The sequence below is a fragment of the Oncorhynchus tshawytscha genome, unplaced genomic scaffold, assembly GCF_018296145.1.
Source record: "Oncorhynchus tshawytscha isolate Ot180627B unplaced genomic scaffold, Otsh_v2.0 Un_contig_5464_pilon_pilon, whole genome shotgun sequence".
NCBI lineage: Eukaryota > Metazoa > Chordata > Actinopteri > Salmoniformes > Salmonidae > Oncorhynchus > Oncorhynchus tshawytscha.
In genome coordinates this window covers 146,155-216,182 of record NW_024609583.1, presented here as the reverse complement: position 1 = coordinate 216,182, position 70,028 = coordinate 146,155, and the positions used below count along the sequence as shown (strand labels likewise).

At 43.3% G+C, this 70,028-nt stretch overlaps 5 protein-coding genes across 10 annotated transcripts; 3 read left to right on the top strand and 2 right to left on the bottom strand.

Annotated features, from left to right (window-relative positions):
• Window positions 1–19,071: 19,071 nt before the first annotated feature.
• On the top strand, window positions 19,072–23,320 carry pmpcb (peptidase, mitochondrial processing subunit beta). The gene is made up of 13 exons (XM_042316060.1): window positions 19,072–19,221; window positions 19,592–19,729; window positions 19,818–19,904; window positions 19,999–20,128; window positions 20,282–20,480; window positions 20,874–20,953; window positions 21,153–21,265; window positions 21,627–21,770; window positions 21,856–22,016; window positions 22,217–22,302; window positions 22,520–22,608; window positions 22,729–22,804; window positions 23,094–23,320. Exons 1-13 carry the CDS (start codon window positions 19,120–19,122, stop codon window positions 23,156–23,158), a joined length of 1,470 nt encoding a protein of 489 aa, XP_042171994.1. The 5' UTR covers window positions 19,072–19,119; the 3' UTR covers window positions 23,159–23,320.
• Window positions 22,675–29,038, bottom strand: dnajc2 (DnaJ (Hsp40) homolog, subfamily C, member 2). 2 transcript variants are annotated; one of them, XM_042316059.1, is made up of 16 exons: window positions 28,837–29,036; window positions 28,075–28,265; window positions 27,491–27,566; window positions 27,253–27,351; window positions 26,560–26,782; window positions 26,270–26,335; window positions 25,848–25,939; window positions 25,604–25,725; window positions 25,346–25,495; window positions 25,119–25,207; window positions 24,955–25,024; window positions 24,691–24,872; window positions 24,243–24,343; window positions 24,045–24,155; window positions 23,666–23,820; window positions 22,675–23,402 (listed from the first exon to the last, which is right to left on the bottom strand). In XM_042316059.1, the coding sequence occupies exons 1-16, from the start codon at window positions 28,892–28,894 to the stop codon at window positions 23,334–23,336; spliced, it is 1,854 nt and encodes a 617-aa protein (XP_042171993.1). In that variant the 5' UTR covers window positions 28,895–29,036; the 3' UTR covers window positions 22,675–23,333. The 2 variants fall into 2 exon arrangements, with proteins under 2 accessions (XP_042171993.1, XP_042171992.1); XM_042316058.1 differs by having other exon boundaries at window positions 23,350–23,820; window positions 28,837–29,038.
• Window positions 29,039–29,277: 239 nt separating this feature from the next.
• psmc2 (proteasome 26S subunit, ATPase 2) lies at window positions 29,278–33,804 on the top strand. Its single transcript, XM_042316061.1, has 12 exons — window positions 29,278–29,460; window positions 29,842–29,879; window positions 30,145–30,226; window positions 30,526–30,625; window positions 30,773–30,904; window positions 31,020–31,092; window positions 31,493–31,588; window positions 31,825–31,989; window positions 32,301–32,388; window positions 32,614–32,816; window positions 33,221–33,317; window positions 33,538–33,804. The coding sequence occupies exons 1-12, from the start codon at window positions 29,388–29,390 to the stop codon at window positions 33,693–33,695; spliced, it is 1,305 nt and encodes a 434-aa protein (XP_042171995.1). The 5' UTR covers window positions 29,278–29,387; the 3' UTR covers window positions 33,696–33,804.
• A 33-nt stretch (window positions 33,805–33,837) lies between these two features.
• slc26a5 (solute carrier family 26 member 5) lies at window positions 33,838–48,104 on the bottom strand. 3 transcript variants are annotated; one of them, XM_042316056.1, is made up of 18 exons: window positions 47,777–48,104; window positions 46,358–46,640; window positions 45,662–45,801; window positions 43,790–43,900; window positions 41,133–41,320; window positions 40,620–40,784; window positions 40,133–40,368; window positions 39,667–39,814; window positions 39,219–39,332; window positions 38,663–38,740; window positions 38,293–38,388; window positions 37,401–37,507; window positions 37,116–37,185; window positions 36,776–36,868; window positions 36,427–36,555; window positions 35,887–36,102; window positions 35,604–35,658; window positions 33,838–35,457 (listed from the first exon to the last, which is right to left on the bottom strand). In XM_042316056.1, exons 2-18 carry the CDS (start codon window positions 46,513–46,515, stop codon window positions 35,318–35,320), a joined length of 2,244 nt encoding a protein of 747 aa, XP_042171990.1. In that variant the 5' UTR covers window positions 46,516–46,640; window positions 47,777–48,104; the 3' UTR covers window positions 33,838–35,317. The 3 variants fall into 3 exon arrangements, with proteins under 3 accessions (XP_042171990.1, XP_042171989.1, XP_042171991.1); XM_042316055.1 differs by having other exon boundaries at window positions 46,358–46,643; window positions 47,777–48,103; XM_042316057.1 differs by lacking the exon at window positions 47,777–48,104 and having other exon boundaries at window positions 46,341–46,468.
• Window positions 48,105–51,703: 3,599 nt separating this feature from the next.
• Window positions 51,704–69,213, top strand: tspan33a (tetraspanin 33a). Of its 3 annotated transcripts, none has more exons than XM_024408935.2 (8): window positions 51,704–52,145; window positions 62,344–62,401; window positions 63,038–63,165; window positions 63,813–63,887; window positions 64,950–65,045; window positions 65,424–65,552; window positions 65,774–65,931; window positions 66,308–69,213. In XM_024408935.2, the coding sequence occupies exons 1-7, from the start codon at window positions 52,047–52,049 to the stop codon at window positions 65,897–65,899; spliced, it is 711 nt and encodes a 236-aa protein (XP_024264703.1). In that variant the 5' UTR covers window positions 51,704–52,046; the 3' UTR covers window positions 65,900–65,931; window positions 66,308–69,213. The 3 variants fall into 3 exon arrangements, with proteins under 3 accessions (XP_024264703.1, XP_024264702.1, XP_024264701.1); XM_024408933.2 differs by having other exon boundaries at window positions 51,707–52,145; window positions 65,770–65,931; XM_024408934.2 differs by lacking the exon at window positions 64,950–65,045 and having other exon boundaries at window positions 65,770–65,931.
• Window positions 69,214–70,028: the final 815 nt, after the last annotated feature.

The window sequence follows — 70,028 nt, the reverse complement described above, 5'->3', positions numbered from 1 at the left end:
GCATGTGCTCTGGTAGAACAGGGAAGAGACACAATAAACCATTGACTGATATCAGCCCTCCAACCCTGAAAGATGCATAGAGGTCTAAAGATTAAAGGTGCACAAAGTAACACAGTTCAAAACTAAAAGCATAGCTAAGATCTTGAAACAGTAGGACTGTGTCTAAAATTCTGATGTCATTTTCTCTGGCTGTGCTTGTCTGTTAAGAGTAAAAAACAGACGCATACATGCATGTGTGATGTTCTACTCTTATTCTGGTGTGGAATGTGCAGCAATGACATCATAGAAACAATAACAGCAGAACAAAAACCCATCTGTAGCTATGTAGACTTGGCAACAACATGGCAACAGCACATAGAATAAAATATATTTGACATATGGAAATACTTCGGTCACACTTTCTTTGGATAGTCCCATATAGATGATCTACAGATGGTCATACTGGTCATCAACAAACTGTTGATAAGCAAATGTTGGTTAAGGTTCCAGTTAGGGTTAGGGTTAGAATAAGGCTTAGGATAAGGTTTAGGTTTATGGTTAGTAGATAGTTGAAATGTAATTTACTTGGGACTATCCAAATAGTGTTACCAATACTTTGTTTAATTCAACTTTGAATTTGAAAGGATTCCAAGGTGGCGTAGCAGTCAGACGTCTTTGTCCTCGTCTTGGAGAGTCCCATGTATATATATCTGTTTTCCTAAACCTCAACTTCAAAATACTCTCCTGCAACCCGCCTCACCCAATGTGGTCTGAATCTGCTTTTTCTAAAGTATTTTTCCTTACTTCTGAAACAGAACCCCCCAACAGAAGCAACCAGCTAACTAGCTACTAGCTAGTAGTCAGCTAACCACTGCTAGCGGTCATCAGCTAACCTTTAGCTCGGAAAACTCTCGCCAGTATGCACAACGCGATTCAAACCAGAGCATACCGGACCTATTTTCTCTCCATATCCCCGGATTCCTATCGCAAGCTCTGAACCTTTTCACCTGGATCATCCCAGCTAGCTAGCTGCTATCCTAGTGGCTACTCCTGGCTAATGTCTCTGTCCCGAAAGTAAGCACCAATTAGCCTGGAGCTAGACCATGCTAGGCCTATCGCCTGGCTAGCTGAAGAGGTCCATCAGCTACTCCGGGGCTACAATACCTATTTTTCCAATTAGCCCGGACCCCTTTTGCTGCTGGTACGGAGCTCCTTCACAACCAGACAACCGACGTAATCTGCCCAAGGGGGTTATTCAACTGGCTCCTATGTCACAATGTCCCCTGAATGCCCTTCTGCTAGCCTGCTAGCCACGGCCCGCTAGCTGTCTAGAGCATATCGGACTGTTAGCTGAATAGTTCCTTTCGGCCAATTTCTTTTGCCACTATACATATTTTGCCAATTGGCCGGGAACCCTTTTACTACACGAAGCCCTGCTTATCCATCACGACTGGACTACCGACATAATCTGCCACAGATTATACAGTTGCATCATTGAGAGCATCTTGACTGGCTGCATCACCACCTGGTATGGCAACTTCTTGGCATCTGACCGTAAGTGGCGTGGAAGCTATTCAGGGTCCTGTTGGTTCCAGACTTGGTGCATCGGTCACACATACCTATATATACGAATCTAATGTTGTATGTCAGTTTTAAGTGTATTTCACTGCATTTCAATGAAGCTGCACTCAATAGTTGTCAGGGCTTATGTATGCTTTGGTACATCCTTCACCAAGGATTTGGCTTCCGTTGAATTCCAAAGCAAATCTCTCTATTTTTCCTATCAAAAGTCAGTGTGAATTGATCTGTCACTTGTTTCTTCCTCGAACCATGTGTTTGTCATTGAAGCATGACAAACACACTGTAACGGCTCTCTTCTATCTCCTCCTCTGACGAAGAGGTAGAACAAGGATCGGACCAAAATGCAGTGTGATGATGATTCATGATATATTTTAATGAAGGAAAACCTATACATGCAGAAACTACAAAACTAACGAAATGAAATAAAGAAAACCGAAACAGCCTATCTGGTGAAATACAAAACACTAAGACAGGAACAATCACCCACGAAAACACTCACAGAATATGGCTGCCTAAATATGGCTCCCAATCAGAGACAACGATAATCACCTGACTCTGATTGAGAACCGCCTCAGGCAGCCATAGACTACGTAGACACCCCACAAAACCCCTAAGACAAAAATACACCACAATAACCCATGTCACACCCTGGCCTGACCAAATAATTAAAGAAAACACAAAATACTAAGACCAAGGCGTGACAGAACCCCCCTAAGGTGCGGACTCCCGGACGCACCTCAAAACCATAGGGAGGGTCCGGGTGGGCGTCTGTCCATGGTGGCGGCTCCGGCTCGGGACGTGGACCCCACTCCATAAATGTCATAGTTCCTCCCCCTTGCGTCCTGGGATAATCCACCCGCCACCGACCATGGCCTAATAGTCCTCACCCAGAACCCCACTGGACTGAGGGGCAGCTCGTGACTGAGGGGCAGCTCGGGACTGAGGGGCAGCTCGGGACTGGGCAGCTGGGACTGGCAGCTCGGGACTGAGGGGTAGCTCGGGACTGAGGGGCAGCTCGGCACTGAGGGGCAGCTCGGCACTGAGGGAAAGCCCAGCACTGAGGGGAAGCCCAGCACTGAGGGGAAGCCCAGCACTGAGAGGAAGCTCAGCACTGAGAGGAAGCTCAGCACTGAGAGGAAGCTCAGCACTGAGAGGAAGCTCAGGCAGGTAGTAGGCTTTGGCAGATCCTGGCTGGCTGGTGGATCTGGAAGAGTCTGGTTGACTGGCAGATCTGGAAGAGTCTGGTTGACTGGCAGATCTGGAAGAGTCTGGTTGACTGGCAGATCTGGAAGAGTCTGGTTGACTGGCGGATCTGGAAGAGTCTGGCTGACTGGTGGATCTAGCTGCTCTGGCTGCTCCATGCAGACTGGCGGCTCTGGCTGCTCCATGCAGACTGACAGCTCTGGCTGCTCCATGCAGACTGGCAGCTCTATGCATACTGACAGATCCATGCAGACTGGCAGCTCTGGCTGCTCTATGCAGACTGGCAGCTCTATGCAGACTGGCAGCTCTGGCTGCTCCATGCAACCTGGCAGCTCTGGCTGCTCCATGCAGACTGACAGCTCTGGCTGCTCCATGCAGACTGGCAGCTCTGGCTGCTCCATGCAGTCTGACAGCTCAGGCTGCTCCATGCAGACTGACAGCTCTGGCTGCTCCATGCAGGCTGGCAGCTCTGGCTGCTCCATGCAGGCTGGCAGCTCTGGCTGCGCTGAACAGGCGGGAGACTCCGGCAGCGCAGGACAGGAGAGAGGCTCTGGCTGCGCTGAACAGGCGGGAGACTCCAGCAGCGCTGTAGAGGAGAAAGGCTCTGGCTGCGCTGAACAGGCGGGAGACTCCAGCAGCGCTGTAGAGGAGAAAGGCTCTGGCTGCGCTGAACAGGCGGGAGACTCCAGCAGCGCTGTAGAGGAGAAAGGCTCTGGTAGCGCTGAACAGACGGGAGACTCCGGCAGCGCAGGAGAGGAGAAAAGCTCTGGCTGCGCTGAACAGGCAGGAGACTCCGGCAGCGCAGGAGAGGAGAGAGGCTCCGGCAGCGCTGGAGAGGCGAGGCGCACTGTAGGCCTGATGCGTGGTGCTGGTACTGGTGGTACTGAACCGAGAACACGCACAGGAAGCCTGGTGCGGGGAGCTGCTACCGGAGGGCTGGAGTGTGGAGGTGGCACAGGATGGGCTAGACCGTGAAGGTGTACTGGAGAGCCTGAGAGCAGGGCTGGCACAGGACGTGCAAGGCTAGGTAGGTACACAGGAGGCCTAGTGCGTGAGGCTGGCACAATTTTCACCAGCCGACTAACACGCACCTCAGGACGAGTATGGAGCGCTGACCCAGGTGCCATCAAATCCCCGACTCGCTCCGTCGGACGAATATCGTACCTAAAGCACCAAACTAGCAACTCCCTCATTACTCTCTCCTCCAATTTCCCCATTAACTCCTTCACAGTCTCTGCTTCGCTCACCTCTAACACCGGCTCTGGTTCTGGTCTCCTCCTTGGCTCCTCACGATAAACAGGGAGAGTTGGCTCAGGTCTGACTCCTGACTCTGCCACTCTCTCCCTGAGCCCCCCTGACTTTCGGGTTTCCCTCTGCGCCGCCGTGCTTTTCTCTTCAACTCCATTCTCCTATAGCCTGCTTCGCACTGCTCCAGCGAATCCCAGGCGGGCTCCAGCACTTTCTCTGGGTCGACAGCCCACCTGTCTATTTCCTCCCAAGTAGTGTAGTCCCGATATTGTTGCTCCTGCCGCCGCTGTTGCCTGTTACCGCGCCACTTGGTCCGGGTGTGGTGGGTGATTCTGTAACGGCTCTCTTCTATCTCCTCCTCTGACGAAGACGTAGAACAAGGATCGGACCAAAATGCAGCATGATGATGATTCATGATATATTTTAATGAAGGAAAACCTATACATGCAGAAACTACAAAACTAACTAAATGAAATAATGAAAACCGAAACAGCCTATCTGGTGAAATACAAAACACTAAGACAGGAACAATCACCCACGAAAACACTCACAGAATATGGCTGCCTAAATATGGCTCCCAATCAGAGACAACGATAATCACCTGACTCTGATTGAGAACCGCCTCAGGCAGCCATAGACTACGTAGACACCCCACAAAACCCCTAAGACAAAAACACACCACAATAACCCATGTCACACCCTGGCCTGACCAAATAATTAAAGAAAACACAAAATACTAAGACCAAGGCGTGACACACACTCACGTCGTTTACAACCATGATGCTGTCCTCTTGATGCTGGAGTGGCATGGAGCTGTGACACGCATGCCACCTCATGACTGAGCAGAGGATACAACTGAAATACTTCACAATTAGTGTCATGAATTATCCATATTTTTTCCATCTCCTTATTCACTAGGTATCAATGTCATCTGATATCAACACTCATTACAACCACAAACGAATGATTGAGCATGATAAAGTCAATACCTCTCCATCAAAGTTGGCAACTCCACAGTGTCCTCCTCCCAGAGTGCAATGAACCTGGGGTGACCCTGGACAACACCCTGTTGTTTTCTGCAAAATATCAAAGCAGTGACTCGCTCCTGCAGGTTCATGGTCTACAACATCCGTAGAGTACAACCCTACCTCATACAAGGAGCGGCGAAGGCCCTCATCAAGGCACTTACATTTGAAGTCAGAAGTTTACATACACTTACGTTGGCATCATTAAGGTGTACCTGTGGATGTATTACAATGCCTACCTTCAAACTCAGTGCCACTTTGCTTGACATCATGGGAAAATCAAAAGAAATCAGACACGACCTACAACAAATTGTAGACCTCCACAAGTCTGGTTCATCCTTGGGAGCAATTTCCAAACACCATGGGACCACGCAGCCATCATTCCGCTCAGGAAGGAGACACGTTCTGTCTCCATGAGATGAACGTACTTTGGTGCGAAAAGTGCAAATAAATCCCAGAAAACAGCAAAGGACCTTGTGAAGATGTTGGAAGAAACAGGTACAAAAGTATCTATATCCACAGTAAAAATGAGTCCTATATCGACATAACCTGAAAGGCCGCTCAGCAAGGAAGAAGCCACTGCTCTAAAACCGCCATTAAAAAGCCAGACTACAGTTTGCACATGTGGACAAAGATCGTACCTTTTGGAGAAATGTCTGATGAAACAAAACTGTTTGGCCAAATGACAATTGTTATCTTTGGAGGAAAAAGGGGGAGGCTTGCAAGCCGAAGAACATCATCCCAACTGTGAAGCATGGGGGTGGCAGCATCATGTTGTGGGGGTGCTTTGCTGCGGGAGGGACTGGTGCACTTCACAAAATAGATGGCTGACGAGAAAGGAAAATTATGCGGATATATTGAACGAACATCTCAAGACATCAGTCAGGAAGTTAAAGCTTGGTCACAAATGGGTCTTCTAATGGACAATGACCCCAAGCATACTTCCAAAGTTGTGGCAAAATGGCTTAAGGACAACAAAGTCAAGGTATTGGAGTTGTCATCACAAAGCCCCGACCTCAACCCTATAAAAAATTTGTGGGCAGAACTGAAAAAGCGTGTGCGAGCAAGGAGGCCTACAAATCTGACTCAGTTACACCAGCTCGGCCAGGAGGAATGGGCCAAAATTCACCCAACTTATTGTGGGAAGCTTGTGGAAGGCTACCGAAATGTTTGACCCAAGATAAACCATTTAAAGGCAATGCTACCAAATACTAACTGAGTGTTTGTAAACTTCTGACCCACTGGGAATGTGATGAAAGAAATAAAAGCTGAAATAAATCATTATCTCTACTATTATTGACATTTCACATTCTTAAAATAAAGTGGTGATCCTAACTGACCGTAAGACATGGAATTTTTCCTAGGATTAAATGTCAGGAATTGTGAAAAACTGAGTTTAAATCTATTTGGTTTAGGTGTATGTAAACTTCCAACTTCAACTGTATCTTCTGTCTAGACTACTGCAACTCTCTGTAGGCTGGGCTCCCCACTTGTGCTATCAATTTATCCAGAATGCTGCTGCCCGTCCGGTGTTCAACCTTCCTCAGTTCTCCCATGTCACCCCGCTCCTCCGCGCAGCCCACTAGCTTCCAGTCGAAGCTCACATCATCTCCAAGACCCTGGTGCTTGCCTACGGAGCAACAAGGGGAACTGCACCTCCTTACCTTCAGGCTATTCTCAAACCCTACATCCCAACCAGAGCACTTTGTTCCACCACCTCCTTACCTTCAGGCTATGCTCAAACCCTACATCCCAACCAGAGCACTTTGTTCCACCACCTCCTTACCTTCAGGCTATGTTCAAACCCTACATCCCAACCAGAGCACTTTGTTCCACCACCTCCTTACCTTCAGGCTATGCTCAAACCCTACATCCCAACCAGAGCACTTTGTTCCACCACCTCCTTACCTTCAGGCTATGTTCAAACCCTACATCCCAACCAGAGCACTTTGTTCCACAACCTCCTTACCTTCAGGCTATGCTCAAACCCTACATCCCAACCAGAGCACTTTGTTCCACCACCTCCTTACCTTCAGGCTATGCTCAAACCCTACATCCCAACCAGAGCACTTTGTTCTGCCACCGTCTCTTGGCCCTCCTACCCCTACTCCCACTCAGCCAAATCAAAGCTCTTCTCTGTCCTGGCACCCCAATGGTGAAACAAGCTACCCCCAGCGGAGTCCCTGCCCATTTTTCGAAAATGTCTGAAACGCTGCCTCTATCTTAAATAACTTTTACGGCGCCCCCGACGTAATACTTCATTCAGGGAAAATGGACATGCTATAACTGTGATGCGCTGTTGTCTCACCTAGCTATTTTAAGATGAATGCACTAATTATAAATAGCTGTAAATGTAATTGTTCCTTCAATTACTGTGTCTCTCTGTTGGCTTAGTATTTTTCCACTTGTTTCCACAATCCTCATTCAAATTTAGTGTAGGCCTAAGGACACACTGCTTTCAGCCTGATTACAATATGGCCAAATGGGAATATATGTCCCCTATAATTTGGGATAGGACCTCATGAGAGATGCCAATATGCTTCAGAGCCTCGGAAACCCGTGATGTCAGTATTGAGAGACCCATGAGCAAAAACTAATGTATATCTGGGTAGGACTGATAAGAAAATCTAGGAAACCCCATGCAAGCGAAGCCAACCTTAAAATAGCAGGCTATTTAAAGAAAATGGGGCCAGACTGGGATTTATTTTTCTAAAAACTAGCAAGGAATCGTTTAAACATGGTCAATGTGATGTGATTAAGTGTTCTCACTCCTGTTGGCCATCTTCCCTGACATATTCCTGTTGGCCATTTCCGGTAATTATTTTATCAGGACCCTAGACTGCCATACTTAAGCATAGGGTTTATCGGGACCCTAGACTGCCCATACCTAAGCACAGGGTTTATCAGGACCCTAGACTGCCCATACTTAAGCACAGGGTTTATCAGGACCCTAGACTGCCATACTTAAGCACAGGGTTTATCAGGACCCTAGACTGCCTATACCTACGCACAGGGTTTATCAGGACCCTAGACTGCCCATACTTAAGCACAGGGTTTATCCGGATCCTAGACTGCCCATACCTAAGCACAGGGTTTATCAGGACCCTAGACTGCCCATACTTAAGCACAGGGTTTATCAGGAACCTAGACATCCCCATACTTAAGCACAGGGTTTATCAGGAACCTAGACATCCCCATACTTAAGCACAGGGTTTATCAGGACCCTAGACTGCCCATACTTAAGCATAGGGTTTATCAGGAACCTAGACATCCCCATACTTAAGCATAGGGTTTATCAGGGTTGCAAAATTCCAGTAACTTTCCCATAATTCACAGATTTTCCAAAAACTCCCCTTTTAGAATTAAAAATATTTATATATATTAAAAATATGTTATTTATTAAGCAAAGCAATACCATAACATTTTTACATGGTCCATATTGGTCAATGGCAGACATGCATAAAGGTGACAGCATCTATGCACTCAACACAAATGCCTTGTTTGCTAAATTCACTGTATTACAGACTACAGACTCTGTCATGGCCATGGGAAGATGTTTTGGGGTGCTGCAATTTTCTATCGAAATTGCAGGATCCTCAGCACCACTACTTCCCGTGGCTATGCTCTCTGTTACCCTGACCCTAACCCTAGCTTCATCTCCACACACTGGCCCAACCCTTAACCTCAACCACAACCCTAACCCTAGCTTCATGTCCACACTCCGGCTCAACCCTAACCCCACAACCACAATCCTAACCCTACTGTACCTTCATGTCCACACTCCGGCTCAACCCTAACCCTAGCCTCAACCACAACCACAACCTTAAAACCTGTTTGGGCGCATGAACCGCTAGCGGGACAACATCCGGTGAAATTGCATAGCACAAAATTCAAAATACAAACATCGTAATATTAAACAATTATGAAAATACAAGTGTCATACACCATTTAAAAGCTTAACTTCTTGTTAATCCAACCACGTCAGATTTCAAAAAGGCTTTACAGCGAAAGCATACCATGCGATTATCTGAGGACAGGGCCCCACATCAAAATACTTTTTCAACCAGCACAGGCATCACAAAATCACAAATAGCGATTAAATAAATCACTTACCTTTGAAGATCTTCCTCTGTTTGCAATCCCAAGGGTTCGATAAAGTCCTTATTTATATCCAAAAAAGTCAGTTTAGTTGGCGCCAATGATCTCAGTAATCCACTCGTTCAACATGCATACAAACGAATCCAAAAAGTTACCGTTAAAGTAAGTCCAAACAAGTCAAACGATGTTTCTAATTAATCCTCAGGTACTCTAATATCTAAATAAACAATCATATTTAAGACGGAGAATAGTATGTTCAATAGGGAAGATAAATAACGAAGAGCGTGCACCAACAAGACTACTTTTCTAATGAGAGACACCTTGGAAAAACTTCAACTACTTGCAAATTTTTCAAAAACCAAGCCTGTAAACCCTTTCTAAAGACTGTTGGCATCTAGTGTAAACCATGGGACCTGCAATCCAGTCCTATCTTTTTGTATGTCCCATAAGCTAGCATTGAAATGGCCTGTGACCTCAAAAATAAAATCTGGATGGATTTCCTCTGATTTTTACCTGCCATATCAGGTCTGATATACTCACAGACATTATTTTATCAGTTTTAGAAACTTCAGAGTGCTTTCCATCCAATGCTACCAATTATATGCATATCCTAGCTTCTGGGCCTGAGTAACAGGTAGTTTACTTTGGGAACGTCAGTCATCCGAAATTCAGAACAATAACCAGTATGCCAAAGAAGTTAACCCTAACCTAACCTTACCTCAAACCTCACTACCTCAAACACCACCACTCCCCTCCCTCTACTTCTAACCCAAGTGATGCTGGAGGTTCTAATCACAGGATGGACCATGCATCACAAAGGACAAAGGACTGTATGATCACCTCAAAACATTCACATCGTATGCAATACAACACCGCCTCCTGTTCTAGCCTACAAGTCTTTCAACTCCAGCCTATTTGATCTCATGAAAATAAAGCACAGCATGTTGTATCCAAGCAACAAGATTGTTGCCAGGTGACAGACACAGAGTTCCTGAGACCAGAGTCATCCTGAGACTAAGACAAGACAGAATTTCTCTCACCTCAAAACTTCCTCAGTATCGTCCATATACCAATGTTGATTGGAATTAGCCTATGAAAATAACTCAGGATTGCTATTCCACTACACTCACATATGAATTCAAAAGTACATTTTCAAGTCATTAAATTAAGATACAGTATCATTATAGCAAATGTATGGAAGTGTTCATGGGTGCAGAAAAACAGATCAAATGTATTTTACCTAAATTTGTCTAATTGCTGCAGTTATGGAAGCAGAGGCGGTTCATTATAAGAGAAACATCCCACAGCAAATATGGACACAGTCATTACTGGTGGGAATATCAAACGTTGCCGTCTGACTGAAAGCAGCCACTTTCATGGGTGAGCCATGTACTGAGATAATGATCATTTCCAAGGCGATACAGTGTTGAAAAATGCCTTTTATTCTAGCCTGAAGCAGCTGAACTCAACACAAGACTTAAAATACCTTAATTAGATACAATCTTTTAGCAGGGAATGTTACTTTACAAAGAATCATCCTTTCAGTTTTGCTTTTAGTAAAACCCTCATTTGAGAGGCAAACGGTACATGAAATGGTGGTTTCACTGCTTGATTTATCTGTATGTAGTGGATAAATTCTCAAAACTGTAACAAGGATCGGTGTTGTCCTGAATTTAACCCCTTCTGACCAACAGGAGATATGTCGAATAATGCGACAATTGTAATACTATGGACATAAAGGACAAAGTTGTGTATCAAATGTGTCCCATTTTCTGATTTACAGCAATGAACAGCAACAGCTGTAAACAGTATTCAATTAGACTAGTCCTACCCAAAAAAAAAGCGGGCCACACTTTAGCCTACCTTGAACTACAAGGGGGACATAATAAGAAGACTAGGATTCAATCAGATCCGCAATAACCCAGGTTAGTCTACTTTTTCTCAAAATGTTTTTTATTGGATAACAATAATAGGCTACATTTCAAAACAGGGACATCAGTTGATGAAAATACAAAATGTATTAACTATAAATTGGCAGAGTCAAGATATGCAAGGCATTAATATACATGCTCAACACGACCTCATGAAGCAATATTTGAGGCACAAAAATCTCCATAGTGCTATTACAATTCTGCAAAGGTACTGGAGTTTGATCAGGCTGCCATCTACTGGATATCAGTAGTAAGTTCAGGATGCTCCACAGAAAGGCACTAGGCATGAGCCTGCTCTAAATTCTAGACATAGATATTTAAAATTTTAGAATATGTGCGCTTTTATGCGGGTGTATGGGTTTTCCAGCTGTTGTATTAGCTTAAAAGTGTGGGCAAATAAACTTTTTTTAGGGGTTCTTGGCAGCAGGAAGCCTAGCACTTAAGGGTATTGGGCCAGTAACCAAAAGGTTGTTGGTTCAAATCCCTGAGCCAACTAGGTGAAAAGTATGTCAATGTGCCCTTGAGCAAGGTACTTAGCCGTAGCTGGTCTGGAAATATATATTTAAAAAAATTTAACCTTTATTTATGGGTCTCGACCCCGCCCTGTGCAACTGGGTACTGGACTTCCTGACGGGCCGCCCCCAGGTGGTGAGGGTAGGCAACAACATCTCCTCCCCGCTGATCCTCAACACTGGGGCCCCACAAGGGTGCGTTCTGAGCCCTCTCCTGTACTCCCTGTTCACCCACGACTGCGTGGCCATGCACGCCTCCAACTCAATCATCAAGTTTGCGGACGACACAACAGTGGTAGGCTTGATTACCAACAACGACGAGACGGCCTACAGGGAGGAGGTGAGGGCCCTCGGAGTGTGGTGTCAGGAAAATAACCTCACACTCAACGTCAACAAAACTAAGGAGATGATTGTGGACTTCAGGAAACAGCAGAGGGAACACCCCCCATCCACATCGATGGAACAGTAGTGGAGAGGGTAGCAAGTTTTAAGTTCCTCGGCATACACATCACAGACAAACTGAATTGGTCCACTCACACAGACAGCATCGTGAGGAAGGCGCAGCAGCGCCTCTTCAACCTCAGGAGGCTGAAGAAATTCGGCTTGTCACCAAAAGCACTCACAAACTTCTACAGATGCACAATCGAGAGCATCCTGGCGGGCTGTATCACCGCCTGGTATGGCAACTGCACCGCCCTCAACCGTAAGGCTCTCCAGAGGGTAGTGAGGTCTGCACAACGCATCACCGGGGGCAAACTACCTGCCCTCCAGGACACCTACACCACCCGATGCTACAGGAAGGCCATAAAGATCATCAAGGACATCAACCACCCGAGCCACTGCCTGTTCACCCCGCTGTCATCCAGAAGGCGAGGTCAGTACAGGTGCATCAAAGCTGGGACCGAGAGACTGAAAAACAGCTTCTATCTCAAGGCCATCAGACTGTTAAACAGCCACCACTAACATTGAGTGGCTACTGCCAACACACTGTCAATGACACTGACTCTACTCCAGCCACTTTAATCATGGGAATTGATGGGAAATGATGTAAATATATCACTAGCCACTTTAAACAATGCTACCTTATATAATGTTACTTACCCTACATTGTTCATCTCATATGCATACGTTGATACTGTACTCTATATCATCGACTGCATCCTTATGTAATACATGTATCACTAGCCACTTTAACTATGCCACTTGGTTTACATACTTATCTCATATGTATATACTGTACTCGATATCATCTACTGTATCTTGCCTATGCTGCTCTGTACCATCACTCATTCATATATCCTTATGTACATATTCTTTATCCCCTTACACTGTGTATAAGACAGTAGTTTTTTTGGAATTGTTAGTTAGATTACTTGCTCGTTATTACTGCATTGTCGGAACTAGAAGCACAAGCATTTCGCTACACTCGCATTAACATCTGCTAACCATGTGTATGTGACAAATAAAATTTGATTTGATTTGAACTAGGCAATGAGTACAAATTATTATTGACAATGACAGCCTAGAAACAGTGGGTTAACTGCACCTTGTCAGCTCAGGGATTTAATCCACCAACCTTTTGGTTACTGGCCCAATGCGCTAACCACTAGGCTACCTGCCGCCCTGCACTAGATCCCTGGAGAAGAGCACCTGTTAAATTAGAAATGTTTTACCTGTGAAGCCTATTGTTATTCTCTGAATTGTGTTATTGTTGACTTGGCCAAAAAACGTAAGCATAGATTGGTAACTCTTTTTCAAATTTGGCACACAAAAACTAAAGGCCATGACTACGTTGGTCAAAAAGAATGCCACCATTATAAGCAGTCTCACTTAAAACCTCATATCCATCGCCCGGGTTGACTTAGATACTTAGAAATGTGGAATGTAAGGTCCGTCAGGATAGATTTTCCTCCATGTTGGGAAAATCTTTGGGGGGAAAAAAACATATTCTCATGACCCATAAGTACAAATAACACCACATTTGGCATGTAGGCCCATGGTATATCTCAACTTAATTTTAGATAAGGGATTGGTTAAGAGATGGCTGAGTTATTGATAAATCAGGAAATCTGATTTTAAGTGTAAATTTAAATCCACTACACAATGACCTATCAACATGAAATCTTTAAGGGTCATCAAAGACATTAAGAAGATGTACAGCTGAAGTCGGAGGTTTACATACACCTTAGCCAAATACATTTAAACTCAGTTTTTCACAATTCCTGACATTTAATCATAGTAAAAATTCCCTGTCTTAGGTCAGTTAGGATCACCACTTTATTTTAAGAATGTGAAATGTCAGAAAAATAGTAGAGAGTGATTTATTTCAGCTTTTATTTCTTTCATCACATTCCCAGTGGGTCAGAAGTTTACATTCTCTCAATTAGTATTTGGTAGCATTGCCTTTAAATTGTTTAACATAGGTCAAACGTTTCAGGTAGCCTTCCACAAGCTTCCCACAATAAATTTGGCCCATTCCTCCTGACAGAGCTGGTGTAACGGAGTCATGTTTGTAGGCCTCCTTGCTCGCACACGCTTTTTCAGTTCTGCCAACAAATTTTCTATAGGATTGAGGTCAGGGCTTGTGATGGCCAATCCAATACCTTGACTTTGTTGTCCTTAAGCCATTTTGCCACAACTTTGGAAGTATGCTTGGGGTCATTGTCCATTTGGAAGACCAATTTGTAACCAAGCTTTAACTTCCTGACTAATGTCTTGAGATGTTGCTTAAATATATCCACATCACTTTCCTTTCTCATGATGCCATCTATTTTGTGAAGTGAACCAGTCCCTCCCGCAGCAAAGCACCCCTACAACATGATGCTGCCACCCCCATGCTTCACAGTTGGGATGATGTTCTTCGTCTTGCAAGCCTCCCCCTTTTTCTTCCAAACATAACGATATTCATTATGGCCAAACAGTTCTATTTTTGTTTCAACAGACCAGAGGACATTTCGCCAAAAGGTACGATCTTTGTCCCCATGTGCAGTTGCAAACCATAGTCTGGCTTTTTTATGGCAGTTTTGGAGCAGTGGCTTCTTCCTTGCTGAGCGGCCTTTCAGGTTATGTCGATATAGGACTTGTTTTTACTGTGGATATAGATACTTTTGTACCTGTTTCCTCTAGCATCTTCACAAGGTCCTTTGCTATTATTCCGGGATTCTTTTGCACTTTTCGCACCAAAGTACGTTCATCTCATGGAGACAGAACGTGTCTCCTTCCTGAGCGGGATGACGACTGTGTGGTCCCCATGGTGTTTATACTTGCTTACTATTGTTTGTACAGATGAATGTGGTACCTTCAGGCGTTTGGAAATTGCTCCCAAAGATGAAACTGTTTTTTTATGATGTCTTGGCTGATTTCTTTTGATTTTCCCATGATGTCAAGCAAAGTGGCACTGAGTTTGAAGGTAGGCCTTGAAATACATCCACAGGTACACTTACAATTGACTCAAATGATGTCAATTAGCCTATCAGAAGCTTCTAAAGTCATGACATAATTTTCTGGATTTTTCCAAGCTGTTTAAAGGCACAGGCAACTTAGTGTATGTAAACTTCTGACACACTGGAATTGTGATACAGTGAATTACAAGTGAAATAATCTGTCTGTAAAGAATTGTTGGAAAAATGACTTGTGTCAGGCACAAAGTAGATGTTCTAACCGACTTGCCAAAAATATAGTTTGTTAACAAGAAATTTGTGGAGTGGTTGAAAAACGAGTTAATGACTCCAACCTAAGTGTATGTAAACTTCCGACTTCAACTGTACATGTTGTACCATATATGCTAATGCTTAAAATACTTTATAAAATCTTCTCATGAACCATAAATCAGATTGACTTCAGATTTTGTATATATATTCTAATGAATTGCCTTAACTAATGGTGTAAGGACTTAACTGTAGTTGTATTTCAGTTTGCACATTACAATCAATACAATTCCTAAACCTTCCCAAATTCACACCACAACACAAGTAACTACTTGATGAACTACTTGATGAACACGCTCAAAGGGATGCACAAGTAACTACTTGATGAACTACTTGATGAACACGCTCAAAGGGGAGTCAATAGCAAGGAGTCAATAGCAAAACAGTTAAAACAACAATTCCAAAACCACAAATCATATTCAAACCATATTTGGTACGAGTTTAACAAAATAAGATCACTGCAATATACCAATAGACTAATGCTGAAATATTTGACAAATCTTAACCCCAGCATAGGTACACTATATATAAACTCAATACATTAAGTAATGACTTTAAGAATGATTACCTGCATTCAAAGATAACCAACCTACAGCACTAGACTAAACTTCACTTGCATCATTCGTGTGGCACTGAGAGATAAACATGGTAATAATTGAACTAAAACAGAGAAAGCAACACCTCGTGGAACAACGCCTCTCCCCTAATTGACCTAGATAGTTTGTGTGTATGCATTGATATGTGGGCTACGTGTGCCTTTTTAAAAACTATATGCAGTTTTGTCCTTGAGCTGTTCTTGTCTATTGATGTTCTGTATTATGTCATTCTGTATTATGTTTCATGTTCTGTGTGGACCCAAGGAAGAGTAGCTGCTGCTTTTGCAACAGCTAATGGGGATCCTATTAAAATACCAAATACCAAACTGATCCAATCAAATCAAATTGTATTTGTCAAATGTGCCGAATACAACAGGTGTACAGTGAAATGTTTACAAGCCCTTAACCAACAATGCAGTTTTAAGAAAATACCTAATGAAAGTAATAGATAACAAATCATTAAAGAGCAGCAGTAAATAACAATAGTGGGACTATATACGGGCGGAACCGGTACAAAGTCAATATGTGGGGGCACCGGTGTTGAGGTAATTGAGGTTATATGTATATGTAGGTAGAGTTATTAAAGTGATTATGTATAGATAATAACAGAGAGTAGCAGCAGTGTAGAAGTGGGGGGGAGTGGTAATGCAAATAGTCTGGGTGGCCATTTGATTAGATGTTCAGGAGTCTTATGTTTAGAAGCCTCTTGGACCCAGACTTGGTGCTCCGGTACTGCTTGCTGTGTGGTAGCAGAGAGAACAGTCTATGACTAGGGTGGCTGGAGTCTTTGACAATTTTTAGGGCCTTCCTCTGTAAATAGCACACCCAATCTACCTACCTCATCCCCATACTGTTTGTATTTATTTTTCTGCTCTTTTGCACACCAGTATCTCTACTTGCACATCATCATCTGCTCATATATCACTCCAGTGTTAATCTGCTAAATTGTAATTACTCAGCCTATTTATTGGCCTATTTATTGCCTACCTCCTCATGCCTTTTGCACACACTGTATATAGACTTTCTTTTTTTTCTACTGTGTCATTGACTTGTTTATTGTGTTATTGCCTTGTTTATTGTTTATTCCATGTGTAACTCTGTGTTGTTGTCTGTGTCACACTGCTTTGCTTTATCTTTGCCAGGTCGCAGTTGTAAAGGAGAACTTGTTTGTTCTCAACTAGCTTACCTGGTTAAATAAAGGTGAAATAAAATGTCCAAAAAAAATACATTAAAAAAATTGCCTGGTATAGAGGGCCTGGATGGCAGGAAGCTTTTCCCGGTGATGTACTGGGCCGTACTCACTACCTTCTGTAGTGCCTTGCAGTCAAAGGCTGAGCAGTTGCCATACCAGGCAGTGATGCAACCTGTCAGGAAGCTCTCGATGGTGCAGCTGTAAAACCTTTTGAGGATCTGAGGACCCACTTTTCAGTCTCCTGAGAGGGAATAGGTTTTGTCGTGCCCTCTTCACTACTGTCTTGGTGTGCTTGGACCATGTTAGTTTGTTGGTAATGTGAACACCAAGGAACTTAAAGCTCTCAACCTGCTCCACTACAGTCCTGTCGATGAGAATGCGGGTGTGCTCAGTCCTCTTTTTCCTGTAGTCCACAATCATCTCCTTTGTTTTGATCACGTTGCGCGAGAGGTTGTTGTCCTTGCACCACACGGTCAGGTCTCTTACCTCCTCCCTATAGGCTGTCTCGTCGTTGACGGTGATCAGGCCTACCACTGTTCTGTCATCGGCAAACATAATGATGGTGTTGGAGTCGTGCCTGGCCGTGCAGTCACGAGTGAACAAGGAGTACAGGAGGGAGAAGTGCAGAGGGAGGTGTTTAGTCCCAGGGTCCTTAGCATAGTGCTGATCTTTGAGGGCACTATGGTGTTTAATGCGGGATAATGGTGTTGATGTGAGCCATGACAATACTTTCAAAGCATTTCATGACTACAGACATGAGTGCTACGGGTTGGTAGTCATTTAGGCAGGTTATCTTAGTGTTCTTGGACACAGGGACTATGGTGGTCTGCTTGAAATGTGTTGGTATTACAGACTCAGACAGGGAGAGGTTGAAAATGTCAGTGAAGACACTTGCCAGTTGGTAAGTGCATGCTCGGTGTACACGTCCTGGTAATCCGTCTGGCCCTGCGGCCTTGTGAATGTTGATCTGTTTAAAGGTTTTACCCACATCTACTGCGGAGAGTGTGATCATACAGTCGCCCGGAAAAGCTGGTTCTCTCATGCATGTTTCAGTGTTACTTGCCTCGAAGCGAGCATAGAAGTTATTTAGTTCGTCTAGTAGGCTTGTGTCACTGGGCAGCTCTCAGCTGTGCTTCCCTTTGTAGTCTGTAATAGTTTGCAAGCCCTGCCACATCCGACGTGCGTCGGAGCCGGTGTAATACAATTCGGTCTTAGCCCTGTATTGACACTTTGCCTGTTTGATGGTTCGTTGGAGGGCATAGTGAGATTTCTTATAAGCTTCCGGGTTAGAGTCCCACTCTGTAATCCATGGCTTTTGGTTGGATATGTACGCACAGTCACTGTGGGGACGACGTCATTGAAGCACTTATTGATGAAGCCAGTGACTGATTTGGTGTACTCCTCAATGCCATCGTAAGAATCCTTCAACATATTCCAGTCTGTGCTAGCAAAACAGTCCTGTAGTTTAGCACTTTTTTTATAGACTGAGTCACTGGTGCTTCATGCTTTCCTTTTGAATTGATTGCACATAAAGGAAGATTTCTACATGATAGAGTGCTTGCTTTGTTATCTAACTGATAGTGTGTCCTGACTGTCATCCTGTGAACCCCGTTCATTGCTGCTTGCAGCTATATTATTTGAAATTATTTTTATGAATCAATTTCAAGCACACAGGAAATAGACAGACTAAATAAACAAAGAGTATATGAAAAATTTAGAACATAATTACCAGGGGAGAGAATAGTAAAAGCATTATGATAATTAAGTACATTCAAACCAAAACCTTTGAAAAAGTTACATACATTCACGGTCTACACAGCTTTCTTATTACCCAGAGGGGGAAATGGTTTTCAAGTATTGTACAATTTCATTCTTAAAGATTATAAACAATTGTTTTCTATTAATACATTTACAATTATAGCTACATTTGTAAATGTATATTTATGAATATGACATTTTACAAATCATAATGACATGGCAAATGCTGGTGGGCGTGTTACATGCTCATTACGGCAGCTCACTGAATAATCGCACTTGCGCAATAGCCATGTCACAAATAATCAACATGGCGACGTCCTTACATCGCCTTACCTCCGCTGGGAGATATCTTGTAAAACGGAATTTATTGAAGACTAATGTCTTAACCAGGGTAAGTCTCGATATCCAGAAGGGTGACAATTTTAGCCTGCAAACCTTGGTAGAATTATCAATAACAGATACTTAGCTAACTATAGTAGCTAATGCAGAGGGATATCCAGGGATATTGCCTGTGTTCTGCAGGTCCTGAAGCTTTGATGAAGTAGAAAAATTCCTTCTAGTGATAATTGACTCTGCGTGTGAAATGATCATACAACTTACTTCAAACCAGTAGCATTATCTAGATATTGTTTTTATAGTCTACACTAGAATAAACTGTAATGCCCAGCCAAGTAAAACTTGCAAATGCTATCAACGTTCTTCTGTAGCTAGCTAGTACCGTTAGTCGCTAATAGTACTCACTTCCACCCTTCTCATTGCAGTCCATTGTTGGTTCACACAGACTATTGGCTACGCAGGCCGCCAACCAAGTGATGTTAAATGTCCCTGAAACCAAGGTTACCACCTTAGAAAATGGACTACGTGTTGCATCTGAGGATTCCGGTCTTTCGACTTGCACAGTGAGTAACAGAGACCCTCCCACTGTTAAGTACAATCTGTCTACTATATGTGTGCTGAAGTCGGATGTCATCAATTGGTGCCTTGCAGGTTGGTCTCTGGATAGATGCAGGGAGTCGTTATGAGAATGAGAGGAACAATGGCACTGCTCATTTCTTGGAACACATGGCTTTCAAGGTTAGATGACAACCACTGCAAATCGCAACCAATGTCCATGACCATATTTGTTGCCGTTTGACATGTCTGTTCATCTGTGATGTGCGTCTGGCAGGGTACAAGGAAGCGCTCCCAGCTTGACCTGGAGCTGGAGATTGAAAATATGGGGGCCCATCTGAATGCTTACACCTCGAGGGAGCAGACTGTGTATTATGCCAAAGCATTCACAAAGGACCTTCCCAGAGGTATGACCACTGACTGTAAAGAGATTTGCTCCACTGTCTTGTCACTGAACTGTGTGTGGCCACAGATGGATAGTGGACATTTTGCTATAAGAAATGAAGAATCTTCGGTGTGGCGGAGACCATTTATAATGCTCCCCCTCCCTTGTTCTCCAGCGGTAGAGATCCTGGCAGACATCATCCAGAACAGCACATTGGGGGGAGCAGAGATCGAGCGAGAGCGAGGGGTCATCCTCCGAGAGATGCAGGAAGTAGAGACCAACCTGCAGGAAGTGGTGTTTGATTACCTCCACGCCACAGCTTATCAAGCCACAGCCCTGGGCAGAACCATCCTGGGCCCTACGGAGAACATCAAGTAGGACTCTCAACTGCCTCAGCTGGGGCCTGGGTTCATTACAGCACAGAATGGGAAATGTTTTGTAACCAAAAAAATAATAATCTGCATTCCTTATTGGACCAGGAAGCCTAGTCCCACTCGGATACAGTCTGTTTTCTTCCGTTTTGTGCCTAATGAACATAAACCAACTCACAAGAGAACAATGTTAACAAAGAAATGTACTACAGAACAGGGCATCCGGTTAACTGTATTCATTCCCTTTATATCTGCGATGTTGTGAATTGCTCACTCCTGACTAATACACCCCTAGACTTGGTTATTCCTGTCAACTACTTAACTGTCACCTCAGACCAGTTTGCTTCATAGAAACCACAGGATATGCAGTGACATTTCTGCTGTCTGTGTTTATAGAACAATAAACAGAGGAGACCTTGTTGAATACATCACGACTCACTACAAAGGACCGAGAATAGTGTTGGCTGCTGCTGGGGGTAGGTTCTCTTAAAGAGCACCATGCCAACATTTGTGAAAATGGCATGCTTATGTTTTGTAGTAATAAAGATGTTTCCAATGACATCAACCAATTAGTAGGCATTGCCTACACAATTGGTCAAAATTACACAATGTACACTGTCATTGACAAATAGCACAAAATATCTTCCAATGATTCTAACGTTGTCTTTTGAACAGGGGTTTCACACAATGAATTGATAGATTTGGCCAAGTACCACTTTGGGAATCTTCCTGCCAGATACAAGGGAGAGGCGCCAACTTTCCCACAATGTGACTTTACTGGAAGTGAGGTGAGATTGAAGGCCCTTAATGTTTATCTCCAACAGGCAAACTTGCTCCCCATGGGCAATTCCATGGTAAGAGTGACACTCAGATTTCACTTTAAAATGTATTTCAAACTATGCACAAATGTTTACAAAAACACATTTACTTGAACAGTGCAGATGCAACGTTTGGTAACAAAATGACAGCAAATGGCAAACCGTCATTCTCTTACTTGAACAGTGCTTTTGTTAAATGTTCAAAGTAGTCCTTGTGCATATAGTTATGGTTTGTTTAACTTTTCAGTAGTTGGTTTTTGTTTGTGAAATGAGTCACTTACTGTGGAATTTCCCCTTGTATATTGGACAATTTGATTTCATTGTTGGATAGATCCGAGTTCGTGATGACAAGATGCCCCTGGCACACATTGCCATTGCTGTGGAAGCAGTGGGCTGGTCGCACCCCGATACCATTCCCCTTATGGTGGCAAACACACTCATTGGCAACTGGGACCGCTCCTTTGGTGGGGGTGTGGTAAGTTCTCATTCATGTTCCCAGGCACCGGGACTCCTTCCAGATCGATTCCTCCTCTTACAATCTGTGTATTGACCTTTGCCAGAATCTCTCCAGCAAGCTGGCACAGATGGCATGCCAGGGCAACTTGTGCCACAGCTTCCAGTCTTTCAACACCTGTTACACCGACACAGGCCTGTGGGGACTCTACATGGTGTGTGAGCCTGGCACCATCAACGAGATGATGCACTTCGCCCAGCTGGAATGGTGAGCACAGCTGTCACCTGAGTGGGCAGTCAAACCAAGCTGACCTGGTTATGCTGGAACAGGGTTGAAAAGGACAATGTGAAGAAAATCTGACCCAGCATAGTTTGGGTCAGCACGGTAGTGTGAAAGGGGGTTGCCGCTCAGTTCATACTATGACTTCTGTCCAATAAATGACTGACATTTACTTTTGTTCACCTCAGGATGTCACTCTGCACTAGCGTTACTGAGAGCGAAGTTGCAAGAGCCAAGAACCTCCTCAAGACAAACATGCTTTTGCATCTTGATGGTAAGACCACGTGATTAGGGTTTGAATTACCAAGAACCTCCTCAAGACAAACATGCTTTTGCATCTTGACGGTAAGACCACGTGATTAGGGTTTGAATTACCAATGGACTTTCAGGGGTACCCAGTTATCTGCAGACACATTGACATTTCAATTTATATGGGAGGTATTTAGCCAACCCTGCCAATGATCGTAAAATCAAATGGACCTTTTTTCTAGGATCCACCCCCATCTGTGAGGACATCGGCAGACAGATGCTTTGTTACAGCCGTAGGATCCCTCTGCATGAACTGGAGGCCAGAATTGATGTGAGTAAAGGAAGGTTTCGACCCCAAATGTAAGCTGTGATTAACATAGCAAAGACACTTGTGGACTGTGTTGGGAAATTGCAGTGTCTTTATTTGAAATATTTTTTATGTCCCTCGAAGGCCATAGATGCAAAGACCATCAAGGACGTGTGTACAAAATACATCTATGACAAATCGCCTGCCATCGCAGCAGTCGGTACGTTGTGATTTCTATTGTTATTGAACAGATTCTAATTCATTCTGTTTACTGGCATTCCCCCCCTTCCAAATTAAGGCTATTAGGGGTCGTCAAACAAAGTTATGCAATTTCAGCTACAAATATACACACTTCATTCATTGCCAAAACAATACATACAATATTGCACTCAGTCAAGACCTTACCTGTGCTGCTAGGGCAAAACAGTGGAATTGAACTGTTGATGATATGACTACTTACAAAACTGGTGTGGTATAAAGAGCATTCAGTACATTTCCCTCTTTTTCAGGACCAATTGAGCAGCTCCCAGACTACAACCGAATTCGCAGTGGGATGTACTGGATGAGAACCTGAGAATTGGTGCTCTCTTTAGATACTTAGGAAAGTTAACAGCGAGCAGCCAACTGTACAATATATAAACATATCAACTTTTACAAACAGAGTTTAAGTTGTGGTTTCTTTGAATTTTATTATAAAATAAAGACCAACACAATAACGTTAAAAGAAGAACATGGGGCTGTTTGTCTTGTCATTTTCTGCTTTTACTGCCAACTTGTTCCTGGGCGGCCTTCTTGGCTTTGACCATTTCCACCAGTTCCTGTAGAGGAGAGAACTAGCTTTAGACAGGCATTCAATCTGATCAGCAGTAGAGCCCTTTTAAAAGGTCACTTCCCATTGAGTCGACATGTGCGCTATGCAGCATTTACCGTGAATTTGGGCTCCATAAACATTGCCTTTAAAAGGTGCAGCCTAAACGTGATCAGATTTAGAATGCTACAGCTTCGACATGTCATCTAAATTGTACATACAAACAGGGATTGAAACCACAAACCGAAGGATTAACGATAAGGTCCAGCTTACCTTATATCTCTTCATACAGTCCTTCTTGGTACGTCCGGGCACAGCTGCAGCAATCTTCTCCCACCTCTCTGGGGTGCTGACTGGGTAGGTCTTCAAGGCCTGCTCTAGAAGCTTCTGCTCCTCAGTGGTCCAGGATGCAGTGTTGGCTTCAGCACCTGAAGCAGTGAGAATTGAAGATGACAGTGAATGGCTAACACTAGGAAACATATCCAGAAATAACCCGTAAACCCGTAGTCACTACTACGCCCCCCCCCCATATTACTTAATCAGATCCTCAAGTGTCGGAAGTATGGAGTCGGTGACAAAGTACTTTCAGTCATGGGTATAAATCCAATGTGCTTTTGTGCAAGCAAAAATTAACTACTGAATGACCACTCACCATCAAATCTCTCAGAGGGCACTGCGTTGTCCACTGTCTGGGGCACGGCTGCATGCTCTTTGTTAAACTTCTCAAAGGCCTTCTTGTTAATCTCATCTTTCTGCCCGGGTTCTGAAAAAGTAGCAAAGTTTCAAATGTGTTTTGCAGAGAATTACACTGACAACGGCTCCTACATCTGCTGACATGACAGTTGCTCACCAAGCTTTTGTAAGTTCTTGGCTTTGTTGATAACATCTTTGGCTGTCCTTTTGATGCCACTGGTGGAGTGCAAGTTCATGTAGTTGGCAATGACTTCCCATCTACAGGATAGAAACAACGAAAGATTAATCACTTAAAGTAAAAGCATGAAATCGGCAAGGCCATCTACACCAGCAGTGGAATGTTCCGCTTCATGGACAGAACACAGCCAAGTTCATTAGGCAAACATTGCAGATAGAAATGTCATGAATATTGAACTTGTACCATTGTTCAAATGAAAGTGTGTTTCCTATGAACAGTATCAATAAAAACATGTCAATACAGAAATGTCATGAATAGAGTGGATTCCTTATTCTACATGCAAGAGGCAAGTTCATTATATGTATTTTTAGGCTCATTATTTCTACTTCAACATTGTGCCCTGTTGAACACAGCCCTGGGAGGGTACCTGGCGTTGGTTCCAGCAGGGAACAGGTTGACTGCTTTGATGAGCAGCGGGAGCTCTTCCTCATTCCAGCCCTTTCCTCCGCCCCCGCCCCCTCCGCTGGCCTGTACGGTAGTACGGACAGCTTGCCTGGCCTGCACCTCCGCATCCTTCTCCTTTTGCAGCTGGGCATTCACCTCCTGCACCTGGACATACAAAACAATGTCAGTGGTACAGATGGAAGCTGTGTACCATATTTACACCCAGTCATCATGTGGTGCTCTCTACCTGCTTCTCCACCGCTACCTTGCCCTCCTCCTTTGAACCCAATGCCAATCCTTCATTCAGGGATTGCAGACTGGAGAAAGAAAGTGATTCCCACTGTATTGAGTTCAACTGCAGATTTGTATAACGTATTACCAATAAGGCAAATTTAAATTAATATCCTTTACCTCACAAGCTCCAAACGGTCACAAAGTTTCTCCACATCTTCCATCATTTTCACACTATCAGATTCATTGTCACCAAAGTAATTCCAGTTCTTCAGGGGAAAACAAAACAAGAGGACAGGAAAATACTAAGATGAGTTGGGGTACCTTTAACAGCATTACAATCTTGCCCACTAATCAACAAATGTTCATTAATTCCCTGGAGAGAGGCCACCCCATTCAAGCAGCACCTTGCAAGTTGTCCTCAGTTTCTGCCTCTCTTTCTTGATGGCCTTCTTTTGGATCTCCTTCTCCTTCTTGGCCTGCTGGGCAACCAGTTTGGCCTCCTCTTCCTCCTTCTCTTTGGCCAGCCGTGCAGCATCCAGCTCTGCCTGCCGAGCCTGATACCAACACAGTCACAAACGCATTGAAGTCTACGCAGAAACAATCTGGACACAAAGGAGAGGCAAGAATAAAACAAAATACATGTTCTAATGTGTCGGACTGACCCGCTCCTTCTCTTCCTGCTCTTTCCTCTTGGCGTCTGCTTTGGCCTTCTTCTCATTCTCCTTTCTGGCCTTCTCATCATCTTTGAATTTCTTTATCCTGGGATCAAGGCTGTAGGCCGTGTCTTTCAACAGAAACGCACCCAAACAGTGTCATTCCATGAACCCATCTGCCAGGTATTTCAGTTGAGTTAGTCATTTTCTATTGTTCATGTAAGAACAGGTATGCATGTCTAGTGGGCCTTACCAACAAGCGTCCGTAGTCTATTCATCTCTTCCTTCTTCCTGGTGGCTCTGGCTGCACGATTCTGCTTTTCAATCCATCTCCTCTCATCACGACTGAATTCAACAGATGAAAGCATACAAATCAGACACTACTGAGAATGGAAGACACAGGCAGCCTAGCGGTTAGAGCTCGGGGCCAGTAACTGAAAGGTCCCTGGTTCGAATCCCTGATCTATTTGAAGAAAAAAAAGAAAAAAAAAATAGGTTGATGTGCACTTGAGCAAGGCACTTAACCCTAATTTGCTCCAGGGGGGCACCGTACTATGGCTAACCCTGTAAAGCAACACATTCTACTGTACCTGGTGACAATAAAACATCTACAATACATAAATATATGACAGTGGATTGTTTTGATATTACCCACCATGTTCTGATATTACTTACCATTCTGCCTTGTCCTTTTCCTCTTCATCCAAATAAGAAAACTCTCTCCATGAGTCAAAGTTGTACCTTGATTGAGATTGTGAATGGAAAACAAATTCACAATTCAAATAAATGAACAAGAAATATCAAATCATTGTGAGAAGTTGCGGTGTATTGCATGTCTGAAATAAGTTCCATATTCAGAATTCTTTGTCTGAAAGAGCAGTAATTCCCTTGTAGTTCAAAGTTTAAACTCAAAGGAATTTTCCACACAATGACCAATGCTGATGGCCAGTGATGGTCTTACTTACCAAACAGAATAAAAATTATCCACATCCTCAAAAGAGGAATCCATAGTGCCAAGTCTGGGAACGTGTTTTTTAGAAGACCACCGGGCATTTCTCTCAAAAACGGGAGCATACGCCTCAAAGAAGTTATCTTTGCCTTCGCCCTTTGAAGGCACAGCGTTGTCAAAGGTAGGATCTACACTGTCAAATGCTCTTCGCTTCACAGGATCTGACAGAATCTCTATAGCTGGTATGAGATAAAAACACAAAATATTATTGTTAATAGGAGCTGAAACAGAATGTTTAGCCTCAAGAGATAACATCTACTTTATTAGTCCACCAGATAGATATCAGGCTTTTGCTTTTATCCAACACCATCCCTCCCGATATACACACACAAACACACATTCGGCTGGAGCAGAGGGCAGCTGCAGTGCCCAATGAGCAGTTTAGGGGGTTGAGTTTGTTACTCAAGGGAACATTGGTAGTAGGTGGCACCTAAGATATTGATGCCAGCAACCTTCTGGTAAAACAATACTATATTTCATACTATAATCATTGTATTTGTATACAGAGGGAGTACTGTGAGGTATAACACCTATATAAAGACAGTTATCCAAAGGGACTTACTTTTTTTAGGATGTGCATGTGATCCCTGCAAGATTTGAATAAACCATGATTATGGCAGTGCTGACAATGTTTTTAAAATGTCCTTACCTTTAGTTATACAGGTGAAGTAGTCACCGTCTCCTTCTACAATCAGCTCTCCCGCAGCTTTCCTTTTGTCAGGGTGATGCTTCAACACCATTGCCTTGTCTGTTGAAAAACATTACACTTAATATACTGCGGTAAAACAAGCTGCTATTCTAATGAACTCGAAGTAATGTCAGAGAAACCTTATGGTCAACAAATATAATGTGGTTCAGAAGACAACAGCACACATGGAAATACTCACGGGCAGCTTTGATTTGTTTCTGTGTCGCCTTGTACCTCATATGAGCCAGTCCAAGGACAGCATAGTGATCTTGATTCTGAAAAGAGAAACGCCAAGGAGGAAGACATCCTTTACTACGTACTCCCAAAAGTAGAATTCAATACACAGTGTTCCTAATGGTTCTGAAGGGAGGTCCCACTGACATAACGTCTAACTCAGTGGCAGTCGGTGCTGTTTAAGATGAGGGAGGACGATTTGTTTTATGAGCATGGCCTTATTTCTATTACAGCATATTGGATGAGTGCCATTCATATTCCATTCACCCAGCTCAATATAACGTCAATAGGTTTAGGCTACTACACGATACAACAATTTCCCCCATACCCATAATGAGGTTGCTACAACAGGTCAAGAGAAAAATTTTAGTAACGAAGAGTGACCCATTTAATACCGCCTTGCACACTTCTTGCATTCATCTAGCTGATCTAGGGTGTAATTATTAGTCCAACAGTTGCAAATGAGTGTTTCGATTGGACAAATTCAGGTATGTTTCAGTTTAATCAATTATTTTCAATAGAATCTGCAAAATGAATACACCTGACTACCTTCCAGTCTTTGGGGTCCAGTGTTCTCAGCAGGGGGAAATCCTCCAGCTGCAGCTCTTCATCCTCAGATTCCTCAGACAGCTCCTCCTCTTCCTCAAGCTCCTGGAAGGAGGCCGATACATTCCTGTTCCTCCTCTTCAGAAAGGCCTCGAACCACCGACCAACAGGTTCCACCTCGATCTGCACTGAGGCTGAGGGAGAGGAGGGCAACCATTATCCCCTCCATCTGGCTGCATTCTCTCTCTGAGAATAACATTCTGCAACCTACCAAAACAACTTAAATTCCCTTGTTAACAAAACATACATTTTGTATGAGTAAGTGTAAGCTAGGACTGTCAAATATCCTTTAATAAGTTGAGTTGTCCTCATTTTTTTTTTTAAGTATCACTAAATGTCCACAAATGAACAAAACATTGCCATGGTAAGTGTTATAGCTAGCTATGTGGGGCTACAGTATATGAACAAATCTGTGCAGCATTCAAAACTAAGATTCAGCAACAGGAAACACAACATAAATTATGTCCCTCTTAGTCATTTAGCTACTTAGCGTAACGATTTTCATAGACAGTAACGTTAGCTAGCTACAATGATTATATTAACAATATGAATTAAATAACACTTCATACTAGTATGCGATAACTAGCTAACGTTAGCTGTTCTCTGATATACCGGTAGTTAACTAGCATAGTTGATTGCTAGCTAGCTACATAATAGCGAATTGTGTCAGTATCAGCAGTATTTTCACTCTCATTCAATGCTTACCAGCAATGGCATTACAGTAGACGACTGTAACATCCCCTTCTAATGCTTCTATTAGCATATTGGAAAGGTGTGCTATAACATTCAGCTGTGAAATGTATTCAGTTAAATGCTTTCTAAAGTGCTAGTATGTCGCCCGGTTTTTCAGCACACCACATGGGCCTGCTTTTACAAGTGCCTTACTGGGTAGACCTGGTTTACACTCTTATAATTCCGAAATCCCACATAGGATACCTTATATTTAGTTCCTAAATAATACTTTCAAATTTCAAAGATCTTCTCACAAACGACTGTTATACTAGTATTAAGTATGTCGCTTAAATATGTTAAGAATATTCATACATTTGAACAGATATTGGTTGTATAAAATACATTGATTGTATAAAATATTTTTTAAAAACTTGGAACATTATGACAATGGTCGTCAAATAAAGGTCCGACCCCCATTTCCGGTTAATTGTGCACAGCGGAAGTAACAAACCTGCTGTGTAATCCTTGTTGTGCTGAAGCACAAAATCTTCTAGTAAAACTTTATACACAGAATAACATTAGCAATGCCAGATTATTTGGGAGGCGATCAAAGGAAAATCAAAGATGCCAAAGAAGAGGAGGATAAACCTATCAGATGTATGTGATTATATTTTTTAGCTAACGTTAGCTAGCTTGGTCAGTACGACAGTTAGCAAACGTTAGCTAATTTAAGTCATTTAATGTGAATACTTTAACAAAGCTAGCTCGTTAATAACAATATGAGCTAGATAGGTACTTAACAAAAATCAAACAAGCCACGGTGATCTTTACCAGTATGGCTTAATATCATTAGTTATCTAGCCAGGGCTAATGAACAGTTTGCCAGTTTTGTTTTGGACACCTATGTCACGGTGGGTTCTTTAAATTGTTATCAATTATGCCTGGATGTAAAGACAAGCTATTATAGTAATAATATTTGCATATTTAATAGCTACGAATTGGTTCTTCGTGAATGTTATGTACATTTTTGCCCTCCAGCTTTGGATGAAGGAGACATTGCCTTATTGAAAACTTATGTAAGTATGAGCTAGTTTATACCTGTACATTAATTGATTACTATTTTACATCTTGTAGGCCTAACTATAATCATAATGACCCCTGTGATGTTGTCTAATGGTGTAGGGCAGGCCAATTCATTTTCCAGTTAATAGCTATTGATTAAAGGTTGATTATCACTGATTTGAAATGTCATTATCTGCTACAACAACTACATAGCCTACATTCACTGGAAAACATGCAATTCTTTGTGACTGACATCTTTGTATTGCTGGTTGTGAACAGGGCCAGAGCACTTACTCCAGACAGATTAAGCAAGTGGAAGATGACATCCAAAACCTGCTCAAGAAGATCAATGAACTAACCGGTAGGCAGCAATGTGATTATACGTAACATCCATGTGCATTATCACTCATTTAACATTGGTAGTGTATATTGAATAGGGATTGAGTTTTCAGGTCACAGTTGTAAATGAGAAGTTGTTCTCGACTAGCTTACCTGGTTAAATAAAAGGTGAAATAAAATAAAATCTACCCTCCCACAATACTTGAAAATATTTAGAATGTGTCTTTCTTTTCCTTAGTGATAGCAGAACATCTGTTATTTGTTGCTTTCACGTCTGACAGGTAGCGTATGTGCACTAACCTCAGCTATCTAACAATGCAGGCATTAAGGAATCGGACACTGGCCTGGCTCCCCCTGCACTTTGGGATCTGGCTGCAGACAAACAGACTCTGCAAAGTGAGCAGCCACTGCAGGTGGCAAGGTATGGCACACTTCTCAATTTACTGTATCTCACCAGCATCATTTAATAGACTTAACTGTCTTAAAAAACAATGGATCTTTTTTTATTAGGTTTTGTTTTCTAGTTTGTGCTAAACACCCACATGCTTGTTGTATTTTGTTGTGGCAGATGCACAAAGATCATCAACGCTGACTCTGAAGATCCAAAGTACATCATCAATGTGAAGCAGTTTGCCAAGTTTGTGGTGGACCTGAGTGACCAGGTGGCCCCCACTGACATAGAGGAGGGTATGAGAGTCGGGTAAGGATGAAGGGTGATATCTTACTCCAATAGGAATCACGTGTGCCGATGTCCAATATTGCATAGGTAAGGTATTATTGTTAGATACTTAAGTATCTTGTGTTTTATCTTTTAGTGTGGACAGAAACAAGTACCAGATCCACATTCCTCTGCCTCCCAAGATTGACCCCACAGTCACTATGATGCAGGTAAGACGTGACACAACCGCTTGATCTCAATTCAAGATCTGTTTCCTCACCTTCATCTGCAACGATTGGGAAAGTACTTGATGGGTGAAAACAATATGGTGGAAGCTCATCCTTAGGTTGGCTTTCACCCGGTCAGCGCTTTCAGATCAGTGTAATGAAGGCCAACATCTGAAACTGTTTACTGCAAATGGGAAATTCCTTGAAACAGAGTTTCTATTGGACAAATTCAGGTAGGTCCCTCCCCATTTGGTTCAGTTTGGTTCCTAGTGAATACACCTCAAGTAGTGCCTCCCTGCTTGGTGCTTAATGTTTACAGCCATGGCCTGAAATAAGGATGCTTGTCAAAGTATTGTAGCTACCTGAACTAACAGCAATGTCTCTCCCTGTCTCTGTCTACTAGGTGGAGGAGAAGCCTGATGTGACCTACAGTGACGTGGGTGGATGTAAAGAGCAGATTGAGAAGCTCAGGGAGGTGGTGGAGACCCCACTGCTCCATGTAAGTGTCTCAATTTGTCATTTATAATCACTCTACCGAATATCACAAAATATGTATAAACTATACATTCGTGACATTTAAATGAGAAGGTATCAATAAGGCAATAAAGACCTGGGTGAGTGCCCTCAGATTTCCTGCATTTGTGGCAGGGTTATTAGACATCTTGTACACTTAAAACATATTGGATCCTTTGTACCTCTGCTTATGTCTCCTCTCGTTGTCTGTTCTGCTTTCAGCCCGAGAGGTTTGTCAACCTGGGTATTGAGCCCCCGAAGGGGGTTCTGCTGTTCGGCCCACCTGGTACAGGTAAAACCCTGTGTGCCAGAGCCGTGGCCAACCGCACCGATGCCTGCTTCATCAGGGTCATCGGCTCAGAGCTGGTCCAGAAATACGTGGGAGAGGTGAGTCACAATGGTGGAGGGTGAAGTTGCCCCTAGACACTGATCTTGGGTCAGTTTAGAATTTCCCCCAATAATGGTTAGGGTCGGAGGATGGGAAGCTGATCCTAGATCTGTATATAGGGTAAACTTCAACCCAGAGCTAGTCACAAAATCAAGTTAGTCACAATCAATATTGTTTTCAACCCAGAGCTAGTCACAATCAAGTTGTATTTGAATAGATTTGAGAACTCAGGATGGAGAATTAACTCAGGAATGTGGTCCTGAATCGGTGTAAGCTTACCTTGTTCTCTGTACTTGTTTCTCTTCCTCAGGGTGCCAGAATGGTGCGGGAGCTTTTTGAGATGGCCAGAACCAAGAAGGCATGTCTCATCTTCTTCGACGAAATTGACGCTATTGGAGGTCAGCACTTAAAAAATAACTTGTGTACTGATTTAAATGCAAGACAACTCTACAAAATAACACATTTATGCATTTCACAAGAAGTGGTAGTAAGTAGCCTTGTCCGAGCCAGAACAACCCATAGGGCAGGAGGCAGCTTGACGTGCACAGGGTGCTCATCTTGTCACCAGAAATAGTAGCCCTGTCTGTGGTTGTGCCTCTACTTCCATGTGGGTTGTCTTGTAGGGGCCCGTTTTGATGACGGTGCCGGTGGGGACAATGAGGTCCAGAGGACCATGCTGGAGCTCATCAACCAGCTGGATGGCTTCGACCCCAGGGGGAACATCAAGGTCCTGATGGCCACCAACCGGCCCGACACCCTGGACCCGGCCCTCATGAGGCCCGGGCGACTGGACAGGAAGATTGAGTTCAGCCTGCCAGACCTGGAGGTTAATACCATGTCTGATTAGAACGAGAGTAACTCTGACTCCAGTCCCTAATGGCACCCTATTCCCTTTGGATCCTGGTCTAAAGTAGTACACTATATTAGGGAACAGGGTGCAATATGGCTGGTCAAAAGTAGTGCACTATATTAGGGAACAGGTTGCAATTTGGCTGGTCAAAAGTAGTGCACTATATTAGGGAACAGAGTGCCATTTGGAACGTAGCCGGACTCCTCCTGACTTGGTGAATATGCAGAGGAATAGCTTACATAGGTGGTAATAAAACATGCATGAAGATGAATGAGTAGCGAATGAAGTTAGCTGCCAACAATTATTCCTACTGTATGAATAGTGGAGATATGAATGTAGAGTGGCCTGGCAGTGTGGTAAAGAATGAGGTGTTGTTTCAGGGTCGTACTCACATCTTCAAGATCCATGCCCGCTCCATGAGCGTGGAGAGAGACATCCGCTTCGAGCTGCTGGCTCGTCTCTGTCCCAACAGCACAGGTAAGATGACCCAACACTGTTGTTCCGGTGATGCGACACAAGGGGGCACCACTATTTTTAGTAACTGACATGTATAAAGGCTGTGTTGGAATTCTCTACCCTGCACTCTACTGCAGCCCAATGACTGGCTCCAACCATGTAGCCCACACCCTGTTAAGACATATTTGAGATGCAAGGTAGTCAATCTGAAACAATCACACCGTTTGTTTTATCCTATCAGGTGCCGAGATTCGCAGCGTGTGCACGGAGGCGGGTATGTTCGCCATCCGCGCCCGCCGGAAGATCGCCACTGAGAAGGACTTCCTGGAGGCGGTCAACAAGGTCATCAAGTCCTACGCCAAGTTCAGCGCCACCCCAAGATACATGACCTACAACTAAACAGCGCCGTCTGCATCTGGGGTTGTTTCCCAAGAGGCTGGGGAGGAGAGGCGATGCTCATTTTCTGTCATTAAACATTACCTACACAAATAAAGTTTATTCCAGTTTGGACGTTTTCATTCAATCACACATGGACCTGTACTATAAAACTGCATTGTTTATTGATGTAAAAGTCAAGCTGTAAGATATGTACAGTACATTTAAACCATCCATTCAATTTAAACTATCCATATATTATCACAAAAATATCGATAACTTCAAATGTACAAATTCATAGCTTTGTACCAACACAACATACAGCACTAGATGAGTGACTTGAATCGGACCAAACGCAGTGTTCAGCTGCTGTAGTGACTGGTTATTCATATAGTACATTCAACTGCATATCACTGATTGAAAGACACTTGACAAAACAGCAGATTATTTGAAAAGAATAGTACGAGAACAGTGGCCTACCTGATTAGATTGTAGATTTGCACACTAATTGTACAATGACGAACTGTAATGATGCATTTCTTAGATATTCAGCAGGAAAGGGGTAACAAGAGGCCAATCTTTGAGAAAAACATGGTAAAAGTACCATCTATTCAACATGTCAGAGCTACAGTGGTGGGCCTATTCAGTGTTGCTCTCCTGGATCTCAAATGTAACCACTAATGGGGATGCTCTGAAAAGACCCTCGGCACTCAACATGTGACCTAAAACCTGAGTGTTGCTATTTCTCTTCTACTTTGAGACAATGCTGTGAAGAACACAAGTGCTTGAAACCATTTCAAAGACGCAGTAAATTGATAAATGACTTGCTCTTAGCATAAAACGCCAAGAGTCCTGCCCGTAGGAATGTTAGCAATAAAACAAAACCCATCTTTATTAAATATATTTATCTCTGCTTAAAACAAAAAGTTGCACTTGGAGATGGGCGTTCAGACTGTCTCCGGTGCTGCTGGTTGGAGGTCTCCAGCCCGAACTCCCCCGGGTCACCTAAGCCTTGTTCACACTGCAGGCCTTAATGCTCAAATCATTTTTTTAAATTCATTTTGGAATACTGACTGTCCAAACATCAAGTTACAAGTTACCAAATCAGATTAGTTTGTGTTCAGACATCAGTCATTTGCTGACATGGCTATGCTAGTTATCATAGTAACGACAGGTGTGTGTGCTTCCTAGCACTCAGAAGTTATGTAGCAGGCTAAGGTGACGACTCCTGCCATGGACGTTTCCCAGTTGCTTTGAATGTTCAAAATAATTTTAAACAATTAACAAGCTAGTTAGCTACCACGTTCTTGTCAGAGTAGCTAGCAAGCATCAAGAGATGCCAAATAAGTCTAAAAACACCTTGAGGGCAAATAAATCAGATTTTACCGTTCAAACACGTCAGATGGCCAGGAATCAGATTTGTACCCGACTTCAAACCACCTACGAAGGTGGTTTGAAATGTGGCTAGAAATATCCTAATCCATTTCCTGTTCAGACTGCAGGAAAAAAGGAACAGATTTGAATTATTTATATATAATAAAGGATTTGAGTCACTTCAAACTGCCAATGAGAACATGGCTTTAGAGCAGCCTTAGGTGCATGTGGCCCTGTGTCCCCTCCCCCTTGATGTCCCCCGTCAGACAATGTCATTGGATGGCAGTGATGGTGGGCGGGGCAGTCCGGCGCCGACAGTGCAATACGGCGTCATGGACGGTGGGGAAGACCATTTCTGGGGTCACGACCCCGGTGAAAAACTGCAGGGTGCGGAGTTCAGCCAGCAGAGTTCCTGTTAGGAAACAACACAGTTTGGTAGGTAGGCCTATATCTAACTGACTAGTGTTATCGTTGCTACGGCTAGTGTCTTAAACAACCTCTAGTTCAGTTACCCTCAGGTTTTTTAATAGTAATCTAGACCAGTATGTTATAACTCACTGCTGCAGCCAGCGATGAAGACACACACATCCACAGCGGCATACTCCTTGATCACCTGCAGAGAGGAAAACTCATGAGAACACCATGAAATGATGAAGTTGGAAACTTAAGAGGCGATCAGAAGTAACACCAGAGTCCTGTTCAGCCCAACATTACGATAGAAATGTCATGAACAAAGCTGACATTACACCTAATTCTGCATGACAGAAAGGCATATCTGTTCTGTAATGTTACACTTCTGAACAGACCCCAGTGCTCTGCGAGTCGAGATAAGGTCCCTTACCAACTTGATTGCTTTGGCTCCCACAGAATCTATGAAGTTGACGGGGGTCCAGTCCAGAATGAGGGTGTGGACAGGACAGAGGGGCTCTAGGAACCGGGTCTCCTCAGAGTCTGACTCTGTGTGGGTCTCGGCCACCTGCCCATTCCCCTGCACCCCCAAGTGGTTCTGGGAGCCGCCCCCTGCCACCACTTCGTGAGTGACGCCCAGCTCCACATCCTGGCCCAATCACAAGACGACCGAAATTGTATCAGCCAATCATATAGGAGAATGAAGGAAACCAATATCGTGTCTGCCAATCACACAAGACCAAAATTGTACCAGGCAATCACACCTCTTTTGGCTTCAAACCAACCACAACAAGGCTAACAGCAAAAGCCTCTTAGAAAATGACTACGTGAAGGCCTTCAATTCTGCCCGTCTGTCTGGTGTTCTGGTTACAGTGTCAATATGTGGCGTGTTTTAACAAGAAGCAGGGGAAGTAAACCAAATAGTGATATTGTGAGTGACGGAGCAGAAAAATACCATATTGAATGGGCTCACCAGTTTGACGACAGCACTCATTTTTTGTGGTGACTTGTGGTTTTGGCTCTCCCTCTCTGCGCTCTCCTTCTTCAGTTTTCTTTTTCGGGCTTTCCGTATAGCCTGGAGATGTACGGGGTCCACTCCTGTCTGTACACATGTTTAAATATGACGAGACAGGATGGGCCAAGCTGGTTTTTTTCAATGCAAGGATCCCCCACTGAACTGTAGTGTAGCTACAGTCTACAGGAGAGATGGACTAGTTTGCTAGGCCTAAAGTGCTTGACCCGTAACATAGTCGGACAAAAATGAAAACTTATGCAACTCTGCATATTCCACACACAGAAACACACACGGCAGCTGAGATTACCTTCTCTTTGAGGGCGTTCAAATAAAGGTCACTGTTTGCAAAGTAGATTGAAGAGTTTGAGTGGAAAATCTTAATCCCTGTGCATTCAGCTGCCTGGAACAGAGAGGCAGAATCACAGGTCTCACTGCTCATCCAACACCATGTACTTTCTCATTCTATCCCAAGGTAGTTACAGGCCAGTTACGGGCACTAACAAGTTCATTTAGAAAAACCTTGTCCACCATTACAATTTCTTTGTGACAAACTTGTCCAATACTTTAATGAGACCTAGCTTTTTAGTGCCTGCAACTGTAAGACCATATAGAGAGTTGCTCATTATCACAAAATGACACATTATTACTTTTTCATATTCATCCACGTCACAGTACAGGCCTGTGTCCAGGACCTGTCCCAGGATCACACTCTTTGGGCTGTGGAGAAGAAGGGGGCGAGAGATATTGAAACGTTTTAGCACAGTTATTTCATACATTTCCATTGAACAGATTAAAACTGAAATGACTCAACTTAAAAATCTAGCTTTTTTCCAAATCAAGCTGGTGATATGAAATGGTTACCAGTGATCGTGAAAGGGATATTAAAATACTACACTTGAATATATTTCAGAAGTAGTAGGATGGTTTAGTACCTCTGTGTTCTGTAGATGACACTCAGGATAGCAAATCCTAAGGCCACCAGAAGTCCAAGATCAAGGCCCAACAGCACAGAGGCCACAAAGGCTACCAGCCAGATAGCCTGGAAGACAATACAGACCAAAGCAACAATGGTTACAGATCCATAGTATAGGCCTCGTCCAAGGTCTCTTTGTGCTGTGTATCCAACTCTTACAGTCACTGTCATGCAATGATCATTCGGGAGAGATAGCGCGAACTGATCTGGGACCAGGCTTCCATAGCAAACTGATCTGGGACCAGGCTTCCATAGCAAACTGATCTGGGACAAGGCTACCATAAGCAAACTGATCTGGGACAAGGCTACCATAAGCAAACTGATCTGGGACAAGGCTACCATAAGCAAACTGATCTGGGACAAGGCTACCATAAGCAAACTGATCTGGGACAAGGCTACCATAAGCAAACTGATCTGGGACAAGGCTACCATAAGCAAACTGATCTGGGACAAGGCTACCATAAGCAAACTGATCTGGGACAAGGCTATAGCAAACTGATCTGGGACAAGGCTACCATAAGCAAACTGATCTGGGACAAGGCTACCATAAGCAAACTGATCTGGGACAAGGCTACCATAAGCAAACTGATCTGGGACAAGGCTACCATAGCATGTATGGTACATGCTATGACATGTACTGAAGGAATCCGTCTGATTGGGTTTTCTGGTGCGATGTGGTCATGATGCGGTCAGATCATTTAAATTGCTTACATTTTAGTCAATTCAGAAAGTAAACCAAATTCTAAGTTTACATTGAAAAGCATTTAAGATAATTGGAATTTCAGTGTACTTCCTGAAATGACCCTGGGTTAGATGTAATCAGAAGGAGTTGTGTTGCGGTCCAAACTCACCAACTCGATCTTGCTGGTCCTCCACAGGGCAGGGATGTCCCTGAATTGTTTAAACATCCCCAGCAGGTTAACCATGATGATGGCAGCCAGCGCGGTCTGAAATGACAGGGGGAAAATCAGGGTTGAGTCGGGGTGCATTACCATTCAAATAGGATTGGACATTTCAATGCAAATATTTATTTTTTAGGTTACTGTAATAACGATTCAAATTCCAACATTAATGCAACTTTTTAATTGGTTGACATTTTGCAAGGGATATATTAAATTAAGCTAGTGCCTCTGACAGGACTGTTTCCCTTCCTCATTCTTCCTTAGCCATCTCATAGAACACCCGCTGTAGGTGGTGTTGGTCGGTAACTGTTACACCCACCTGTGGCAGAGGCTGGAAGACAAAACCAATGGCCACCACCACCAGCAACACCACCATGGACGCCAACAGACCCGCAATCTGCAAAGACACACACAGATAAGGTACGTTAACACACCTATCATTTAGCCTTCCTGGAGTCTGCACAGAAGCGTCTGTGGTTGATCTAATCTTTATGGCTTCACGGCCCCAATTTAGCTCCCGTTATGAGGTGACACATGTAATGAAAGGACAACTGTGTCATGTTAATGACCATACACTCAGTGTGGGCCCAGCAAACAGGATGGGTGTGTGTGTGTGTGTCACTGTATCAAATCAAATTTTATTTGTCGCATGCACCGAATACAACAGAGAAATGTTTACTTACAAGCCCTTAAAAGTAACAATTAAAGAGCAGTAGTAAAATAACAATAGCGAGGCTGTATACAGGGGTAACGGAACAGAGTCAATGTGCGGGGGCACCAGTTAGTCGGGGTAATATTACATGTAGGTAGATATTAAAGTCACTATGCATCTATGTATGTGTGTGTGTGTCTGAGTCTGCGCATGTGTGTGTTACCTGCGTATTGCCCCCGGTGCTCTCCTGCACCAGACTGCGGGACATGGAACAGGTGATGGCGAAGGTGTGGAAGAAAGAGCTGACAAAGTTACACAGGCCCAGGGCAATCAGCTCCTACAGGGCAACACAGAGCCAACGGGTTAGACTCTGGGGTAAAGTATCCCACAGGTACAGATCTAGGATCAGCTCCTACAGGGCAACACAGAGCCAACGGGTTAGACACTGGGGTAAAGTATCCCACGGGTACAGATCTAGGATCAGCTCCTACAGGGCAACACAGAGCCAACGGGTTAGAATCTGGGGTAAAGTATCCCATAGGTACAGATCTAGGATCAGTTTCCTTCACCCCATGCCTAACCTTAACCATTAGTGGGGGAAATGCTATGACGTTCTTTGACATCGCCACTCTCCAAGGCTATAATGGCTACAGTACTGTGGATAAACTGACCTGGTTACCATCCACACTGTAGCCGTGTTTCAGAGCAAAGATCTTGGCCAGAGAGATTCCCATGGAGAAGCCCACCACCGCTATGGCGATAGAATCCGTTACCAAGTTGGGCAGCAGAGAGAAGTCTGGGATTGCAGGTGGAAGCAGCCTGGAAACAAATAACAAATATTGTCTGAAAAGTTGACTGAATAGTAGCAACTGTTTGTACAGTACATGTCTTCTGATGCTGTTACTTGTGCATTTTGACTCACTAAACACTTTTTGGACCATGATATGCCACCGATACCTTTTCCCACTATAGAGCTGACCTGAACCGTACTGGCTTGGATATTGGGTTCTCACAATGTGCTTTCAGGTTCTAGTAACCATGTAGGATGCATACAGCAACCCGTTTGGTTTGGCTGGACCGAAGGCCAGTTCAGCTTGGTTTGGATCGGCCCAGTAGTGTGAACAGTCCTTCTCTTACCCAGATGGAATTGTCCTGACCACGTCCACTTGGTAGTTCTCTGACAGACTGAGGCCATAGGAGATCCCCGTTGAGACCATGACCACAATGATCTCTCCTGGGATGGGCACAGGCAGCTTCTTCTTGAAGCGCTCGTTGAGGTCCTTCACGCAGTAGAGGACCACCATGCAGACCCCGCCCACAATCAACGTGGTCACGTTGGTGCTGGTGATGTCACTGAACACGGCCGTGACACTCTGGGGGGAGAGAGGGGGTGTGAGAGACCTGGGAGTGTGTCCGTGTCCCCGAGAGCATTGCATAAAACTCACAATCTATATTTATCAGGAATGAATCATTTGTCGATTTATAACTAAATCATGCAGGCTTGTAAACTAGGCCTAATACCCATGTATTACAGCAGAGTACATCCACGGACACCTATAAGGTGGATGACTTTCCCATCTACTACTGTTTAAAAGTTAACCACTCCACTCCGTCAGTGACTCACATAAAGAGCAGACAGGGGCCCACTGAAGCGCGGGGTCTGGATGCCCAGCAGGTATTTAAGCTGAGAGATGAAGACGTGAACAGCCGCGGCCGTGGTGAATCCGCGTACCAGGGGCTCCGTGAGGTAGATGGCCACAAAGCCAAACCGCAACAACCCCAGGACCAGCTGGGGGGAAAGGAAAGAAGGAGACAGAAAGACAAAGACAAACAAGGGGAGAGTAGATGATGACGGTTTACTTGCATAATAAATGTCAACATAGATAAAGAAGGTTGACATCAGGTCAACTAAGTTGCGGTCCTGTGGATCCCACTATGGTTGAGTAAACAGTGAGCGCTGAGAAACCGGTTGAAACCACAAACCCCCAAGGTTATGGGATGATCCTTATCTTTGGCATGAACTTTGACCTCTTATTGAGAGACTGACTAGTGGTGGGAAAGCTAGTGGCAACAGAGAGGATGCTGGGTTATTTGAGGGGACATTTTTCTGAAGGTGGAAGAGGGGAGTGTAACCCACCTGTATGACTCCCACCAGAGTGGTGAGGACTACGGCTACGTGGACCCTCCTGGCATCGCGGGCCTCTGTGTCGATGAAGACGGTGGTATTGGTGGCGGTACCATTCAGGGCCTGGATCGTGAACATGGAGTCAGGGGCCTCCCTCACCACCACTCCTCCAATCATCAGGCTGATCACCGCAAACGTGCCTGCAGAGAGCACAGCCACAGCCATAAAATTAGGGGTGTCAAACTCAACTCTTGGAGGGTTGAATGTTAGCTGTTTTTGCTATTTCCTTTCCATTTGTGGTAGCAGGCTGCCTAATGGTTAAGAGCGTTATAACACTAACGGAAATGTCGCTGAAACAAAATCAGAGCCGACTAGGTGAAAAGTCTGTCAATGTGCCCTTGAGCAAGGCACTTAACCCTACTTGCTCCTGTAAGTCTCCCTGGTTAAGAACGTCTGCTAAATGACTCAAATGTAAATGCAAAATGTGTCCAATTAAGACCTAGACAATCAGGGAGTTCCTTACTAATTAGTGACCTTAACTGATCAATGAAGAACAGGAGAGGAGCGAAAACCAACCGGCACTCAGCCCTCCAGGAATTGACTTCCGACACCCCTGGGGGTTAATGGTTTAGGGGTAGGGGCTTTTAAGGGACAGGGTTTAGGAGTTCTAGGCTTCAGGGACACAGACAAAGGGCTTAACACCTGGCAGATTATCATTGATACTGAATATGATGACATCCTCACTCTGAAAAAAGAATAATAGAAGTATAAATGTGGTGGGTTGAGTGGGTTGAGTCTGACTGACCATTGCCTCTCATCCTGTATGGCTCAATTGGTAGAGCATGCACCACCAAAATTGTGGGTTCGCTTCCCGGGACCGCACACATGGAAAACATATGCACGCATGACTGTAAGTCGCTTTGTATGAAAGTGTCTGTTAAATGGCATATATTATTATTTCATGACATTGAATCATACAAGTTTGACTTGGTAGCTTTGGCACTCCCCCTAGGTCAAATAATTATCATAGCACTCCCCATTCCCCTCGGGGTTATCAGTCAGTCGCCAAGGTGCCAGGTTCTTTATCAGTAATGGTTTAATAGAGAGGGGAGACATCAGTGCCACACCAGTGCAAACAGCTGTGAACCCAGTCCAGGCGCCTCTGTCGGGGCAAGTCTCTGTGTCTGGTAAACGACGTATGAAGCAATGTAAAAACTCATGTTAAAAACGTGTTCTCATTTCCAGATCAGGTTTGCTTGTGTTAGTTTGTTACGTTTGCAACTAGAGATGTTGACACGGGCTTTTGCCCAAGACTTGAACGGGTGCCAAAGTATTCCTTCATCCCTGCTTTAGATGGAGAGAAGGCAGTCGCAAGTTACTACAGCAACTGCCCTCCTTAAGGCCACAATTTGGGCAGAGGCCATTTTGTTACAACTGCTGCCGCTAACTATTTCCAAGACGGTTTTAGTTCTTCTTTTCTTGTTGAAGTGTTTAATGTGATTCACTGACTCACCGAGTTGTCAAAAGGAGACAACCGTGACGGCTGAAATTGGAGACAAGACTATGTCTGCTTTGAATGTTCCCATAAATCTAGCCTGTCTATGTGCAACAGATGGGGTCACTATATGCCAAGAGACCTGACCTCACCCAAGCTTCACAAGGACACCGATCAATTCCCAAAGTAAACCATTTCAAAACTTGGCTCATTTCCTGAAGTGTCATGAAAAAAATAGTTTCTTTTAGAGCTATTATTCTGGTCACTTAATCTGTTACTTTTGAACAGATTAATCTCTCAGAGGTAACACCCAGACTCTTGATTGACTGGGCTCCCTGGGTGGATGAGAAGGCCGAGTCCCATATAGCACCATATTACCTTCATAGTGCACTACTGTGGACCCGGGCCCCATAGGGCTCTGACCAACAGTAGAGCACTAAATAGGAAATAGGGTGCTATTTGGAATTCACCTGTTGTTGGCGTGGTTTGGAATGGTCAGTCTGTACTTGGCACAGCCACCAGAATACAAAACTCTCTGGCCAAGAAGTGAAAAGGCCACGGCTGTCCAGGGGTAGAGACCTACGGGAAAACTATGTGAATACAACCAGGACTACTTCATTGGAACACCCAGTAGGAGTAACATCCATTATCACCACAGGTAGGCTGCAGGGGGGGTGTTCAGTAGGGCACAAAGTAACAAACCGGTTTGCAAGGGAAAACAAAAACCAATGTTCTTATTAGAGACGTTCGGGTAGTATCTGTACCTCCACGTTTCAAAACATTTACTTAAGGAATAAGGCCCGAGGGAGTGTGGTATATGGTCAATATACCACAGGTAAAGGGCTGTTCTTAGGCACGACGCAACACGGAGTATACAGCCTGTATACAGCCCGTAGCCATGGTATATTGGCCATATATCAAACCCCAGAGGTGCCTCATTGCTATTATAAACTGGTTACCAACGTAATTAGAGCAGTAAAAATACATGTTTCGTCATACCCGTGGTATACGGTCTGATATACCACGACTGTCAGCCAATCAGCATTCAGGGCTCGCACCACCCAGTTTATAACACTGAACACGACTCCGCTCCTGGTTAGCCACATTATACATCTCAATAGTGTAAAGTGACTTCCTCTGCACTAGTTGGAGCTCTGTCGTCAGGATGGCTCACCTATAGATATGTGTCTAGAGGTCCCAAAGAAGGTGTAGAGCAGGACGGGGTAGAAGGAGGAGTACAGGCCATACACAGGAGGCACGGCAGCCAGCATGGCATAGGCAAGACCTGGGGAGAGAGGATGGGGGAGGGAGATGGAATGATATTCTACTACCCAGTGCATACACACATTGATACATCAGTAGCGAAGATGGGGAGAAGTCTGTCCATAATAAAGAGCTGCTCTAGCTTCTTAACAGCAACACAGGTCCTACAGGTTCTAGTTTTGTCGCACTTGGACTACTGTACAGTCGTGTGGTCAGGTGCCACAAAGAGGGACTTGTACAATTTTAAAAACATTTCACAACAACTTCCTTCATTTTGATGGACCCCAGGAAGAGTAGCTGCTGCATTGGCAGGACAGCATTGCATTGGCAACTTTGTTACAGACAGAAATACTCCTCAGAAGAAGCCAGATGTGGAAGTCCTGGGCTGGTCTGCGGTTGTGAGGCCGGTTGGACGTATTGTAAAGGCTCCAAAATGACGATGAAAGTGGCTTATGGTAAAAAATAAAATTAAAATAACATTAAATGATCTGACAACAGCTCTGGTGGACATTCCTGCTGTCAGCATGCCAATTGCACACTCCCTCAAAACTTGAGATGTCTGTGGCATTGTGTTGTGTGACAAAACTGAGCATTTTAGAGCCTTTTGTCCACAGCACAAGGTGCATCTGTGTAATGATCATGGTGTATAATCAGCTTCTTAATATGCCTCACCTGTCAGCTGGATGGATTATCTAGCCAAAGGAAAAATGCTCACTAACTGGGATGTAAACAAATTTGTGCACAACATTTGAGAGAAATAAGCTTTTTGTGTGTATGGAAAATTGTTGAGATCTTTTATTTCAGCTCATGGAACCAACATTTGACATGTTGTGTTTATATTTTTGTTTAGTATAAAACAATCTGGTCAGAAAGGCAGCATCTGGCATTACCACTTCAACACCCTTATCTCCAAGCAGAAGCTGGTGGCCTAGCAGCCTTGTTGTTGGCTCAGCTCATGGCCGGTCTCACCAGTGGTGTGGCACTATACTTTATAGGTTTGTACCGACTGATGTATCATTGAATAAAATCCTTTTAGAATATGAAGAAAAGACATCCTCCAAATGCAACATCTGTGTATACCTACACGGTGGCTCAAATACATGTCGTTTTCTTATTACCCTCAAGCACTGAATTAGACACGCCTAACGTCAAAAATGGTGATCACCTATCGTGAATGACAATTTGTTGAGTTTTCATCGCTTTAAAGGGAAAAATCACAAACATTCAGCACAATCAACAATGATTCAGCTTCGATATAACTTTATTAAAACGAGCACCATTCTGAGAAGTGGCGCCCCTGGACTCTAAACCCATTCTGAGCTGTGCAGCAGTATACCCCTGACTCTAAACCCATTCTGAGAAGTGCCGCCCCTGGACTAAACCCATTCTGAGCTGTGCAGCAGTATACCCCTGACTCTAAACCCATTCTGACAGCCCCTGGACTAAACCCATTCTGAGCTGTGCAGCAGTGGCCCCCGACTCTAAACCCATTCTGCAGCCCCTGGACTCTAAACCCATTCTGAGCTGTGCAGCAGTATACCCCTGACTCTAAACCCATTCTGAGAAGTGCAGCCCCTGGACTCTAAACCCATTCTGAGCTGTGCAGCAGTATACCCCTGACTCTAAACCCATTCTGAGAAGTGCAGCCCCTGGACTCTAAACCCATTCTGAGCTGTGCAGCAGTATACCCCTGACTCTAAACCCATTCTGAGAAGAGCCGCCCCTGACTCTAAACCCATTCTGAGCTGTGCAGCAGTATACCCCTGACTCCAACCCCACTGACCTTGAGGTAGCTGCATGACCCCCGTGCTGAGGCCTGAGACCAGGTCCCCAAACAGGTACTCTTTGACAGGGTAGGACGGCAGCCATGTTAAAATGGGCAGGAAGCTCAGAGCAATGGCTTTGGCCCTCTCTGATGAGCAGCTGGGAAGAGAGAGAGTGAGTGAGTGAGTAGGTGTGTGTGTGCTTAATCAGCTTATCTATTAGGGAAGCTTCCAAGCAGCAAGTAAATGGGTGTGTACTTCTACTAGTGTAATACTAGACAAACATTGTCAGATTAAAAAATAATAATCATAACTTCACATAAGCTTTTACAGTCGTAACAAATTTCCTGAAAAAAGGTATTGCATAATTCCACATCCCAGTCACACACCCAGCAATGTTCTTCAATCCTGGTCATCAAAACACCGATAGGTATGTCTACTGGGCTGGAACAACACTTGAACACACTGTGGGTCCCAATGACCAGGATTGAAGAACACAACACTACAGTCTGTTCAGATCTGTAACAGGGTTGTGTTCTTTAGGCGCCTAACGGCACAAAACAGACTGGAACAGAGTGGGACTACCTGGACCTGTCCAATAAGAACCACAAATGTTTTCCATTTCCTGTTGCAAAACGGTGTGTACTATTATAGTACAGTGTGTACTATTAAACACAACCCAGGTCTGTGGACACTAACTCGATGTAGATGCTTACTGGAGCTGCTGTGCCAGTCTCTGTCTGATGGTCTTGGGGCTCCGCTCTCTCGGGTGCAGGAGCTGGGTGTGAAGGTAGGCCTCATCGAACACAGGCCGTTCCACACGGTACATCAGCGGTGGGGGCGCATCCTCGCAGGGCGTTACATGTTGTTCCATAACACAGACAGGACACTGGGCATGTCAGAGAAAGGGGGCGGCTCCTAGCTTAAGTAGGCTTTTTCTCTCTCTCTCTGTGTGGTTCGCTGACTCCTTTTCCACTCGTCCTGCTTCCTCCCGCTGCTCTGCTGAGAGAGGAAGACAAAACAGTCAGTAACTGTTTAGACCAAATGTTTTTGAAGCAAAGCGTTGTTTTGACCAAACTCCAGCAGGGTTGAGCACCATGCGGCTGGTAGTTTTCATTAATAGAGTAGCCCTATTTATGGAGATTACAATAAGTTTCAGATTTTTTTTTTTTTTTTTTTTTTGGGGGGGTGTTTTCAGGCAAATGGGCTATCTTTTCAAGCAAATATTTTTGAACTGATATTGCAAAATTGTGACCAAATATGAACTTTCTGCTCCATGTGGAAAAATAAAAACAGGGGTTTATTCACTAGGAACCAAAGGGGAAGAAACAGGAAGTGAACTCCTGAACATGTCCAATAAGAAACTTGTTTTCATGGCAAAACTTTGTTGCAAATAGTTGTACTACAGTTGGAACTAATGAATACACCCCATGTGTGTTCTACATAAGAAAGTTTACGCTCCAAAATCAATGCAGAGATAGGAGCCTATTCTTTGGGCTAAAGAACAGTCCAAACTACACTTCAGGCTGACTGTGGTAGCCTGGCCTACACAACATGGCAAACCAGAGGATATTGACCTTTCAGGTTGGAAGCTACTTAGAGGAAAGTTCTCAGGCAGCTTCACTAAAAATAGACATCCATTTCTTATCATATACTTTATAGACTTCTGCGGCAATGGTAAACATGATCACAATACTCTTAATCAGAACAGTGTCTGAAGCTCCAACCGTTGTTCCTGGAGAGCTACCCTCCTGTATAGGCATTGACGTAAAGGTATAGGCTATGACTGACTACTTATTGTAAAATCAGAATATTTAAACAAAAATTAAACATGAGATGAAATATATTAAACGGAACTTCTGGAAACCTGACAACAAAGACGTAAAGTTATCACACCATGTGTATAGTAAGTAACTGGCTGTTCCTGATTATGTTAGCTGCCTAGCGACTTGTGTCATCACTGACAAAACACAACCACATCCACAACCACATCAAAATAAAAGGTAGCTAACTAACGTCAACCACATGTTTTAACCTGAATTGCAGGTTACAGAGGAATGTGTAGCGGGAAAGTGATGGCTATCTACAGAATGAAAAGCGCACATGACAGATGCGAATGAAGGACCATTTCTTACCTTCCCGACCTCAGCCTAGGATGTCACACTCTGACGCGATTGACCGAATTCAATTTTAGAAACTGACCGCGCATCTAGGCTCCGGTTACAGCTTTAACACCGGGAACGCAGTTTAACGACCGTCTACACTCGACAGCCGCATACTCGACCAGAGGAAGATCACTTGATGGAGCCGGGCGCACGTAAACTCTGACGTCACTAAACCAGTGGTCATGGGACTTGTATTTTCTTTCCAACAGTTGTTGGATTCCCCTTTTCTTAGTATCGTTATTGGTGCTATTTATATACGTATTATAGTTCTTTGGTTGGTGCTTTTCCAAAGTATATGCATCTACATTTCCAAAATACTCACCTAAATTAGAAAGAAAAATTATAAATTGGTTTTGTTTCAGTTTATCATACTACATAATTCCGTGAATGTTGTCATGGAATAGTAGTCCGGTCGGCCTGGCCCTATTGATGGTCATTGCCTCACAGATTGTGAGGCCTATTGGAAATGTGTGACAGACACGAAAAAATATGTTTTCGTGTGCAGTACACGATTTTGTATACAGTGCATTTCAATCACTGACAGTAGGTTACTTAATACAGAAACGAAAGGGAGGGGCGTATAACGCGAAAATCTAGCAAACCAAAGGTTGTGTGTTCGAATCTCTTCATGGATAACTTTAGCATTTTCGCTACTTTGCAACTACTTTGCATGTTAGCTAACCCTTCCCCTAACCTTAACCCAACTCCAAAACCTAACCCTTTAACTACTTAGCTAGCATATTAACTACAACCTTAACCCATAACCGTGCTAACGTTAGCCTTAGCAAATTGAAATTCTTGAAATGTACACGAATGCGTCAAGAGAATTGTGTAATACACAGGAAATGCGTTGTGATGAAAATCGTGCCTGTCACGAATTTCGAATAAGTCATTTATGTCTATTTCACTATAAGCTGTGACGGTGTGTTGAACCTTAACCATTTTAAATGTCAACTTCAATGGGCTACAGACCCCATAAGGATACAAAGGCGCTCTCGAGTGGCCTTCTTGTGTAAAATAAATGTATTCATGAAATATTATTAATGTGCTCAAATAATATTCCGACAGATGGCGCCATTGTATGCTTTTTACAAGCTCGTGTCTCGGTTCTGCTTTTTTTTAGTAGGGTACGTCACTAATCACTAGACGTCTCCGTTCTGCTTTTTGACATTATATTGCTGGCATTAAATTATAGATACTTGGTCAAAGGCTTAGGTCACCTATACTGCCTAAGTACTGTACTTTATAAAGGGGCAGGTGGGTCCTGCATTCAAACAAATGGTTAAGAAATGGTCATGGATCTAAATGTTGGCTCTGTGAACTTTACAACTTCAACCCTTCATAGTCTATCTTAAATGGCCAATTGGGTGTACCAATTTCACCACCACTACTATATCCACCACTAATTTCATTACTACTACTACTTATCAGGCAAAACATAACAACTTAGGTTGGCTACATGCATGTATTTTCTCCACTCTACTCTATAGGCCTAGGAGCATGGAGTACTGAACAGAGGACCCTTTAATCCATAGCCTTTTTGCAGAAATAAAACGACCAAACCCAACTTGTCTGATGCTAGCAGGGAGCCAGCTGGCACTAAAGGGCAACCCCAGAGGAGGGCTACCTGGAAGGCTGCCAGTGACTAAGAGAGTCCCAGGCCTCAAAAGCCTCCTGGACAGGGTCTGTGTAGTGTAATACCCTGGCATAACAGCATTCATTACAGGCCGTGAGGGTAAATTATTTGGACCTTTTTATTTCATTTTGTATCACTTTTTTAAAAAGTATGGTGATCGCAGATGAAGGCACATGGTAATCTGAATTTCCTCACAATTCAAGGCATAAATACTATTCACTGTTCTCTCTTTGTGCATCTGTTTAACTTTGTAATCATATGAGAACATCAATGTCAAAGGAACTGATTATTTAAAGGCCCATTGCAGTCAAAGGTCATTTTTTTTGTATCAATTGTACAACAGCTGATTAACTAACACTGTAAAAGTGTTTTAAAAAATTCTGATAGTTGCTGCTTGAAAATCCAATCTACATAGGACCTTCTAATCAGCAGGTTTGCATGGGCGGGAGTTTCGGTTTGCCAGGTGACGTCACCAGGCGGTAATTTGGTTAATAGACCAATAACAAAGAGAGTTCCAAACATAGAGATCCTATTAAATTACTAGAGGGGATCTATGTTATAAACCCTCCAAGTTCCAGAATGGAGTGAAAATGGCAGCCATATTGGTCAGGGACAAATCCAAACTAGTCTATGAATGGCTTTTGAGGCATAATCCAGATTTTTACTTATGCAGAAAAATACATGTAATGCATGTGCTATACACGAAAGTGTGTATTAAAATATTGTCAGATAATTATGAATACAGTTTTTTTTACAGGTTTTATACACATTTTCTGTATAAACAGCCTCTAAAATACATGTAAACAGCCTCCAGTATTTATGCTGCAGTAGTTTATGTGTCGGTGGGCTAGGGTCAGTTTGTTATATCTGGAGTACTTCTCCTGTCCTATTCGGTGTCCTGTGTGAATCTAAGTGTGCGTTCTCTAATTCTCTCCTTCTCTCTTTCTTTCTCTCTCTCGGAGGACCTGAGCCCTAGGACCATGCCCCAGGACTACCTGACATGATGACTCCTTGCTGTCCACAGTCCACCTGGCCGTGCTGCTGCTCCAGTTTCAACTGTTCTGCCTTATTATTATTCGACCATGCTGGTCATTTATGAACATTTGAACATCTTGGCCATGTTCTGTTATAATCTCCACCCGGCACAGCCAGAAGAGGACTGGCCACCCCACATATGCTCTCTCTAATTCTCTCTTTCTTTCTCTCTCTCAGAGGACCTGAGCCATAGGACCATGCCCCAGGACTACCTGACATGATGACTCCTTGCTGTCCCCAGTCCACCTGGCCGTGCTGCTGCTCCAGTTTCAACTGTTCTGCCTTATTATTATTGGACCATGCTGGTCATTTATGAACATTTGAACATCTTGGCCATGTTCTGTTATAATCTCCACCCGGCACAGCCAGAAGAGGACTGGCCACCCCACATAGCCTGGTTCCTCTCTAGGTTTCTTCCTAGGTTTTGGCCTTTCTAGGGAGTTTTTCCTAGCCACCGTGCTTCTACACCTGCATTGCTTGCTGTTTGGGGTTTTAGGCTGGGTTTCTGTACAGCACTTTGAGATATCAGCTGATGTACGAAGGGCTATATAAATACTTTTGATTTGATTTGATTTAAACAGATCCTAAATGTCTAAATTTTTGTTTTCTTGGAAAGCTGTGAGTGCTATATTTTAAATTCTTAAAATGTATTGTTTTACACAATATATGATTAAAATGACTGACCTTTAGACCATCATAAGAAGTGTCAAGTCTAGTCTAGTATTCTAATTCCTAATTCTGCCAATAATAGCTAGTTTTCAGTTTTCCCAACTCAGACCACTCCCAGAAAGTCCTAGCAAAATTCTTGCTTGAGAAATTGTTTTTTTCCCATTTTTTATGGAAATCTATTACATTAACGTACTTAGCTAATTGTTACCCATAAATTATTTTATATTGATATAAAACGGCTAATTGGGCCTTTAATGCCAAACTGACAAACCCTTTACGTTAAAGATATTTGACACCGTGTTTTGTATAAATCGTGTAAAATTGAGCAAGTGTGTATTTATTGTGTAATTTGTGTACCAGTTTTATCTTATGTAGTCAAATGCACCTATAGCCTCAAATATAAAATTGGTTTGTTAATCATGTTTTAATTAATTAAAGCAAATTAATAGTTTATTTTTATTTTTCATTGTTTTGTAATTGATTACATTGCAGATACCAAACAAATTTAAAGTTACATATTCGGCTACATCCGTTAATCTTTCATCACAGTAGCACTAGCAACTTTGAAACAGGTGACTCACGTCGCACAATACTGAGAAAGACGCCCTCTTTACAAACCCGAGGTTGCGCTGCTGCTGTAGGCTTTTGATCGGTTCTCTGTTGTGTTTGTAGCCTATTTTCTCTAGACTTGTCTGAATAAGGAAATGTAATAGGAATCCAGCACCACCGAGGGTGAGAAGTGACTCGCTCTACAACGTAGACTACTGTAATTTACTCCGTAAATAAAAAGTAGCTATAAACGCACGTATGAATGCTTTGATCTACCTGGACTATTGCGGAAAGACCAAGGAAGGTGATAGCCAACATTTACGCACGGATTGGGTATTCTGATTTTTAACCATGGGGAAAAGAGCCGCGCTGGCGACTTACGATAAAGAGTTCAGCTTTGTCAGCCCAGTTGTCAAATATCTACTTTTCCTTTTTAACTTAATATTTTGGGTAAGTATTTAATATGTTTACATTTCTGCTGGTTTTGTCTGCTGATTTTGCGTAATCTGTGCACCTCACTCTGCCTAATTTAAGTTTACGCACACATTTTAATTGTACAAATTGTAAATATCCATTTGCTGTTAGGCTATAGCTTTCATTGGACGTGAGCAACTTCCAGTAATTTAGTCTACTTCGCTGTGACGACTGGTCAACCATTGATTTAGGCTGTTAATGTATTATTGTGTGAATGCATGAGAAAACCAGCCTCACTAACAAGACACATTCTTTCTAAGCCCCACAAAATAGTTATGTGTTACAATCATGTCTTCAATAGGATGAAACATTTAGCTATGTTTTTATGCCTTTGCGTCTATGCTACAAAACAATCATAATCAATCCTTAACCGTGGAAAATAACCAATATTGCCTATTCAAATGAGTACATGAAATAAAGGTTGTATTCTGCTTCATGTTTGACACCAATGACTCCTACTAGTGTCATACTAAAGGAGTGCTTATTTGCTGATGAACATGTTTAAACAGCAGCTACAACATCACAGCTGTGATAGTGGTGAGGAATAGAGCTACAGGCATGCTAAGGAATGCCTGCACATACCCTGCAGCTCTCTCATTGGTCAAAGTGTCACCTTGTTTTGGAACTCATTTGTGTTTAAATAACCAATTTTACTCCATTAATAATGGACCTAGTCTTGATAGACGTTGGCTGCTAGAATACGTTTAGACCTAAATTAATAGTCTTTATATAGAGGGGATCCAGACTCTCATTTCAATAATAATGTGAAAACCACTAGGAGCAGCAGACAAAACTCCAATATACACTGCTCTGTATACGCCAGTCTACTGTCACAACTCCTTTTTTAACCAAGCTGTTGCCAAGCAACACAAAGTTTCATTTATTCATATGCTGATGGTGCAACATGGGGTTCTGTGAAAAGGGGGCCCATGCACTCTCCTCTCCAAATCTGTTTAGCAGTCAAATGAGCGTATCAAATATGCCTCTTAGATACTTCAATCCGCTCCTAGAAAGCTGTTGCAACAGTTATCTGTGAGGGCTATTTGCTCTCTTCTTAGATACTTCAATCCGCTCCTAGAAAGCTGTTGAAACAGTTATCTGAGAGGGCTATTTGCTCTCTTCTTAGATACTTCAATCACATCCTAGAAAGCTGTTGAAACAGTTATCTGAGAGGGCTATTTGCTCTCTTCTTAGATACTTCAATCACATCCTAGAAAGCTGTTGAAACAGTTATCTGAGAGGGCTATTTGCTCCCTTCTTTTTTGTTGTTGCTAGACCTCATCAAATGCTTGTTACAGTTGTATTTTGCATGTTTGACTATCAGAAACTAATCTTGGCCCCATTTTTTCCCCTTTTGAATGAGCTTTCCTAGCCACAGTTTGTATCAAAATATGTGAGGGCTTTCTTAGTAGGACCCCCCCCTTAATCACTGTGTCACCAAGCACTGATATGCCTTTGATGGTGATGACACTAGAGTCTGCGCTGTTCTGAGCGGAGCGACCTATGACACATTAGGAGATAGGAGCTCTCTGAAATATCCAGGCTTGGTGTTCTGTATTGAGTTCATACCTTTGATATGGGCCCTGCTTTAACATCACACAGCATAGGGAATCATCCCATGATGACTGTCAGTGTGGGCACACTTGTCTATAGTGTCGGCAAAGGCTAGAATCTGGCCTAGTGCCCTTTGACACAAGGCCTCGCTCTCTCTTTCCCCACTGCCATCATCTCTCACCATCTGTTCAATAGAAAAACACCTGGGGGGAAAATGTGCCACTCTGAATGCTCCTGATCTCATGACATCTGCTTTGTTTATGATTGTCAGCATGCCGACTGATTTAGCTACTTCCCCAAACGTTGTCCTTGAGTACAGAATATCTATAACAACTATGAAAAGGCAGCCAGCTGTTAAACATTAACAACTCTGGAAGCAGAAGTTTGCAAACTACGCAAATTGATAGTACAGATGTCAGCTACTGTCAGGTGCTTGGGGGAACCGTAACTTTCACTCACTGTTCAACACTAAGGGGATTTCTGACTAAGACGCAAGAACAAGCAGCCTTGTTATTGCAGACTGGGATTTCCAGTGTTGGGTTTTAGTCCGTACTGCTTTGCAGTGTTAATAGGTTTTGACGTGGATTTATGTCCAGTTCTGCTGTGTTTACATTCCATAACTAGCGGAAACCTAGCATAAACGTTGGCCTATCTTAGCTCTGGTCCAGGGTGTTAGTACGTATTCCTCTACTAACACCTTAGCTCTGGTCCAGGGTGTTAGTACGTATTCCTCTACTAACACCTTAGCTCTGGTCCAGGGTGTTAGTACGTATTCCTCTACTAACACCTTAGCTCTGGTCCAGGGTGTTTAGTAGGTTCTTCCTCTACTAACACCTTAGCTCTGGTCCAGGGTGTTTAGTAGGCATTCCTCTACTAACACCTTAGCTCTGGTCCAGGGTGTTAGTACGTATTCCTCTACTAACACCTTAGCTCTGGTCCAGGGTGTTAGTACCCTCTACTAACACCTTAGCTCTGGTCCAGGGTGTTACTAACACCTTAGCTCTGGGGGTGTTATGTGCCACTAACACCTTAGCTCTGGTATTTAGTAGGCGTTCCTCTACTAACACCTTAGCTCTGGTCCAGGGTGTTAGTACACGTTCCTCTACTAACACCTTAGCTCTGGTCCAGGTTGTTTAGTAGGCGTTCCTCTACTAACACCTTAGCTCTGGTCCAGGGTGTTAGTACACGTTCCTCTACTAACACCTTAGCTCTGGTCCAGGTTGTTTAGTAGGCGTTCCTCTACTAACACCTTAGCTCTGGTCCAGGGTGTTAGTACACGTTCCTCTACTAACACCTTAGCTCTGGTCCAGGTTGTTTAGTAGGCGTTCCTCTACTAACACCTTAGCTCTGGTCCAGGGTGTTTAGTAGGCGTTCCTCTACTAACACCTTAGCTCTGGTCCAGGGTGTTAGTACACGTTCCTCTACTAACACCTTAGCTCTGGTCCAGGTTGTTTAGTAGGCGTTCCTCTACTAACACCTTAGCTCTGGTCCAGGTTGTTTAGTAGGCGTTCCTCTACTAACACCTTAGCTCTGGTCCAGGGTGTTAGTACACGTTCCTCTACTAACACCTTAGCTCTGGTCCAGGGTGTTAGTACACGTTCCTCTACTAACACCTTAGCTCTGGTCCAGGGTGTTAGCACGTATTCCTCTACTAACACCTTAGCTCTGGTCCAGGTTGTTTAGTAGGCGTTCCTCTACTAACACCTTAGCTCTGGTCCAGGTTGTTTAGTAGGCGTTCCTCTACTAACACCTTAGCTCTGGTCCAGGTTGTTTAGTAGGCGTTCCTCTACTAACACCTTAGCTCTGGTCCAGGGTGTTAGTACACGTTCCTCTACTAACACCTTAGCTCTGGTCCAGGGTGTTAGTACACGTTCCTCTACTAACACCTTAGCTCTGGTCCAGGGTGTTAGTAGGCGTTCCTCTACTAACACCTTAGCTCTGGTCCAGGGTGTTTAGTAGGCGTTCCTCTACTAACACCTTAGCTCTGGTCCAGGGTGTTTACACTGTAGGCGTTCCTCTACTAACACCTTAGCTCTGGTCCAGGTTGTTTAGTAGGCGTTCCTCTACTAACACCTTAGCTCTGGTCCAGGTTGTTTAGTAGGCGTTCCTCTACTAACACCTTAGCTCTGGTCCAGGGTGTTAGTAGGCGTTCCTCTACTAACACCTTAGCTCTGGTCTAGGGTGTTAGTACACGTTCCTCTACTAACACCTTAGCTCTGGTCCAGGGTGTTAGTACACGTTCCTCTACTATCACCTTAGCTCTGGTCCAGGGTGTTTAGTAGGCATTCCTCTACTAACAGAGAGGAGTTAATTAACTAGCAGAGGCAACTCTTTCTGGTTGTGTGAAGAGACCAGAGCTAATCCTTCCTATGCATAGCAGATAAAGGCCGATTCATAGACAGGAAATGACAGGGCTTGAGGTTAGCTATGTGCAAAACAACATGTAGGCTACAGTGTCAGTGTGTCCACACCCGGATGTTCCCTCAGAATACTTTCCTTTCAGGTTTGATTCTTCATTATGTACAGTAATGGTATCATTACATCTGCTAAATTTACCACATGGGTCACCTGCAGAAGTGGACATGGAACAAGAGTAACTCAAGAACACACTAATGTAAAATGAATTTAATTCACCATAAACCATTTTTTACATGTCAAAAAGATTTCACTCCCAGAACGCGGACGGAACCAGGTTTCCCCCCCATCTCCATCCCTGGCCACTTCTACATTGATTAACAAGTTTGAACATGGACGTCCTAAAAACAAACTCCTGATTGTTACAGTCCTGTCCCTCACAACGTACCACAACTCAAAGAGCTACTCTTCGGCCTTGTGCAAACAGGATAAGATCTTGTAAAAACTTGCATCTCTGGCTGTGAGGAATGCATTTTTGACGTAGGTTTTCACCCCCTCTGGCTAGCTGGAGAATGTGTCTGGAAGGACACACCTAACACCCTGCATAGACTGTTAAACGCGAGGGAGTCATCAGTATTGCTACAAATGTGAACTATGGTGTGAACTATGGTGTGAGAGGTTATCTGAACAAACCACCAAGGAAGATATCTATCTCCAGTGACCACATGGCAATTCCATTTGAGGTACAGAGCTGTAGGAAGGCCGCCCATTTTCTGTTTCCATTTTCCCAAAATAACTTAGAGGGCAGAATTTACACCACAACCAATGAATCGCTCAACTCAAACTAATGACTGGATAGATGGCTCAAGAGTTTATTCTCTATCTTTGCATAGATAACAACAATGGTTTTTGTAAACTATCCATTTAGCCTCCTTTGTGCAGAGGAAGACTGGTCCTTACTCGGAGGACAGACTAGGCTTTTCCCTCCAAAGTGCAAGGTGTGGAAACTGGATACTGGAGTGGGAGAGGGGTTGCTGTGTGCTCCCTGTTATGTTGGTGAAGCTACAGGTTGGAGTTAAAAGTGAAAGGGCCATTATAAGAAAAGCCCTCTGATCGCTGCCAAGTTGCTTATTTAGTCAAACGAGAACGAACTCTATAGAACAGAACATATCCCAAATCACTAGTTCTGAACTGTGACCCATCAGCCTATTATGGATAACGTCACTAGTTGAACGTTGTTTGTCGGTTCTGTTATATGATTCTCGGTGTGATAAACTGTATATTTGAGAATCCAATTTAGTTTTACATTGTATGCCACTTTTACTCACTCTGACTAAAACTAGTGTAAATACTACAGCACACCCACTTTGCAATGGTTCTGTTCTGACATGCACTGAATTGATTTTGTTTAAGTTTTAAGTGACGTACACATTGCTAGTATTGTAGTCAAGTGACTAAACCTCAAGTCCCACTAGAGTCCCAAGTGACTCAACTACAACGCTAGTGACAAGTTCCTTGCTTGTGCTCCAACAATCTTTCAAGCTACAGTTCACAGCGTAAAGAAAAATAGCTAGCTTAGTATACTGAACAAAAATATAAACTGGGCCTTAGGATCTCGTCACAGTAACTCTGTGCATTCAAATTGCCATTGATGCAATGAAATTGTTCTTATTGTCCGTAGCTTATGCCTGCCGATACCATAACCCAACCGCCACCATGAGGCACTTTATTCATAACATTGACATTGGCAAACTGCTCGCCCACACCACGCCATACATGTGGTCTAAGGTTGTGAGTCTGGTTGGATGTACTGCCAAATTCTCTAAAACAACGGAGGTGGCTTATGCTAGAGAAATTAACATTAATTTCTCTGGCAACAGCTCTGGTGGACTTTCCTGTAATCGGCATACCAATTGCACACTCCCTCAACTTGTGACATCTGTGGCATTGTGTTGTGTGACAAAACTGCACATTATTGTCCCCAACACAAGATGCACCTGTGTAAGGATCATGCTCTATGATCATATTATTGATATGCTACACCTGGCAGGTGGATGGATTATCCTGGCAAGGGAGAAATACTCACTAACAGGGATGTAAACAAATGTGTGCATAGTATTTGAAAAAAAGCTTTTTGTGCATATGGAACATTTCTGGGATCCTTTATTTCAGCTCATAAAACATGGGACCAACACTTTACATGTTGGGTTTTATATTTTTGTTCAATGTATATTAGTAAGGCTTGTTAGGTAATACAAGAGTTGGAGATAGCACGTTGAATTATGCAAAGGAGAGAAACTTTAATGAACAACTAAAGCCTGGTTCACATTGGCAGTTTGAAGTGACTCAAATCCTTCTTTTTTTTTGCATATCCCATTGTCATCTGTTATTTTTCTTGCAGTCCGAACAGCTAAAAAGCACATGGAATAGGATATTTCAAACCACATTTCACACTACCTTCATAGGTGGTTTGAAGTCTGATACGTCACATGGCCAGGAATCAGATTTGTGTCTGAGCGGTCAAATCTGAATTTTCTAGTGGTTTTTAGACTTATTTGGCATATCTTGTTGCTTGCTAGCTACTCTGTTGACAGTTTGACAAGATCATGTGGTAGCCAACTAGCTAGTTAATAGTTTACAAACCTATTAGTGAATGTGCTAGAAAGCTACCCAGCTAGCTAGTTAATAGTTTACAAACCTATTAGTGAATGTGCTAGAAAGCTACCCAGCTAGCTAGTTAATAGTTTACAAACCTATTAGTGAATGTGCTAGAAAGCTACCCAGCTAGCTAGTTAATAGTTTACAAACCTATTAGTGAATGTGCTAGAAAGCTACCCAGCTAGCTAGTTAATAGTTTACAAACCTATTAGTGAATGTGCTAGAAAGCTACCCAGCTAGCTAGTTAATAGTTTACAAACCTATTAGTGAATGTGCTAGAAAGCTACCCAGCTAGCTAGTTAATAGTTTACAAACCTATTAGTGAATGTGCTAGAAAGCTACCCAGCTAGCTAGTTAACTGCTGTGGCCAAAAAGGACTCCTTTTGAAAGTTGGATCATCTTATCCTTTTGAGGCTTTAAAAGTGTCCTTGCACTATGATTTTGAACATTCAAAGCAACTGGGAAACGTCCATGGCAGGAGTCGTCACCTTAGCCTGCTACATAACTTCTGAGTGCTAGGAAGCACGAGCACCACACCACCAATCAGCCTGTGCACTGTGCACACACAGCCTTGTCAGCAATTTTTACCTTTATTTAACTTGGCAAGTCAGTTAAGAACAAATTCTTATTTTCAATGATGGCCTAGGAACAGTGGGTTAACTGCCTGTTCAGGGGCAGAACGACAGATTGGTACCTTGTCAGCTCGGGGGTTTGAACTACTAGGCTACCCTGCCGCCCCAAATGACTGCAGTCTTAACACACACACACACACACACATCTGATTTGGTCACTTGTAACTTGCTGTTTGAACAGTCACTATTCCTAAATGGATTTGGAAAATAAAACTGATTTGAGCATTTAAGGCCTGCAATGTGAAGAAGGCTTAAGTTACTAGTGATCAAGACTGAGTTCAAGTCACCACAATGGTTGAGTTAAGAATCATGAAAAGTTCAGGACTCGTAGGGCTACAGCACCTCTGCAGGGTGTTAACTGATAATCAATGTTTTCCCATTTCATTGTCAATCTTTGATTGACAGGAGATATGACCAATGGGGCTGAGTTGTCACCACCATAACAACCAGGGTTGAAGTATGGATATAGTTTCTCAGTGAAGGCGTTGCCAATGAAAGAGAAGTTATGATGTGGAGAACAAGTCTCATAAAAGGAGACCTGACCCTCCTCAAAATCCACAAACACCCCCACTCTCCTGAGCTTCTTCTTAAGGCAGACTGGGGTGCGACCAATAGGACAGACCCAATCACCTAGTAGTCGTGCATTCCAGAATCCATTTTCAGGGTACCGTAACAGGAGGGCTCTGTTTGTGGACTCTTTAATTACTCCCAAAACCTAGTAGTTTTCCCTCAACCTGCACCTCGTAGTAGAATCTTCCTGAGGAGAAGCCCTCCTTTCCCATGACACTGGGAATATTCCAATGCCTTTCTAGGTCTTATTAGAGAGAGTGTTGCCTGTATCCATCTCTCACTTTTTCCCGTCCTCAGACAGAACAAGATAGCAATGTCTTGTATCAGGGTCAGAGTCACATCCACTGCCCATTGCTGGACCCTCTTCATCTCAGCATCACACAACTTCTCCATCTCCTTGGTAACGGCATCCTCCAGCTGAGACACAGCTCTCCTTAAGTTCCCCACACACAGATCACAGTAAACACTGATCTTAGTCCAGTCCCTGGTGTTCATGGGGTGCACAGGGATGGGAAGCTCTGGACTAGATGAAGGTCCTCAGTGTGTGAAATCTGCTCTAGCTCAGTGCTTCTCCTCTTTAACTCAGTGATTTCCTGCTCCAGCTTTTTAATGAGCCCTTCAGTCCACCTCTCTGCTGATTTCTGCTTCTTCTCAATCACCCCAATGAGCTCAGCCTGGCTTCTTTCAATGAACTCCACCAGAGCAGTGAAGAACTGCACATCTGCTATTTCTCGATTTGCGTCTTTCTTGCTGGCCTCCACAGAGCGTTTTGATATCACTGATCTTCTGCAGTCGCTCCCGGATCATTTGCTGCACTTGTGACTCCGTCTTCCCCGGCTGAGCCTTCCTCTCCCCAAACTCTTCCTCGAGAGGGACGGTGTGGTGAGTCTTGTGGTCAGTCTCTGTGCAGAACTGACACACACACACGTCTGGTCAGTCCTACAGAACAGCTCCATGAGCGTGTTGTGCTTCTTACACATCATGTCTTCCAGGTTCTCTGCAGGATTGATCCGTTTGTGTCTCTTCAGTGCTGGGGCTATCTGATGAGGCTGCAGGTGAGTCTCACAGTAGGAGGTCAGACAAAAGTGATAACTAAGTGGCTCCGGGAACAAAACATCAATATTTAGGGTCCATGGCCAGGAAACTCCCCAGACCTTAATCCCATTGAGAACTTGTGGTCAATCCTCAAGAGGCGTGTGGACAAACAAAAACCCACAAATTCTGACAAACTCCAAGCATTGATTATGCAAGAATGGGCTGCCATCAGTCAGGATGTGGCCCAGAAGTTAATTGACAACATGCCAGAGCAGATTGCAGAGGTCTTGAAAAAGAAGGGTCAACACTGCAAATATTGACTCTTTGCATCAACTTCATGTAATTGTTAATAAAAGCCTTTGACACTTATGAAATGCTTGTACTTATACTTCAGTATTCCATAGTAACATCTGACAAAAATATCTAAAGACACTGAAGCAGCAAACTTTGTGAAAATGTATATTTGTGTCATTCTCAAAACTTTTGGCCACGACTGTAGTTTAAAGGTAAAATCCGCCTTTAACCAGAAAGGATTAATAGCAGGAAGATGACTTCTCCTCACCTGCTACAGTAACCTCTCTCTCTCTCCACTCTCTGCTGTGTGGATGGGTTTTTTCTTTCTCCTCAGAATCAGACGGAAACAAAAATGTCATGTTTTATACAATTCCGAGGTCTCCAGGGGGTTGATTCTGGTTCTGAAAAGCAGCTTAAAGTTTCTGTAGTTGAATGTTAAGTTTCACTTGAGCGTAGTGACATCCCCTAGCTCCTGCCTGGCTGTGTGTGTATCTGCTCCATAGAGTTATAACTATGGTCTGCCCTTAAAGGAGAAGACTTCCATTTCCAGAGTAAGCTGTTTCTCACATACCTCCTTACTGTTTTATATACTATTGTGAATATGATAATGCTCTTTACTGTAAGAGCTGTTTGAAAATGTACTTTTGGCCTGCCTGGTGACATCACCAGGTAGTACATTTGGTAATTGACCAATAAAAAAAGAATTCCAAACCCCTCTGCCAATAAGAGCTAGTTTTCAGTTTTCCCCTCCCCACTCAGACAACTCCCAGACAATCCTAGAAACATTTTTGATTGAGAAATTGCTCTTTGCCAAGAAGGTATTTTTGTTTTCAATTAAAATGGTCAAAAACAAACAATCACAGTAAGGTAATGAATGATTTGATATTGAGATAAAAACATCTGCCTTGGACAGTTTAAATCCCTCCTGTTCTCCCCCATTTGAGACTGCATGTCTTTCTCCTGTGTTATACTGTCACAAAGACACAGGTTCATATTTAGTCTCGTATCGTTCTACTCCATAAGCCTAGTTACAACAAGAAAAATAACATTGACTTTTTTTCTTTTCATTTTATCAGATGATCTCAATGGTGTTGATGTCTGTTGGTATTTACGCCAGGATGATGAAACATGCCGGTAAGTGATCCTCCATTGACTCAATGGATGCCTACATTCAGTGTGAATTTCCAGAGCTGTTTGTATGGCATGCTAGTGGTGCTTTCATACTGAGTTCAATAGGCCTAGGTCCTGCACCATACTGTAGCTAAACGTTTTTAAACGGAAAATGAAAATGAGTTTCTTATTGGACCAGGTAGTCTCATCCCATCCTGTTTCACTCCATTTCTCCTGTTTTGTGCCTTTATGAACACGACCCTGGTCGCAACACCAAGGCAGAAATGCCAAGGCAGTACAGGACGTTTATAGAGTATGTCATTTTGTTTATGTGGTTCCAAAGGTCCCTCTGTTAGGAAGAATGTCAAAAAATGCAAACGGCTCACAACTTCTTCTAAGGTTTGATGAATATCCCCACTATGTTTGTAATTCCTTCTAAGATAAGAACCAAGTTCAGTCATTGTAAACAAATCAAGCTCTCTCTCTCGCTCTCTCTCGCTCTCTCTCTCTGGCGCCATGTATTCTCACTCACTCACTCACTCACTCACTCACTCACTCACTCTTTGGCTCCACGTATACTCTCTCTCTCCACTCTCTCCGGTACATGATTCTTTCACTTGCTCTCTGTCCCTTTTCTCCCTCTCTTTCTCCCTCTCCCAGAGGCAGCCATGGCCTGTCTAGCGGTGGACCCTGCCATCCTGCTGCTGATCGTGGGGGTGCTCATGTTCTTCATCACCTTCTGTGGCTGTGTGGGCTCCCTCAGAGAGAACATCTGCCTCCTACAGACAGTCAGTGGTCTAGCCCACTTCTAACTCTTTTTAAAAGAGCACCCTCAAATCAAAATCAAATCAAATGTTATTGGTCACATTCACAGAATACAACAGGTGTAGACTTCACTGTGAAATGCTTACTTACGAACGTATTCCCCACAATGCAGACTTGTATTTGATAAATAAAACCTTCATGCCTACCTACCTTCCTTAAAGAAATCAGTGATCTGTTAAGGATTGGTGGGTGAAAGCAATAAGATAGAAATGGTGCTTTCACATAGCCAAACGTATGAATCAGTTATCTCTACCTCAAGGAAGGCAGGCAGGATGGAAGGAAGAATGCATTCTAAAAGTATTGGAATTGGACCACTGCCAATTATCAGCTGTGTTGTGCTCTATCATTTGAATAGCCTAGTATGAGATACTTTAGTCCTCCTCAGGTTATCTGCTGAAGGGGTTTTGACTCCTGAAGGATTACCAGGCTAATACATTCTTATCCATAAGACTTGTGTGAGTCTTGCCCTCAGACTGAACAAATGATTAACTCTTCCTCTCTCTCTCTTTCTTTCTTTCTTTCTCGCTCTCTCTTTTTCCTTCTTTCTTTCTTTCTTTCTTTCTTTTTTTTTCCTTCCTGCCTTCCTTCCTTCCTTCCTTATTTCCTCCAGTTCTGCATCTTCCTGACTATCATCTTTCTGCTGCAGCTAGCTGCAGGTGTCCTGGGCTTCGTCTTCTCAGATAAGGTACTGTATCTCCACTAGGAAAGGATAGTGATACCCCCATAATTCTCATAGAATCATGGGGGTAGTATCACTGGGAATTATGGGGGTATCACTGGGAATTATTTTTATTGGTTATATCATGTAGCATTTTATTACCCAGAATAAACTGTACATGTCGGTTCCCCCTAAGAAGTTTACTCTGGGAACTCATTCCCTCACGTTCCGTCTCCTCCACCCCTGCCTCTAGCTAGGTCATTAAACCTTGACCTTGTCCCAACATTCTGTCCTTCTCCAGTTCTTGTTAAAGAAGTGCAACATCTCTCTTTGAGGTCAATTCAATAGATTGTTACTGTCCCCAAAGGGCAGTTCTTGTGCAGAATAAAATCTGCGTAATTGAAACGTACACACAGCATATACAACAAGAGGAAAATAGAAATCATTAAAAGAGAAAGATTTGACGTGAATTCACAATATTTACAAGAGCACCAACGAAAGCCATGCTTTTGGATTAGACTTTCATACATTGTGACTGTTGAAAATGGTTGGCTTTCTAATGTTCAATTGGCTCAGTTAGTGCTCATATCAGTTCATTTAAGTAATTACCGTAAGATAAGGGTCAGAAATATGATAATGACGACAATAATGCTAATGTACATTTAGAAGAGGAAGTTATTTTTTTTAAAGCTGTTTGTCAGTCTGTGACTTGTGGCCAGAGAGCGCCCTCTGCTGCTAGTTGCCTTCAACTGCACTTCACCGGTCGATTTAAGTCATCCAGCAGCAGGCTGTTGGTTTTCAGAGGAATGTACTACGTGTAAACTTTGAGTGTGCGCGTGCCACTGTGCGTGCTTGCTTACGTGTGTGTGCACGTTTGTAAAGACAGAATGCAGCTTAAAGAAAGTCAGGTCTGTTTTCTAACTATGGGGGTATTATATTACCAGGATTTACTCAGAATAAATACATGTGTGTAATTCATTCATGTGGGAACAATCTTGTCTTGCTCAGGGTACAATTGAGTGTATTAGTTGATTGACTAAACAAATTATTTAAAGCAAATGTCATCTTTCTTTTCTGTATTTTCTAAAGGCACGGAATAAAGTGAGTGAGATTATCAACAATGCCATCGTTCATTATAGGGATGACATTGACCTCCAGAACCTCATCGACTTTGGTCAGAAAGAGGTGAGGAGGGGACCACATATAACTGGAAACAACACTTTCTCACTGTAATACTTGTTGTTCCCAAATAATACACGTTGAACTCAAGTACTGTACAGCGACGGTAGTTACACTACTGTTTATTCTGTACTGAGGGGTCTTTGTCAGATTTGGTCGAGGTTTTGAGGTTTTTAGGTTCCTCTATCGTCCTCAACTGAAAACAACAGTTCAGTTCATTGTATCGGTCTTAATCAGAAATGTGTCTCACAAGCTCCTGAGTTAAAAGACAACATCTACACACCACACTGACAACAAGTTTCACACAAATACAGACTGACAGCTGTTGACTACACAGGCTATACAATCCATTAACCAATGACTTGTTTGTCCTCATCTCCTCAGTTCAGCTGTTGTGGAGGTGTCACCTACACCGACTGGTCTCAGAACATGTACTTCAACTGCACCACAGACAACCGCAGCCGAGAGCGCTGCTCTGTTCCCTTCTCCTGCTGCCTGCTGTCTAAAGATGAGGTCAGGGGTTAGAGGTCGGGGCCTTGGGGTATTACAATCATCTTGCCAGCAACTTGTTACAGTGGTTAAATCATGACAGGCTACAGTTAAGTGTGCTATTTTTATGTTCCACTTTATTGTCAAGTGTGATTTAGTTTCAACCGAGCACAATGTGCAATGTCATGTACGTGCTTGTGCATTATTGTGCATTGTAATTAAAATGTATCTCTCTCTGCAGGCAGTCATTAATACAATGTGTGGTCAGGGGATGCAGGAGCTGCCATATCTACAGGCTGGTGCCTTCATCCACACCAATGGCTGCATCGACAAGCTGGTCAACTGGATCCACAGCAACCTGTTCATGCTAGGGGGCATCGCCCTGGGTCTGGCCATCCCACAGGTAGACATCACACACACACTTGTAGAGTCTATTCCAGGGTTGGGGTCCATTCGAATTGATGTCACTCAATTCCTTCAAATCAAACATTAGAAATACATAGCTTCTCCTTTTCAGGTTATTAAGAAGTAATTGAAAGTACATTTTGTTATTTTAATTGTTAAATTGGAATTTCCGTGTACTTCTTGAATTGACTGACTTCAATTTAATTTGACCCCAGTCCTGGTCTATTTAGATTCACATTGTAACTCTATGGGCACATCATCCAGAAGTGTAGAGAGGGTCAGGAACCACATGAAGTCACTTCTCTAAAGTCACTTCTCTGCTCACCCAGCCTCTATTGTTTTCCTGTGTCCTCTCTCTCTCTTTCTGTCATTAGCTGGTGGGGATCCTCTTGTCTCAGATTCTGATCAACCAGATAAAGGACCAGATTGAGCTTCAGAACTACAACCTGCAGCACCGTACTGACCCTTGGCAGTAACCTGGTCATGATCAGGTCCTACCCGATCAAACTGGACCAGGACTAGGTCATCAACCCCAGGGTCACCCAGGGGGTGTGGGAGTCTGGAATTCTACCCCCTTCTGCTGGATGGGGCTCAAGCTTTCATGTAGATGGTGTTCATTTTCAAGGCTGCTTGATCATTTCAATGGTGCAAGGACTGGCTTTGAGGCCAAAGATTCTGGTTGGATGATCCACCATTTGACAAGAGTCGAGGTGGTCTGCTCTCTTTCTGCGTTCTTGACTCTCTTGCATGTCAATTTTTGTTCAGTATATATTCTAACCAACTGAGCTACCAGAACCAACTGAGCTACCAGTGAAATGGCTGAGAAACCAAGGTTCCAAAAAGGTCCAGATGCCTGGACAGAGTCAATGTGTGCTTGTTTCGTTTTAGCTCACCCAGTATCCTGGATGGGTGGAGTTTTCACTAGATGACCAATGGAATGGTCAATGTTGAAACTCTGCCCACCCTGTGCCCCAGGGGAGCTAAAAGGAACGCATCTAATCAGGAAGTACTCCAGCCAGACAGCCAATGGAGAACTCCTCCATTTGTCATTTGACTCATCTCAAATATGGCACGATCTGTCATTTATTGAAAAGGGAAAAAACTCAGCAACCAGAGTCCAAACCCTGCTGAAGTAATGTAGACGCTGTCCAGTTCCTTTTTTGTCAATGCGGTTTACGACATTGATCTGTTATTTATATCCATCCAGTTATCCGCTAATACTCTCATAGAGTTGAGAACAAGACAATTCTGTCGGCCCTTCTCAAATATGAAAGCGCAAACGCAAGTAATGTAATAAGCTCATTAGCTTTACAGTCAATTTAGCTTGTGTGTATGTTAAATCTCCCAACTATAGTTTGCCATGCATGCTATAACAAGTTTTATAGACTGGGTTGTTTGATCCCTGAAGCATTTCTTTTTACAGTGCCAATTATGTTGGTAACCAGTTTGTAATAGCAATAAGGCACCTTGGGGGTTTGTGGTATATGGCCAATATACCACGGCGAAGGGCTGTATCCAGGCACTCAGCGTTGCTTCTTGCCTAAGAACAGCCCTTAGCCGTGGTATATTGGCGATATACCACACCCCCTCGAGCCTTATTGCTTAAATAAATCATTGCACCTACAGCCTTTACAGTAAAGTGTTACCCAATTGATTTCTACACATTTTAAGGGATATTCCAATTTAGTTTTACATCAAATCCATTCACACAAGAGTAAATCGTTGTCCCCCCTTTACCTCCAGAACAGCCTGAATTCTTCAGGGCATAGATTCTACAAAGTGTGGCGTTCAAACGTTGCTCTATTGGTATCAAGGGACTTAATGTTTGCCAGGAAAACATTCCCCACACCATTACACCACCGCCATCAGCATGTATCGTTGACACCAGGTAGGATGGAGCCATGGACTCATGCTGCTTACGCCAAATCCTGACTCGTTGGACCAGACAATGTTTTTCTACTCCTCGGTTGTCCAGTATTGGTGATCGCGTGCCCACTGGAACCGCTACTTCTTGTTTTTAGCTGATAGGAGTGGAACCTGGTGTGGTCGTCTGCTGCAATAGCCCATCCGTGACAAGGACCGACGAGTTGTGCGTTTCGAGATGCCACCTGTTAGCTTGCACGAGTTTTGTTTGTCTCACCATTCTCGGTAAACCCTAGACAAGCCCAGGAGACCGTCTGTTTCTGAGATCCTGGAACCGGCACACCTGGCATCATACCACTCGTTTTGCCCATTCTAACATTCAATCGACAATAACTGAATGCCTATCTGCATGCTTTATAGAGCAAGCAATTGTCAAGTGACTCACTGTCTGTAGGAGCGACCCATTTTCATGAACGGGGTGGTTTACCTAATAATCTGGCCACTAAGTGTATATTTCAAGCTAAATTGACTGTAAATACATTCCTTTCAATAAAGCATATCTTTTGGATATGAAGCATTGTGGGTATCCATACAGACCAATAATGTAATTGTAGTTTATTACTCACTGAGCTACTAGGGGATTTCCCCATTTGAAAGCGCAACAGAAAGGCCTGATTTGATAATAAACAGTCTTATTTTCCGTAACGCCTTTTACACAATCACTGGTGTTTAGATTGGCAACGCTGGAGTTTACACTAATGCTGTGACTCTCCATAACATAACCATGTTGTGCCGTCAGCTAGACCTGTTGGCATTTCCCCTCACAGGGGTTGTGTTCATTAGAGCACGCGACGGAAAATGAAATTGAGCGCTTCTTATGGGACAAGTCCTGTTTTAGTCCGTTTTGTTCCTAATGAACATGACCCAGTTAGGTCCACTGGGAATAGCAGTTTTTTTCTCTCAAAATGTGGGTCAACATACTGTTACTGGTCAAGACTACTGATTAGCTCTGTATTTAAACGGTACAGGTGGGTGTGGAATTCATTCTAGTAACTGACCCATGTAAAATGCTAAGAATTAACATTAATAAACACTTTTACATGTCAAAATTAGTTCCACAATTCCCCTTAGGTACAGGGAGTATTTACTTTGACTCTACGTGGTAAAATGGTAATTACTCTCTTATGTAAAGACAATATCTTGTGAATTCTTTATTTGTTTCTTTGGGAATCATCACAGCAAGCACTCCAATCCATGTATCAGCTAGTTGGTTACCAATTGTGTTGAATTCATGTAATTAGTGCCAGAAACTACCCAATGACACCATTTCTTTTCACCATTTCTAATTGTCCTAATAAACGCCAGGTAAATACCAGTGGAAACTGTGGTCTAAAATGAAGTGTTACTGTATATTTAAGAGTCTCATGACATTCTTTCCCTGTATTGTACTCCCAGATGGCTTGTTGTGACCTGTCAGTGGGTGGGCGATGAGGACATAGGGGTTGAGGTAGCGTGAGAGAAAATGACACATGGATATAGGCATAAATGGCTACTTGACCTCCAACCTCTCCAAATGTGTCTATAAGCTCCAGTAGGACCATTGTGACAACAGGTCACACAACTCTATGTTCTATTACTGCAGTAGTATCATGTGAAAGCATGTCTGTGTACGCTATCCACAAAGACTACATGTGTGTTCTATAGTCAATCAGTTTAACAAATGTATTTTGTTTTATTGTCTAATCTGCAGTTTCACAGATTGTACCAGTCAGTGTTGCAATACTTAACACAAGTGTAGTATGGTCTTGCTACTGCCCACAATACAACATGTTGAAATAGAAATGCAGGGGAAATTATAAGTGAGTTTGAGTGTATTTTTATTTTAAAATGTTCCATGATTTGGTTGCAAACACTGAAGTTCATTCCAGGCTAGTTGGGGCTGAAAGTCTAATATAGCTGTGAACAGTCAGACGTCAAACATTAAAATGGTTCCTCTCCACCCCGTTTGGCAAATGAAAACCTGAGCTTAGATGCATTCCTGGCCTGAAATGTGATGTGCCTGGGCTTGGGAGCACACACACTCCTGCATGTGAAGCCCTTCTTCTCCATACACCTTTCTGCTTTGTGCACATGGCCCTGCAGTTGTTTTAACTAATTGCATGAACTATAACATTATAGGCCTACAGGCCAGGTGTTCATAATGTCAGTGTGATGGGGGAAGTTATTCAGAGG

Coding starts and splice junctions, on each gene's coding strand:
- pmpcb (XM_042316060.1), top strand. CDS start 19,120: ATGTCACAAATAATCAACATGGCGACGTCCTTACATCGCCTTACCTCC. Junction 21,771..21,855: donor GCTCCTTTGGTGGGGGTGTG/GTAAGTTCTCAT, acceptor GACCTTTGCCAG/AATCTCTCCAGCAAGCTGGC. Junction 22,303..22,519: donor CATGCTTTTGCATCTTGATG/GTAAGACCACGT, acceptor CCTTTTTTCTAG/GATCCACCCCCATCTGTGAG.
- dnajc2 (XM_042316058.1), bottom strand. CDS start 28,894: ATGCTAATAGAAGCATTAGAAGGGGATGTTACAGTCGTCTACTGTAAT. Junction 25,208..25,345: donor AACTGAGGACAACTTGCAAG/GTGCTGCTTGAA, acceptor TTTCCCCTGAAG/AACTGGAATTACTTTGGTGA. Junction 25,025..25,118: donor GACCGTTTGGAGCTTGTGAG/GTAAAGGATATT, acceptor TTCTTTCTCCAG/TCTGCAATCCCTGAATGAAG.
- psmc2 (XM_042316061.1), top strand. CDS start 29,388: ATGCCAGATTATTTGGGAGGCGATCAAAGGAAAATCAAAGATGCCAAA. Junction 30,626..30,772: donor CAGCCACTGCAGGTGGCAAG/GTATGGCACACT, acceptor TTGTTGTGGCAG/ATGCACAAAGATCATCAACG. Junction 31,093..31,492: donor CCACAGTCACTATGATGCAG/GTAAGACGTGAC, acceptor TCTGTCTACTAG/GTGGAGGAGAAGCCTGATGT.
- slc26a5 (XM_042316056.1), bottom strand. CDS start 46,515: ATGGAACAACATGTAACGCCCTGCGAGGATGCGCCCCCACCGCTGATG. Junction 40,369..40,619: donor GGCCCCTGTCTGCTCTTTAT/GTGAGTCACTGA, acceptor CTCTCCCCCCAG/AGTGTCACGGCCGTGTTCAG. Junction 38,389..38,662: donor TCTTCCAGCCTCTGCCACAG/GTGGGTGTAACA, acceptor CTGTCATTTCAG/ACCGCGCTGGCTGCCATCAT.
- tspan33a (XM_024408933.2), top strand. CDS start 52,047: ATGGGGAAAAGAGCCGCGCTGGCGACTTACGATAAAGAGTTCAGCTTT. Junction 52,146..62,343: donor TTTTTAACTTAATATTTTGG/GTAAGTATTTAA, acceptor TCATTTTATCAG/ATGATCTCAATGGTGTTGAT. Junction 65,046..65,423: donor TCGACTTTGGTCAGAAAGAG/GTGAGGAGGGGA, acceptor TCATCTCCTCAG/TTCAGCTGTTGTGGAGGTGT.